Source organism: Balaenoptera ricei, chromosome 1 (assembly GCF_028023285.1).
Source record: "Balaenoptera ricei isolate mBalRic1 chromosome 1, mBalRic1.hap2, whole genome shotgun sequence".
In the NCBI taxonomy this organism is placed as follows: domain Eukaryota; kingdom Metazoa; phylum Chordata; class Mammalia; order Artiodactyla; family Balaenopteridae; genus Balaenoptera; species Balaenoptera ricei.
In genome coordinates, this window is record NC_082639.1 from 10,183,341 (window position 1) to 10,255,429 (window position 72,089).

At 43.8% G+C, this 72,089-nt stretch overlaps 1 protein-coding gene across 2 annotated transcripts; it reads left to right on the forward strand.

Moving 5' to 3' along the window:
- The first annotated feature begins 12,565 nt into the window (after positions 1-12,565).
- Positions 12,566-39,486, forward strand: PDPN (podoplanin). Of its 2 annotated transcripts, none has more exons than XM_059895014.1 (6): positions 12,566-12,868; positions 30,769-30,902; positions 32,614-32,743; positions 36,499-36,537; positions 37,086-37,197; positions 37,756-39,486. In XM_059895014.1, the coding sequence occupies exons 1-6, from the start codon at positions 12,802-12,804 to the stop codon at positions 37,760-37,762; spliced, it is 489 nt and encodes a 162-aa protein (XP_059750997.1). In that variant the 5' UTR covers positions 12,566-12,801; the 3' UTR covers positions 37,763-39,486. The 2 variants fall into 2 exon arrangements, with proteins under 2 accessions (XP_059750997.1, XP_059751007.1); XM_059895024.1 differs by having other exon boundaries at positions 37,086-37,191.
- The last annotated feature ends 32,603 nt before the right edge of the window (positions 39,487-72,089 follow it).

A 72,089-nucleotide genomic window follows, 5' to 3' on the forward strand; every position in this document is an offset into this window, starting at 1 on the left:
AAACAAACAAACAAACAAACAATAATTAATTAATTAAAAAAAAAAAAAAAAGACACCATAAAGAAAAACAAGCCATGAATTGGGGGATATATTGCACACATATAACTGCAAAGGATTGGTAGCACATAAAGAATATATATATATATATATATTAAATTCCCACAAATCAATAAGAAAAAGACAGATAGCCTAATAATAAAACAGGCAAAAGGATACAAGCAGGTCTTACACAGAAGAGAAAATGTATTTGATGGATAAAAATATGGACTGATAATCAGCCTCATTAGTAATCAGGTACTAACTTGCATACAGTACCCTAATGAACTGTGTTGTTTTACACCAGACTCCAGAACCACACTGGCTGGGTGCCATCGTGGCTCCTCCAAGACATGGGAAGGCAACAGTTTCTCTGGGCCTCAGTTTCTTCTATGTAAAATAGCACACTAACCCAGTAAAACCTTATTGAAAATTGGCTCCCACCATCCACCCAGCCTGTTTTCATTCCATCAACCTTATAATAATGCCACCTAGTATCTTAAATGGTTGGGTTTTTTGGACCTCGTCTATAGGATTAGGTGGAGTTTTACTGTAGTACCTATTTCATAAGGTTGTGAGGATTTCATGAAAATTAGTATATGGAAAATACAGAACAATGCCTGACACATAGTAAATATTATATAAGAATTAGCTATAGTGTCATTGAAAAGTCTGAAATTAACAAGTGATGACGGAGAGTAATGGCAACTCAGCTGTTGCTCAGGGTTGGGGGGAAGGGTGTCAACTAGAACAAGGAATCACTTTGGGAAACAATTTAGAATAATCTCACAAAGTTAGTGTCTTTGTTCATTCTGGCTACAGTAGCAAAATGCCATAGATTGGGAGGCTTATAAACAACAGAAGGGTTTTTTTTCACAGCCCTGGAGGCTAAGGCATCCAAGATCAAGGTACAGATTCAGTGTCTGGTGAGGTGGCTCTTTCGTTGTGTCCTCTCTTTCATAAGGGCACTAATCCCATTCATGACCTTATCTTCTCCCAACGGCCCCACTTCCAAACACCATCACCTTGGGGGAATAGGTTTCCACATATGAATTTTGGGGAGACACAAACATTTAGCCTACAGCAGTTAAACATGTACTTGCAAATGCACTTTCCCTATAATCTAGTAATTCCGCTCTTAAATTTATACCTGTGTTTTTCAAACTTTAGTGGGTATCAGAACTCCCTGGAGGGCTTGTTAAAACCCAGATTACTGGGCTCCACTCTCAGAGTTTTCAGTTCAGTAGGTCTGGTTTGGGGCCTGAGAATTTGCATTTCTAACAAGTTCCCAGGTGATGGTGATGATGGTCCAGGGACCACACTTTGAGATGAACTGGATTAGAGAAATTCTCAATTGCGGGCACCGAAAGACCTGTACACAAGTGTTCATAGCAGCACCATTTATAACAGCAAAAAAGTAAAAACCCAACCCAAATGTCCATCAACAGGAGGTAAAAAATATACTGATAGTTCCACACAATGGAATATTACACAATAGTGAAAAACGGATGAACTATGCTACATGCAATAACAATGAATATTAACAACGTAATTTTGAATGAAAAAAAGAAGCAAGTTAGAGAAAACTATACACTTTAGGAAACTTTTTTAGCTCGTAAACAAGAAAATTAACTAATCGTTGTTTAGCTACATATACATATGTGGCAAATCTATTTTAAGAAAATCAAGAGGAGAATAAATACAAAATTTGTGATCATGTTAGCTCTGGAAGTTGGCAAAGAGAAAATCCTATAGTATTGGTGATATTTTCGTCTTTAAATTGTGTAATGAATTCACAGATATTAATTCACTATGGTGCTTTATAATTTATGCTTATGTTATATATGTTTTTGGCATGTGTCAATTATTAAATAGCTTTTTACAAAAGAAAATTAAAAGGAGAATAACTTTCTCACTGTGTGATTATTATTTGACGTAATGGAAAACACTTTGTAGCAGAGGTCAAAACTTTTACCACTTCCTTGGAGGTAGGTGGAGAACGAGTTTTCCTTCATTTTTTATAGGTGTCCTCACTTTGATCTAGATTTTGAGATTAGAGGAACTGAAACACTCTAGTTATCACTAACACAGTCTCTTCTGGTTTGGAACAGTTCTCTAACATCTATCCATGCTCTTTTTGGGAAATGCTCAACTTCTCTCTCTAAATAATATCTGGGTGCAGGGGAAGTTTTCACATCTCATGGGGACAGTGGCTGTGGTTATTAAATATGATGTGAGTACTCTGGCTTTGTCCTTTTGCGCATCCTGCTTGCCTTTGGGCATTGGCCTCTGTCCTTGCTGAATAGGCTGGTGATGTCATTGGTCCTTCCTACTCTTAAGCCACAAGCTGGCATCTGCTGTTGCTGCTGATCTTCGGCTCTGCCATTTGTTCTGGTCATAAGGTCACTGCTGCCGGCGGTCTCCCAGGCCTGACCCAGGGTTCCATGGAGATCACTGGTCCTCTTAGCATCTCTTTCCTTGGGGGACATGAGGGACTTCTCGCTGTGGGGAGCCAGCTGTGTCATTTCAGGATCACCTACCTGGAACCTCTCTGGACAGCTCCCTCCACCACACTTCTTCTTCCTCGCCACGTTGCACGTTTCTGGAAGCAGAAGTTCAGCCCATATTTTCTTGGGATGGGCCCTCAACCTGTCCGGGGTTTCTGTTTTCTTCCCATCACCCGTGACCTTGGGCAGAGCCCCGAGGGACCCAAGCAGCATCTGCTCTCCCTTCTGGGTGTCTTCTTTACTCTTTTTCTCACTTCAGAAATGTTCATCACTTCCCCCCTAGGCAAGAGCGGCCCAGGAGCTGCTGGGCACATGAGTCTGGAGCTTAAGTAGAGATCTGGCAGGAAACATAAATTTGAGAGTAGTCAGTACTTAAAAACCATAATTTTGATGAGAATGGTTTGCAAAAATATATGCCACTGGGTCATTTGAGACATTTTCAGTTTCTGGAAAGTACTTATTAAACGACTACTGGTTTGCCTGTTATTCTTTCACTTAGAGACACTTTGTTTAGTTGGATATACTCGAAAAACAGTCGGGAAAATAAAAACATTTCTCATTTCAAGACACCTTTGCCAATATAGTTACATAAATTGATTTTTATCTGATCACATGCTTTACATATATTTTCACAAAAACCCATAGAGCTGCGAATATTGCTCATTGAATTAATGGGAAAATTCTGCCAGGAAACCTAATTGTCAAAGCCAGCTCTCTATCAAATCAGTAAACCAAATCAGACATTCCTTCTGTCAAGAGTCTAACTTTATTTCAGTTCAAAATAACGTGTTGTTATACACCTTCTTGAGAATTCTGATTCTTCTTCTGAATTCTAATTTTAACATGAATATATGGATCTGGCAGGAGGCTTGTCCATGAGTTTGCCTCCTATTTGAAACAAGGGGCCCTTGTTTCTCTTTGTTCTCCCTTTGCTTTGGTCTCTCAGGGCTTTCCCTCAGAGCCATGCATCTGGGTTAAGAGTCAGAGTATGGAAGAGGCCAGGTCATAAAATTAAATTGTCATCACTCTGGCCACGTGAATTCAGAATAACCCAACGTGGGTCAAAATACCCCAATTCTAAAGCTAGATTTCACCCTTCACAAAAATATCCCTACAACAAGAAAAAAACATAAAGCCCTTCTGTGGATTTATGGTGTTTTGCTCAGAGGAAGCTATGCGGACACCAACATTTGGAATTGTCCCTCACTTGTCCTTAGAAGGTTTTTGCATCCTTTAGGCAATGCACCATTGTAGGATGAAGGAGGATTCAGAGATTCGTCTTCCTACAGCAAAGGAGAAGAAAAACAGTTGTGGAAGGGGAGGTAGATCCATGTTAGGAAAGAGAACCCATGTGAGTTGCGAATCTGAAAACTGATACCCTTTAAACTTTCCTGCCTGTGTGTGCCCCCTTGGTCACTGCCGCCTCCAGTGGTGTGCTTCCCACTTGGAAGGCTGCTACTCTGCTCCATTGACTTATTTCTTTTCATAACCCTCAGCACAACCTCTGCAGACCTTATTTATTTCCTTATCTATCATCTGTTTCCCCCACGGCGTGTAAGAGGCTCAGAAACAGCCATCTGGATGCCTTGCTCCCTGCCACATCCCTGGAGCCTAGGACACTGCCTGGTACACAGTCAGATGTTCAACAGATCATTACTGAATGAAAGAATAAATAATGTGTGCTGTAGCTCCTTGCTGTTATGCCAGTTATAAAAACGTGATCGGGTTCCCTGGCTCTGCTAAGGAAACAGTTAAATCCCTCCAGTAACATCTCCCAGAAACTCCCCTACACCTCTCACCTATCTCCAGGACCCCTTAAACGTGCTGCTCCAATATAAGGAGAGTTCTTGCCCCGTCTGAAGGCAGCTGGGGACAGGGATGGGGGCACAGAGGCTCTGAATATTGGACTGCTAACTTAAAAGCTGTTTGCTTCCAGCTTTATTAGCTTTTAAGCCTTTTCCTGTTTTCCTAGCATGGCCAAACCCACCTCTTGGCAGACACTAAAGTCCAGATTTTTGAATTAGATTCCTGAATGGTGATTAAAACAGATTTGGGACCTCAACAAAAAAGATTCCAAACTACCAACAAAATCCAGACTATTCCAAAGAAACCGTGCCCAGGGGAGCAAGGCAGGGTGGGGTCTCGTCCTTTAGGCCTCTTGGCCTCATCTCTGGGGATGGCACCGTCTGCTCTGGGCATGGGATTCCAGGCTGAGATGGCACAAGTTCTGTGGTAAGGTTGCTGCCATCACCAGGGATGTGGGCAGGAGCTGGCAGCAGAAAGGGTGAGTGAAGTTGCTAGAGTTCTCACTGACTCGCATTGACTCGCCACCAGCATTTTCACAAGCCCAGTTTCCACCCAGGGAAACAGAGAGAGAAAGACCAGGATGGATGTCTTTAAGGCCACCACCCTTCAAGAGAACAGTAAGATAAACACCAGCCTCCAGCCCTGTCCGGACTCGACTTCCCAGCCCCCCACACGGAGACACATTCATTCAGATTGCTTGCCAAGCAGCGCCGAGTCTCCGTAATGAAGGGTCCTCTGAACACACCAGTGAAAGGAGCTTTCTGTGTGTATCGGTCTGAATTTTCAAAAACAACCATCTGCCCCAATGCTTGTCCATCCATTAAAAACTCAGTGTTGATCAGGAAAAGAAAAAAAAAAAAACAACAAGCGAACAAAACAAAAAACAAAACGAACAAAAATCTGATTCTATGCTCTCAACCCATTAAAGGAATCAGCGACCCTTTTCTCCCAACCATCCAACATACCTGAATTCAAATCCACTGATCGATTCAGCCAGCTTTTTCTTTTGGGTGGGGGAGGGAGGAAGGGCGGTATATAAATAAGCAATTTGTTGTTATTGCACTGGAAAAAAAAATTACCAGTGGCCTGTGTAAGTGCTTTCTGCATTTCTTTGGTGCAGTGTGGAGCCAATATCAGATTCTGAGTAAGTAAAATGGGGCGTCTCACCTCCCCAGGGAAGGGAGTGTTCACCCCCCAGCCAGGTCAGAGCTCTCCATTCTCCTGGAGTCTGTGGGTCCCTCTCTGTGGCCAGCAGAGAGGCCCAAGGCTCCCCCAGGACGACAAAGTGCACAGAAGCCTGTTGATCCACAGAGGTGAATGTTTTCCTTATTGCTTCAAGCAAAAGCTCCACGCTTTTAATAGACCAGGGAAAAACTGAACATCAAACCTCATTCCTCGGCCCAAGACAGCCACAGAGCCCCACCTCGGCGACGAAGACTCAACCTTCCTCTACCAAGACGAGGGGTGAGAGTGGAGAGGTTGATGGCATGTGTGTCACTCTGTCGAGTGAAGACAGAGAGGGGACAACCGGCTCCAGGCAAACGTCACAGCTGCCGCTGCTGGACGTGCAGTGTTTCCTGAATGAGTGAATCAATGAGTTACAACAGTGAATGAACGACAGCATGAATCCTGAGCTGCTGCTGGACCAAACGAAATTATGAACCAGCTAAAACGTGTCTTTAGCATCCCAGAGCTTCCTGTCTTATGCACCTTCTCCTTCTTGGCGATATCCAAGAAATGGGTCTCCTTGACATCTTATCAAAAGCTGCTCTTGGGAAAGGGAGAGAAAGCCATTCACAGCAAACTCTGCCAGACTTATAGCTCTGCATGCCATCCTTCCTACGTATGTTTGCATTCTCAAAGGGATCAGGTTTCTAAAAGGGATTTAAGCTAAGGAATGAATATTGTTTATGGAACTTTAGCCCTCAGCCAGTTTGCAGGGGGACAGGGGTATGTACCAAGATTTGGAGAGATGCCCCCAAGGCTTTTCCAGCATCCGAGAAATCTCACAAGCCACCTGTTCATTCTGTCTTTGCATAGTCAGGCTGGCTGGAGGTATATGGTGTGCTGTTGACTCAACCTCCAGGCTGAGCTGGGCTGGGATTCCTCGACGGTAAGGATCTCCTAGCAGTCCAGATAAAATCACAACTCTCCTTTCACAAATATTGATGGAGCACATGACAGAGGAAGATGAATGTATCAGCAAGCTCCTGGCTGCAGGGAGCTCAGGATATCCTCAAAGGGGGCAGAGAGACACCATAGCTTAGAAGGCATTGGCTCAACCCTTTAACTACAGTCGGGTGGGGTGAGGTGGCCCTAATGCTGGGAGAAGATCCAGCCAGGCAGGGGGACAGAGTAGGGGGTCTTCAAACTGTGAATGCACACGGCTTTCCCCAGGGGTAGGCCAGCAAGGGATGGATTTCTCAAATTCTCAAGCTTCGTAGGTTTTCCTCTAAAACTGCTGGAAGAAAGTGAAACCTTCATGATAACTCTTTTGCCACTTACAAAAGAAAGGCAGCTCCTCATCCATCCTGAATTTTATTATGGAGCATTTTTCTAGGGTGAAAAATTCTCTTTAGCCCCAGGGTACCAAGACACACTGTCTTTCCCTGTTTTGCGTACCTGCTGTTAAGAGAAGAACTTGGCCTATGCTGGGGTGTTCTGAATTCAGGATCAGGAGGTCTTAACAAGGGATCAGTTAACGTTCACGTGTTGACGTTGGGAAATGACATTGGGGCCTGATCAGGTGACACACTGAGAAAACGCAACATCCTTCTGTGGTCATCCAGCCAAAAATGCACACCTGAATCTAACCATGAGGACAGAGCAGACAAACCCAAACTAAAGGACAGTCTACGAAGTAACAAGCCTGTTATCTTCAAAAAGCATCAAGCTCAGGAAAGGTAAAGAGAGGCTGAAGCAGAGTTCTGAGATCTTCTGGAGACACGACAGCCAAGTGGGATGTGATGTCATGGATTTAGATCCTGAAAAAAACCAGATCTATAAAGGACATTATTGGTACAATTGTTAAAATTTGAATGTGGGCTGTGGATTAGACCATAGTACCCTTTTAATACTAAATTTTGTGATTTTGCTAATCCAACTGTGGCTAAGAAAGAGAAGGTCTCTGTCCTTAGGAAATTCACACCCACGCATTTAGGGCTAGAGGACATTGATAATGAAACCAATATGCAAATGTTTGTAAAATGTCTGTAAAACAGAGACAACAATGAAGCAAATGGGGCAAAATATAAGCAAATTCATGAATCTGGGTCAAGGGTATTCGGGAGTTCTTGAACTATTCCAGTTTTTCTGTAAATTTGAAATTATGTCAAAAGAAAAAGTTGCAAACAGACATACAAGGAAATCTGAGCATATGATAATTTTTCTATTTTCCTGTTTTTCCCATTTCCTTTAATGAATGCATATTTTTTATAATAAAAACTTAACACATGCACAACATTTAAAAAATCTGTGAGTGATGCCGACTCTTTGAAGTGTAGCTGGAAAGTTTTCCAGGTCTTGTATCAAAAAATGTCAAGATGTGTGGTTAAAAATTCATAGATAAAAATTTTATATAATTTTTCATGATCATTGTGTTATCAAATCGCAACATGAAATATTTTTTCCAATTACAGTCAGTCTTCATCTTATTTCTTTTCATGAAGCATTTAATATGTACTACCTCCCATTAAAAATAGACTTATTTAACTCTATGGTGAAAAATAATTGGTACCTAGTTTTTCAAAATTCCTTTAGGGAGTCTGCCAGCAAAATTGTGTGCTGCCCATTGGAATAGGGCATGCACTAGTGTGACTGACAATAGGAGGGGCAGTCAGCATTGGGGTGACTCCTGGAGAGAGATGGGGTGCTTTGGCAAATAGAGGTAGCCCAATGGGTCAGAAAGCCAAGCCAGCAGCCTATTAGTGGAATGGCAGGAGCCAGACTCCAGATGGGGTCCTGATGCAGAACATTAGTTCCTAGGTGGAACTGGGAGATAATCGGGTTTCCCTGAGGGAGCCTTGGGCCCAGGGAGCCAGACAGGGATCTAAGGGGCTCTCAGGAATCAGGCCCAAGGCGAGGGTTGGACTAGCAAGGGATGAGTTGATGCCGAGTCCTTATTTAGCTGGGTTTCCTTAGGCCAAAAGGAACCAGTTCCACTGAGTCCATGTCAAGAACCTCTGCCCTCGAGGCTAGGACTGGCTGAGGGTTCAGGTGGGCACAGGTGGCCATTGGAGGACTCGAGAGGCTGAGAACCAGGCAGGGCCTGGCAGAAACGACCATCACAGCAACCATAGCAGTTGTACCCGGTGCTGCGCGTAGAACCCTCCAAAGTGGGAATAACACACCCATTTCAAAGAAGCAGAAACTGAGGCTCATGTAGGCTGAAGAACACCATGGAGCTGAATTGTGATTCTTAAACACTGAGGCTCTTTCCAGCAAAGCAAGCTGCTGTGGTTCCTTCAGCCCCAGCACTACTCCCTACCCGCCATCCCTACCCTCAGCCTCATCCCATTCCTGCTGTAGATACATTTTGGGCCCAGGTCACTCACCTAAGTGCACCATTTACCCCTGAGTCACAGAGGTGCCTTTAATCTCAGCGATATCTCAGCTCCAGAGCAGTGTGGGTTGAGAAGCAAGAGAAGTTGTTGAGAAGTCTTCCCAGGCAGCCTGGAATTTCTGCCTGCTGCCCTGGGACTGTGCAGGGGCCTCAGAGAACACAGGGCACAGGAGAGATCCTAACACTCATTCTGCACCATCCCTCAGGGTGGAGGGTCCCAGGCTGAGGGGTCTGGCTCTGCTCCTTCTCCTTCTGCAGCTTGGTCTCCCACCCTCAGCTTGGGGTGCGGAGGGAGGCTCCTACTTCTGAAAAGTAACGTACAGACCTCTCCTTCCAGATCCTTAAGCAGACCCAGCACTACCCGACAGGCTCATGTCCTGCAACAGAGGGGCTGTGGCTCCACCCGTTGTTCTAGGTGACCCAGACGACCTGCGTGGTCTCTAAATCAGTGGATCTCAAAGTGGGGCCCCAGGTCCAGCAGCAGCGGCATCCCTGAGCACTTGTTAAAAATGCAAATTCTCAGGCGCCACCCCAACCTATGAATCAGAAACTCTGGGGTGGGGCCCAGCTCTCAGCATCTTAATCTTAACCAGGCAAATCTGATGCACACTTGCTTTGGAAGCCCCTTTGGAAACCATACTGCTTTGAAAACCTGTCTCCTTGGATGTAAGATGGGTATTATCAGTGTTCTTAACCCAAAGGATGTCCTGAGGATTACATGAGATAATGCTGAAGGTCCTGAAGTTCCCGGGTAAATGTCACTGTTATCTGACCAGTCACCGCTTTCAGAGCTCAAGCTGTCTCACAAGAATGTAGGAATCTCCTGGCATGTACCATCCTTGTTTCCTTCTTCCCTCAACTGGGCTGGTCTCAGACTTCCAAATCCCCTGTGCTTCAGTGCAGCTTCTTTAGTCTAACCCTGAGTCATCCAGGTGCACAGTGGTTCCAACCTCTGTACCCAGGAGCAGTGTCCCCTCTCTCTCCTCTGCCATGGCAGTTGTTGAGGAAGGTCCCCCACTAGGCCCAGCCAAACTCCCAAGTTAGACCAACAGCACCTGGCCCTGTCCCCAGACCCAGGATGGCCTCCAACAAGATCCAACTCCTCTACCAGCAGGTCAGGTGACCAACCTTGTAGAATCTAAACACATCCCTGGAGGGCAGGGGCCAGGGTGGGTAGAGGCGCTTCTCCTTTGTCAACTGAAATAAAAAAAAAAAAAGTGCACAACGTGAGAATTGTGAGTTAAGTTTTATTTGGGGCAAAATGAGGACTCTAGTCCAGGGGGCAGCATTTCAGACAGCTCTGACAAACTGCTCCAAAGAGGTAGGGGAGGATTTCCCTGGTGGCTCAGTGGTTAAGAATCTGCCTGCCAATGCAGGGAACACAGGTTTGAGCCCTGGTCCGGGAAGTTCCCACATGCCGTGGAGCAACTAAGCCCATGAGCCACAACTACTGACCTGCGCTCTAGAGCCCGCAAGCCACAACTACTGAAGACCACGCGCCTAGAGCCCGTGCTCCGCAACAAGAGAAGCCACCGCAATGAGAAGCCATCGCACCGCAACGAAGAGTAGCCCCTGCTCGCCGCAAGTAGAGAAAAGCCCGCACGCAGCAACGAAGACCCAAGGCAGCCAAAAATAAATAAATTAAAATAAATAAATTTAAAAAAACCAAGGAGGTAGGGGGAGACGTCAGTATCATATATGATTTTAGTGAAGCGGGGTAGGTGCATCAAGCACACATTTTGGCAGAGGCTGGCTGCTAGTCACAAGGAGAAGATGTCACCGTTAATGATTTTAGTGCTTTTCTAGATACAAGGAGATGCAAGACTTTGGCTCATAAAATCTTCTCCTGGAAACATCTGACTATCTGAAGGCCTGTCCCACCAGTTTTTCCCAGAGCACAGAGTGCCTCATTCCTGATCTCCAAACTCCTTTCAGGGTGTGTTGAAGGTCAGCGGTCACAGCAGTTTGTGACTTAGTCCTTATAGAGGCAGATGGCAAGTGCCAATTTTTATTTGGCACCTTCAATCATAACCCAGCCCCAAGCACCCTCTAAATGAGCTGCACTTAACCTGTTCTCCCACCGAGGCTGCATTTCATCTCTGTTCCCAAGTGAAGTCTGTCTATCTTTTTTTTTTTACTTTGGAGTGGATTTGCATCTATTCTCCATTTTGCAGGATAGACAGTACAGGTACCATGCGGTCTCTCAACAAACATTACTGGTAATGCAGTAATACCAATAAAATGCATTAACGTGATGGGGGAGTTAGTTCAGCTTATCCTCTCTATCTCCAGTTTTCTCTTTATGTTTCCAACCCCTTGACTCTCCAGGGTCCCTTCCTCTCCTTATTTCAGGTGTCAGCTCCTATCCTGTAGCCCCAGGACAAGACTTCATCTGGGAGATGGTTAGAAAGGCAGAATCTCCCCAGGAAGCTTCACAGCATTATAACAGTGACTCACAGGGTCACGCTGTTTGAGAAGGGCTGCCAGGGGGCTCTGTTTACTAAGTATCCCTGCAGATCCTGGCTTAAAATATGGATTCCCCAAGGGTCTAATTAATGAGTAGAGGGTGGGACACAGGAGCCTGAGGTTTTAAGCAATCTCCCCATGTGATTCTTGTTACAAAGTAAATTTGGAATCTGGGGTTTAGGAGAAGGATCTGAAAACAACCAGTTTTCACCTCAGGATGGAGCTTTGGGGCATTCGTCTTCTGGTTCTTTTTGCTGAATGGAATTTGTGGCATCTGGGAGTGGGCCACCTCTCCAACTCCTCCCCTTAAAAGAAAAAAAAAAAATTAATTCCAAGAGTTCAAAAGGAAATAAAATCAAAACATAAATTCTCTTCCTGTTGCTAATATCCAGGACCTGAGATCAGGGCAAGATTGCTTAAACCAGTAAAGTGGGGACTTGGGGGCCAAGGTCCAGGATTAAAGGGGACGAGCCCCAGCTGGAAGTGCACACAGGTTGGTGACCAGGTGGGTCCCTTTGACATCCTTGGGCTGCTGCGCCCCACCGACTGCGCAGGTCTGCCCTGGGCCCCAGCACCGCAGCGCTGTATCCAAAGTAGGAAGAGGTGGATCTCGCGCTCAGCCTTTTTTCCAAAACTGCCGAAGCCACCGGGGCTGCTAAGCTCCCAGCCAGCTCTCTCCGGCAGCTCCCCAGGAGCCCGCCCGCTCGCGGCCCCTGAACAAGGGCGCAATTTACCAGCGCGAACCGCCTCTGGCCCACCCAGAGGAGGACGGCCACTTTTTTTAAAAAAACATCAAATTCAATATTTACAAGAACAATCCCTTGCTTGGTTCTAAAATGACTGGCCACACAAGGAACAGTTTACTTCTAAGAAGAAAAACCTACTCTTGTGCCTTACTCTTAAAAAAAGAGAATAATGATGTTTAAAAACTACCCCCCAAAAAAAAATCGCGTATTGCCTGCGCCCCCTTTGCCTCCTGTCGGGGAACAGAATAAAAGCCAATGTTGCCGGGGCTCGGGCCCTCCGCGCGCGCCCGCAGCGCCCCGCAGCCGCGGCCCTGTAACTTTAAACCTGGCCTGAGGTCATCGTTTTCGCGCTGGCCAAACAGAGGCAGGGGGCGGTCCTAGGGAGCCCCGAACTGGGACCACCTTACCGCGCGCGCTGTCCCCGCCCCCGCCCTCGTCGGGAGAGATAAATGCTGACTCTGATCCGAAAGTTCCCAACTGCAAAGTTTGCTCCTCCGGCGGCCGCTGCGGGCGAAGGCGGGGACCCCTCCCGCGCTGGGACTTTTGCTCCCCGCATTTTCCAGCCCCCAGTCTCGCGCTCCATCAAGCGAGGGCCTCTGGCTGAGGAGCTTTTTTCAGAATCTTCCCCCAGCACAGAAACGAGCTGCTCGGCCCCCCAAAGAGCAAGTCAACTAAGAAAATGTGGAAGGTGCCAGTTCTGTTCTTCGTTTTGGGAAGCGCATCGCTCTGGGTCCTGGCAGAAGGAGGTAAGACCCAGCAGGCGGGGCTCCCTGCAGCTGCTGGCGGGGACGAAGCGAGCTGGGACTTGCGAGAATGCCCGGGCCTGGTATTTGAGGTTGCCCGGGAGAGCAGAGGCGAGCTGGCAGTGTATGTGCGCGCACGAGTCCGGAGGACCCGGGAGAACGAGAGACAGCGGTTTTGCTGGTGCCGGGTCGCAGAGAAAGAGCTGAGCGGGGTGCCAGGAGGAGACCCCGAATCCACAGGCAGCAGGTGGGGAGCAGAAGGGGTCTCCCTCGGTGGCGGCCCACCGCCTGATGGCTCCTGAGAGATAGAGTGGAAGGGTAGCCGCCAGGAGCCTTCCACTGGCGGCGCTGGGCTTTCCTACAGGGCTGTGTATTGGAGGACCGCCCATGGCCTCAGAAGAAACTGAGCCCAGGGAATCGGGAGGGACAGGGGCCGGGGGTGGAATTCCCCTGTGCTGCGACTGCCTCCCTCTGGGGGGCTGCCAGGTCTTATACCCTGTAGGAGGGCACGTTGGACACACTCAGGACCCTACCAGTGGAGACCCATTGGAAGAGGATAGTGTGTGAGGAAAGGACTGAAGTGGAGGGTCCTGAGTGCGTGAGGGAGTGGAGGACGATTGTGAACATTGAGGTTTAAGTTCCTTTGGGGCCATGTGTCGAATTTGGCCAGGAGCGCCAGTGACTGAGTGTTGGTGACTCCTTAGACCTTCGCTCCACTGGATCTGATGATGGGAGCTCTGCCTGCCCATTATCTGCATCGTCTCCTCCCCTTTCCCTCTTTCTCCTACATCTTCTTCTCATCTTGCCTCTTCCTGGCTCAGTGTGCTGTGTTTGTGGCATCCGTGCACATTGGTCAGTGTTTAATTTTTCTTGGGTTTTTATTTTTAATCCGTTTCCACAGTAGAATGTAAGCTCCCATGGACACAGCTATGTCTTCGCCTTGATCCCCAGGGCCAAACAATATCTGGCACCACAGTGGTTGCTCACTGAATATTGGTCCAAGGCGTTGTAAGCTAACTTGTGATCTTTGGAGTCGGAGGTTGAGGAAATTAAACTCTTTTTCATTTTCCAAATTGAGGATGGAGGTAAGCCTGGTGCCAGAAGAATCCTGCTTGAAGGGAGGGGTTTGAGGGAGGACTCCACACAAAGACAATTATACCCAGCCCTAGGGAAGTGATATAGGGTCTATTACTCTCTGCCGGGCCGTCTGCTTCGGGGAGACTGAGCAGCTCTCTTTGCAGGGCCGTGAGCTATTCGTGGCAGTCCTATCTTTGGAACTTCTCTCTCCAGGGCGATATACATGGCTCTGCGTTTCAGTTACATTTCCTTTTTGGCAAGACGGTGTGCAAATGACAACATTTTGTGCTCAGCGGGGCAAGGTGTGGGAGGCCCGCAAACTGAGCCGCTTCCCAGCTCTGCCCAGGAAAGACGGCCGCTGGGCGGCATCCTCTGTTTTCTCCCAGGGAAGGGTTAGCCGTAATTATCTTAAAGACAGTCCCGAATATCAACGGTTCTCCTAAAAAGAAGTGGTAAACCTTGTCTGAAAAAAACCAGCCACCCCTAGTACTAGCAACTCGATTGCTAAAGATAGAAGCACCCCCGGACCCCCTCCCTGGGGGCTGTGTGTCAATGCAGAGTTGCTGGGCTGCTGGCGAGGATTTGAGGCCCAGGAGGAGGCTTTGTCTGAGGATAATGAGTGAGGCAACTTGAATATGGATGAGTAACTTCTTTGAGCTGAGCCATTGTGGGCTCTTGTTGGGGAGCTGGGCTGGGGGTAATTACAGTGATGAATTTTATTATCCTTCTCATGGAAGTCTACTCCCCACTGGGCTTCCCTCATCTAGTGTTATAATCTGGTTCAGTTGTATAATCTGGTCCCATGTGTTGTCTCTTGGGATGTTAGTGGATTCAAAGGAGCTCTGCTGTCCACACATCTGGCATTTTCCTCCTTTGTCAGGCCCTACCCTCACTCTGAACTTTCATCCAAAACACGTACACGGGCCTCTTCATGAGGTTGTTTATTTTGTGAAATTCTGCAGGCTGCCGCTTGCTGAAAACCCACATGTGCTTTTCCGGGACCAGTCCACCCAGGATTAATCATGCGGTGAACAAATTTCCCTGTGATTTCCCCAAAACTCTTGCCAGTTTCGGATGCTCGGAAATCTTCACGAGTTGCTAAGAGTTTTTGTTGCACTTAAAGCATCTCAGGTCTGTTAGAGCCTTCGTGAGGGAGGCTATCCATTACACTGGCGTATGAGATCCAAGATAGCATTTAATATAGAAAAGCACATTTTTAAAAAGTATCCAAGCATAAGAAGGCTAAGTTGGGACATGGCAAATAGGGAGGAACCCAGGCTGAGCAGAGGTACACGGCCCCTTCTCATTCTCTGGCCTCCGTAATGAGTGGCCGGTGAGTAACTCTATACTGAGAATTACAGAGACCCCAAACCTTGGAGTGACAGTGGATGGTGTGGCCAAGTAGGAAGGACACCACCTCCCTCCCATTCCCATCCCCCACCATGTGCTAGGAATGTCACAGTTCCCTCATTTAATCATCACAAGGCCTTGAATTATCCATTATTATCTTCAGAATATGCCAGAACCGGGATTCAAAAAATGGGCCTAACTCCAAACCTCAAGCTTTTTTTGCTACATTACACACTGAAGAAAAAAATAAAGGAGGAGAAGAAGATTGAACTTGAAATTAAAGGTTAACCTTGCTTTAAACTCCTTAAACATGAAAACAAAGTTTTTTTAAGGTATAAAAAGTTCTTTACATTGAATACTTAACCATAATACTCCTTTAAGAATGAAGATGTCACAGTACCTTAAACTAGGATTCATTAATTCATTCCCCAGATAGTAATTCATCATCTCCTGAAGTGCTGGATTTGAACTCCACGCAGTTTTGGAGGAGGCACACCTCGCGTAAAGCACGCACTGGAGTCCTCACCAGCAAAACGACGAAGTGTGCTTTAAATTCCACTGGCTTATCTGAATATTTGTCATATTTCTGGCTTCCAAGAGCAGGCATGCCAGGTTACCACTTGTGGAAATATTACGGGGGAGGGTGTAGAGAGAGAAAAGTCTCATGTACTTGGCAGTACCCTTTTGAAACTCACTTGAGGAAGCTAAATCAGATCCTGTAAGGCTCTCCAAGGAACCTGCCATTCCTTGGCTATTCCAAAGAAATATCCAGTGAGAGTGTTTTGTTGGAAGAGAATCAAATGATTGGGGGGGGGGGGAATGGGTGGGTTACTGAGATAAGTCTTAGGATTCCCGTAGGGTGGGCAGGAGATAAAAGCACCTTTTGATTGGAGTTCTGAATCTTTCCCTACTGATGTCTTAAAACTTTTTGGGGAAGGAAAGTGATCAAGCATTTTATCTGAGGCCTCTGAGATGGAGCCAGGTTAGGGAACAACCAGGATTCTGCCAACCTTCTCCAAGGTAGGAAAATAAGGTGGCTGTTTCCTTCCCTCTGTCTCACCCCAGCACCCACCAACCAGCCTGCTCATGGTGGCTTGTCCACGGCAAGCATTCCCTTGAACTTCAACAGGTAGGGATGGGCGGGCTCTCCCGCCATTTCATCAGGCCGAGTGTCTTTGCCCCGGGAATTGCTCAGAGGAGATGGGCTTAATTCTTTGAGGGGAATCGGGCTAAAGTTCAGAGGGAAATTTGCAGACCTGCCCACCTCATTCACCTAGTTGCCTGAGGAGCTGCAAACTGAAATTGTCAGGGCAACACTAAATTTTATGCAGGGAAAAAAAACACCCACAAACCAAAAAAACAACAAACCTACCAGTAGGATAATCACCTTTCCGGAGGAAGGTGTGCTCTCGACCTCTGTCCAGAGGGTCAGGGCTTCCAGGGCTCCAGGCAGTAGAGAGAGGTCACTGAGGTCCCTCCCCCCGGAGCGGGGGAGGTAAGAATTGTCACTGTTACATTTGTATCAGGCAGGGGAATGACAGTTATATGGAACATAGGTGGGAAGCAGGGAAGGGCCACTAGAAGATGCGTCAACATGTTACTGATGAGAACGAAGCATTTCCTGTAATTCATCACACTGTCTCCATCTGGGTGAGTAAAACTCAGCTAATATAAGCAAAGCTGTGATCCAGTGAATGGTATCCTGCCCAGAGGAGAAGGGAGTCTATTTGCCTAGAATCTAGACAGGGAGGGGAAAGGAATAAGGACTAGATGACGTGAAACCTGCCTTGCCCAAGGAATGCCTTTATTTAACAAATATTTACTTACTAACTTCTTTGTGAGTCAGGAGAGGCAAACGTTATCTTTGCTAACGGCTAGTACGCAAGATGTCTTATCTGGTGGCTTCTGATCTCAGTCAAGGTGTTCCTGTGAATTAGGGATCCCTGTTCTTTCACAGTCTGGAAATGTATTCCACCCAACTGCTTCACCCCAGACTTTGTTCTATCTGCTCCAGACAGCATTTCAGGTATTTCACTCTTGAGAAGGGCACGCCTTGAATAGCAAATATGGGTAGAAAGCATTGGGAAACTATTTCCCATTCTAAATAAGCTATTTGATTTCCTGGCCTCTTATGAGCTTGGCTAGGGTGAAACAGTTTCATCTGAGCTAGATCACCCTGTAATAAGATTAAATTTCTGAATCTGTAAAACTAAAGGAACTAGATTCTGGATGGGTTGTATTCATAGAAGTAACTCTATAATAACAGCCAACAGTTACCGAGTGCTTAGTGTCAAGCACCTTCCAAGCCCTACTTCATTTAATCCACACAACAGACCGACAAAGTAGGAACTGTTTGTATTTTATAGATGGGTAAAGAGGCTCAGAGAGCTTCAGTAACTTACACACAGACACAGAGCTAGAAAATAGCAATGGTGAGACTTGACTCCAGGCAGCCCAACCCCAGAGCCCACACCCCTAAACATTCAGCACAACAGCCAGCTATGCTTAGGGTTGTGGCCGCCAAGGACACTCAGAGATGTCAGCAGGTTGATTTCAAGTAACTTTTACAGCAGTAACTCCACTTGTTATTCGTTGGATACATAATTCAGATTGAAGAACTAGACTGACGTTGGGGTACCTAACTGAAGGACATGATCCCTGTTCCCTTAAACATTTATAGAGCGCACATATTATTAAGAACTTTAAGAGTTAGAACAGAATCATACAGTGGGGCTGCAGCTCACACAGAGAGGCAAGGCAGATGTGTGTGTGGTGTATCCAGACAAGGCAGCACAAAAGTCATGTCCTGCGTGGCACACACCATTTCCTGCTGCTGGTTTGGAGATGAGATTCTTGTGGGCTTCAGGAGCTGGAAAAACCCTTGTGGGGAAGATGGGACTTGATCTTGGCTGTGAAAAATGGTGGGGTTGGTTGGGCAGGGTGGCAGGGAAGGGCAATCCTGGCAAGAAAGACTGCTTGAAAAAATGCGTGGAAATTAGAACAACCTGGAGTTTGTGTGGGAAGAGGTGTGGGCACCCAGGGCTGGGAAAAGCCATGAAGGCTGGCTGGAGTCATGGGTGTTAAGTTGAGGAGGGCTGGAAATCAGGGAGAAGGCTGAGTCCATGTTGAGTGGGAGGTAGACCTTTTTCTGTAGGCAATAGGCAAATGGGAGCAGATTGGGCCATGAATAGTGATTGCCAGAAGAAAACTTAATGATAAGGACACCATATGGGATTGAATCTAGTTTATGGGACTAGTCTTGGGGGAGGGGGAGAGTCAGGAGATAAAGAGACTAAGTGTGGTTACAGAAGAAGGGGGAATGAGATCAGATTTGGGGGAATAAGAGCCAGCAAGACTTGTAGCTCAGTATCTCCAGATTTCTTCTTATTCTTTCCTCATTTTCTGATTTCTTCTTATTCACCTCTTACACCACTCATCACTGCTTTAAAATTTTTTATTGATATGTAATTCTCATGGCATAAAATTACCCCTTTAAATGAAACAATCCAGTGGTTTTTAGTATATTCAGAGAGTTGTACAACCATCACCACTGTCACTATTAGAATGTTTTCATCACTGCCTCCTCCAAAGCCCCACACCATTAGCAGTTGCTCCCATTTCCCCCTCCCTCACCCCCTAGCAACCACTAATCTGCTTTCTGTCTTTATGGGTTTGCCTATTTTAGGTATTTCATATAAATGTCATCATACAATATGTGGTCTTTTGTGTCTGGCTTTCACTTAGCATGGTGTTTTCAAGGTTCATCCATGTTGTAGCATGAGTCCGAATTTTATTCCTTTTTATGGCAGAATAATATTCTATGATATGGCTATACTGCATTTTGTTTAGCCATTCACCCATTGATGGACATTTGGGTTGTTTCCATTTTGGGGCTATTATGAATAATGCTGCTATGAACATTCATGTACAAGTCTTTGTGTGGACATATGCTTTCCTTTCTCTCAAGTATGTCCCTAGGAGTAGAATTGCCAGGTCTTATGGTAACTCTATGTTTAACTTTTTGAGGAACTGCCAAACTGTTTTCCAAAGCAGCTGCACCATTTTACATTCTTCCAACAATGCAAAAAAGGTTCCAATTTCTCCACATCCTTGCCAACACTTGTTATTTTCCATTTGGCTGAGTGTTTTTTTTTTTAAATAGTAGCCATCCTGGTGGGTATGGAGTGGTATCTCATTATAATTTTGATTTGCATTCCCCTAATGACCAATGACGTCGCACTTCTTTTCATGTGCTTAAAGGCCATTTATATATCTTCTTTGGAGAAATATCTATTTGTGTCTTTTGCTCATTTTAAAATAGGGTTGTCATGTTTTATTGTTGAATTCTGTGTATATTCTGGATACTAGACCTTTATCAGACATATGAATTGCAAATATTCCTCCCATTCTATGAGCTGGCTTTTCAATCTCTTGATAGCATCCACTGAAGCACAAATTTTTTTAAATTTTGATGAAGTCTAATTTATCTATTTTTTTCTTTTGTTGCCTGTACTGTTGGTGTCTTTTCTAGGAAGCCATTGCCTAATCCAAGGTCACAAAGATTTACTCTTATGTTTTCTTCCAACAGCTGTATAGTTGTAACTCTTATGCTGAGGTCTTTGAGTCATTTGAAATTAATTTTTTATGAATTAATCATGGTGTGAAATAGAGGTCCAACGCCATTCTTTTGCATGAAGATATCTAGTGGTCTCAGCACCATTTTGTTGACAGTTCTTTCCACTGAATTATCTTGGTACCTTTGTCAAAATCAATTGCCCATAAAAGTGTGGGTTTATTTCTGGACTCTCAGTTCTATTCCATTGATCTATACGTCTATCCTTATGCTGGAACCACATGGTCTTGATTACTGTAGTTTTGTAGTAAGTTCTGAAATTGGGAAGTGTGAGTCCTTCTCTTTGTTCTTTTTCAAGATCGCTTTGGCTGTTCTTATCACTGTATTTTAATTATTTGTGTACATCTCTTGCTCTTTAGAGAAGAGAGCAGGACCCGTCTTATTCAGCACTTAAAAGAACATATGGTTGGTACGTAGTAAACATTTGGCAGGAGGAAGAGGGAAGAAACACAGTGGCCCAATCCATTTGGCAGGAATGGCAAGAAGGCAGGTGATAGAAATCAGATTGGAGGGATGAGAGATTAGGAACCAAGGTGATGAGAAGGAACAGGAGGTTATGCATTGTCTTATAGACACAGTGAGTTTGAGGTACTAGTAAGACATCCAATCTGATGTATCTGATGGGTACCTAGGGAGATCTCAACGAAAATGGCATCAGAAATAAGCCCCGGACACAAAGTTTGCTGCCTGAATTCCCCATTCTTGGGAACAAGGGAGAAAGATGGCAAGGAGGCTCAGAAGAAATAGACTTAGGCTCAAGGCCAAGGGCAGATAGTGGAAACACAGCTACATACTGTGCATTCCTGTAGGGGCTCACAGCTGGGCTGTCTGTGCAGGATATCTGTGCATGAGTGGATGGTGAGGTCAGAGCCGAAGGGGCTTCTCTTTTCACTGTTGCAAAATCAGGGCCCGCTCAGCTGACAGCCCTGCGTGAATCACAAGCTCAGTTTCTGAGCAGATGGTGAGTGTTTCCCAAACACCCCATCATCCCATTGAGATGCTGCGCTCCAGGCCAGCACTTCTAAAGCCCGCTTTAGTTGTTTGGTTATTCAAGTACTAAGCGGTCCACCCTAGGAGGTGGCCTCTTTGTGCAGGACTGCAGGCCCCGGCCAGGTTCCAGAGAAGTTATTACAGAGGTGTTGATTCCAGTCTACAAAACTGTGGACTCATTTCCTCTTTTTACTGAGAACATTCCTCTCTTGGTCAAGAGAGAAACCTCTCCCCAGGTTGAGTAATCTTGGTTGAGGTTGTAACCAACAGCCTCGAGTTTTGGTATTTGAAGGGTCCTGAGGCCTCTTTGAGGTTGGGGTGAGTGGGTAAGTTGATTCATTCTCCTGAGTCCTGAAAAGTGTAAATATTTATTCATTCATTTGTTCATTCAGTTATCAGAGACTATGCTAGTGGCTGGGCCATAGACTTACAGCAGAAAGGAATGCTGCCCTCAAGAAGTTTGATAAATTGATAAATGCTAGTAGGGAGAAAGTCGTGAATGCGATGTTATCAAGCCCTACACTAATGTAGAGGAGATTAGTTTCTCCTGGCACCTCGGGAGGGTGCGGGTGGGCTCTGAAGAAAGAGGTGTTTTCCCTGGGCCATGAAGAGTAGGTAGGGTTTGGGTGGGCAGTGATGGAGCTGAGTGGGGGAGGAGAATGAGTGGGAGCTGTGGAAAAGTAACCAATACACATAAAGGCTGTGTAACAGAGTGGTTAGAGCTGGGGGATTTCTTTGGAGTCTGACACATCTTTTTTTTTTGTTTTGTTTTTTTGTTTTTTTGTTTTTAGATGTCAGTACACATGGAGGCACGAAGAAGGAGAGGATGTTTTTTTTTTTTTTTTAATTTTATTTATTTATTTTATTTATGGCTGTGTTGGGTCTTCGTTTCTGTGCGAGGGCTTTCTCTAGTCATGGCAAACGGGGGCCACTCTTCATCGCGGTGCGCGGGCCTCTCACTGTCGCAGCCTCTCCTGTCGCGGAGCACAGGCTCCAGACGCGCAGGCTCAGTAGTTGATGACACATCTTTTGATGTGTAACCCCTGCATCACCCCTTGCTGGCTACACGGGTAGATTACTCTCAGCTCCACCATCCTCATTTACAAAATGAGGATGATGTTAGTCTGCAAGGCTTTTGTGAAGATCAAAAGAGAGTGCTTGGCACAAACGTTGCGCACGTTCTCCTATAAAATAGTCGCCATTATTAAAATACCTACCTCGTGGATGGTCACGGAGATTGATTGCGAAGATTCGTGAAAGGTACACACTAGGTCTCAATTCCTTTTCCCCCATCGAAGGGAAGAGAATGGATGCGGTTGGGAGACCTGTCTTATGGACTGCGTGTCCTGCACCTTCCACCTGCCAGTGAGCGGTGTGAGTCCTTGCTTCTGAAATGAAACAGGAGTCCCCAGCCATCACTGGCCCCTCTCCTTTCTTTATTGCCATGTTCAGCAGCAGAGACTTTCAGAACGCTGCCTTCAGCTTTGGGAGGTGACCCAGAGGAGTCAAAGAAAAATGCCCCTTGGGGCATTGAGCATAACCTCCCCTTCTCTGAAGCCAGGGGAATGTTCACTGCTCCAAATCTTAATGGGTAGCATTTCTTCTGATTTCTCTAGAGGAACTAGTGACACTTGTCTGATCTCTGCAGGCATGACATGTTTCTCTTGAGTTTTATGGGAGAGGCACGCAGCCCTGATGCTGACAGCGGGCAGTCTCAGCCTCAGCCTGCATGGGCTGACAGGACCGGACGCAATGAGTGGACCGGCTGCTGCTCATTAAAAATCAAACGGCAGAGCAGCCAAGTTCATCCTCGTAGGGGAAGTGTCCTCTTTTCAGCCCTGCTGTCTCTTTCATCAGGGGAAGGCATTGAACAACTCTTGGGTGAAGCAGGGTGGACCGTGGTGGGAATAATACAAGGTAAGGGGGAACTCAAAAGACATCTGCTACTTGGCTGTAAGTGTACTCATTCAGTCAGTCACTCAGCAAACATCTGCTAAATACTTAACCCTGGTGCCAGGCATGGGGAATATGGGGCTTTGTGGGCTGGAGGCTGTACTGTTTTGCCTGGAGGAAAATTAAGAGCACGTGTGTTGCTGTGGGGTACTGAGTGGTGTGGCCAGACTTCTAGGAGTTGCCTAGATTCTCCATGGCCAAACTGTGATCCAGTAAGCAATTTACCAGGATCCTTGGAAGGGGTGGAGGTAGGTGGGAAGCCCACAGGCCACATCAGTGATTGTACTGACCACAACCCGGGGTCTGCCAGGAGTTGAGGGTCTGGGTCAGCAAATGGCTTTCAATATTCCACAGAAAGTCTTCTGTACAAGTCAGGATGTGGGCCAGCCTATGGGACCAGAGGGGTCCCTCAAAAGATGTGGTAAATAAAAGCAAAGTCCGTACACCTTTCTTCCGGCTGCAGAAACCCTCATCGTGTTAACGAAAGGAGTGCCATCAAACAGCTAAATTGGGGATGTCTTGAATGGAGATGAAAGACTGTACAAAGATCTGACTATCTCGGTGATCACAGTGGGTGGTCTGCAGAATGTTGGAAAATGTTGGAGGTTGACACCCCTCTGCAGTTTGGGGTGTGTTTATTTTTGGGCTTCTGAGCACAGTTTGAGACATGATAGAAAAATAATGTATAAAAGCCAGTGTCTGGGCAAAGAAACGGAAGCAGGTATTTTTGGTTTTGTTTTCTAAATAGATGTTTTGACCTCCCTCTAAAAGCATTACATTCTCCCAAATTTAATTGGGATTATTTGTTTGTCAGTTATCTTACAGTTTCTCCTACAGGGAAAATCCAGAACTTCCTAGGATGTTGCAAGAAAAGAAAAAGAGCATTCTACTTCTCGATGGCCACAAAAATCATTCCAAGGCCATGCAGTCATCCATCTTCAAAGATGGATGACTTCCGTCTTCATTTGTGCATTTAGATGCTGGAGCAGCTCAAGATGCTAGAAAATCCAGACAACATGAAAGATGCCTTAGTCTATTGGCTAACACCACCGGTTTTCTTTGAAACCCTGGGGCTAACTCAGCTTGACTTCTTTTAAAATCAACTTTCCCACTTTAATCTCCAGCTGTTGGATTCTGAAGCTTCAGGTCAGCAGAAATAGGACCACAGGGAACTTCTTCCTCATGTGGAGATGGCAATGGGGCAGAGGCTCTTTACCTAAACTTATGTAGGAGACTTCTGTGGCTGTCCTGATAAGACAAGGTGAAATCCAGTAAAGGACTCAGCATCATGTGGGAACATCCTACTTTTCTCAGTTCACCGATTCATACTCTAAATGTTGTTATCAGGACTTCCCTGGTGGTCCAATGGTTAGGACTGTGCCTTCTAATGCAGAGGGTAAGGGTTCGATCCCTGGTCGGGGAGCAAAGATCCCGCATGCCTCACGGCCAAAAAACCAAAACAAACCCCAAAACCCATAAAATAGAAGCAATATTATAACAAATTCAATAAAAGACTTTAAAAAAATAAAATAAATGTTGTTATCCACAGAGCTGCAGCAGGTGGTAAAATGAAGTCTCGCTGCTGAGGTTTCATATTTATTTCTGATTGTTGGGGTAATGACTTCAGATGCTTTCCAGCCATTACCCGTCCAGTTCTTTCCCTTCCCACTGCTCTGTCCTGGTGCAAACACCACCCGCTTCTGCCTGAACAACAGTCTAAGTGATCTCTCAGCTTCCGTCTGACCCCGGCACCATCCCCGACACCCACACCTTATTCCATGGCACTAAGAGTGGTTCCTGGGACTGGGGTTATGTCCTGCCCCCACTCAGAGCATCTCCTGGCTTCCTTACTACTCCAGTTGAAATCAAGACGCCTTCCTTGCAGAGTTCCACCAGACGGGCCCTCCACACCTCCCCGGTCTCTCCTTTTCTTACCATCCAGCCACACTGATCACCCTGTTTCTGGAGTGTGTGGTGCTCCAAGCTCATTCTGGGCTTCAGGGTTAGTTAGACCAGCTCTTCACCTACCTGGAGATCACTCAGTCATTCAACAAATGTGTACTGAGTGCCTTCCCTGTGCCAGTATCGTAGGCAATGGGGACATTGAGGTGAAACAGCCTTTACTGAGCTTATGTTCTAGTGGGACAGTCGATCAGTGAATATACAAATATTTGCTAATACTAGTGTGTGGGGAGGGGGGTACTGATTTCCATGGGCGGTCAGGAAGGCCTCCCGAGAAAGCGCCCTGTGAGCAGGGACCTGAAGGGGGTACACTGTCTTGAGATTCTCCCTGTTTGTCTGCTTGTTGTCAGTACCCGCACTCCACCACAACAGTACCCAAATCCACGAGAGTGGAGACCTCACCTGGTTCACGCCTCTGTCTCCAGTGCCCAGAATGGGGCCCAGCATATAGTAGGTGTGCAGTAAATATTCAAGGAGATAGAGGTGAACCTCCGGAAGGCTCCAGTCTGCATCGTTGCTGCCTCCTTTGTTTGTAGAAGCAAGAGAACCTCTGCTCTGAGAAATACAGCCTTTGTAAGGCAGATCACACCTGACTTCTAACCTGCCACTTCTGGATGCTTAGTCCGAGAAGGGGACTCATTTGAGGAAATAGAGGTTGTGGTCACTAAATAATTTGACTGGGGGATTCTAACAGATGGGATTTCATAAGAGGAGGTGAGATGCCCAAGGAAGCAACTGCTTGCGACAACCAGGATTATAATTTTTTTTTTTATGAAGACATTGGATACTGTAATTCAATTTATTTGGGTGCATAATTTACATTTTTCATTGTTAATGTAATCTTATGTTAATCTTTTTTTTTAAACATCTTTATTGGAGTATAATTGCTTTACAGTGGTGTGTTAGTTTCTGCTTTATAACAAAGTGAATCAGCTATACATATACATATATCCCCATATCTCCTCCTTCTTGCATCTCCCTCCCACCCTCCCTATCCCACCCCTCTAGGTGGTCACAAAGCACCGAATTGATCTCCCTGTGCTATGCGGCTGCTTCCCACTAGCTATTTCTTTTACATTTGGTAGTGTATATATGTCCATGCCACTCTCTCACTTCGTCCCAGCTTACCCTCCCCCCTCCCTGCGTCCTCAAGTCCATTCTCTACATCTGCATCTTTACGCCTGTCCTGCCCCTAGGTTCTTCAGAACTTTTTTTTTTTAGATTCCATATATATGTGTTAGCATACGGTATTTGTTTTTCTCTTTCTGACTTACTTCACTCTGTATGACAGTCTCTAGGTCCATCCACCTCACTACAAATAGCTCAATTTTGTTTCTTTTTATGGCTGAGTAATACTCCATTGTATATATGTGCCACATCTTCTTTACAGGATTATAATTTAAGGGAGGATGAGGATGGGGGTGAAGAGGAAGGATGTCAGAACCCGGGGCGGGTGGGCATTTGCCAGGCAACAGCTGTCATAGAGGCACAAAAGGGTCTTGGGAGCCAATGAGCAGGCAAAACACTTGGCTTTGCATCCACTCACTGGCCAGGCCAACTTGGCAAATGGTTTAACTTCTGACCTTGTTAAAGAAAGTTATTCTGGCACTTGTTCAAACAGTAGGAAAACTTTATTCAAGACTATTGCCATAGGGGAGAGAGATGGGGCTCAACTTCAAATACAATAAGGACAGCTGGGGATTTGTAGCCAAGGAGCAGAGTGAGGGGCAGTGGATGGAAAATTATGAAGAAGAGACCTCGGGGGGATTCTTGCTAAACTGGCCTTATAGGATTCTTGCTAAAGGCAGTCCAGGGACTTAGACATCAAAGGTGGGAGATGGGGAACTTGATCAGGTATCGAGGGGTCGAGCGATTGTCTCTAACCTGACTTAGCAGGGTTCTTGCTGAAACTGGACTCTGCAATGATGGACACGGAAGCCTAAGGCCATGGCCTCATTGAGAAGAGGGCTCAGAGGAGCCTCACTAAGGTTTGGTCAAGGAGGGCCTTTGTCAACCTCACCTTCCTCATCTGATCAATGGGGACAAAAATGCCAGTGCAACCCACCTTGTGATATAAAGTCAGCCTGAAGACGTCATGTAAACCCTACATTGCTGAACAAATGGGAGAGAGGGTGCTGTTGTAATGCTGTTCCTCCTGCCCTCAGCAGAACCTATGACTTGGAAAGATCTCAGTGCACTTCTGTTCGAGTGTGGCGCCCTCTCCTTGCTTGCTCTCTGCACCCTGTTTTATTCTAACTACATCCCTGGCACAGAATTAGCTCAGCAGCGGTCAGCTGATGTGAAGAGGAAGAGGGAGATGATGGCGAGGGGAACACAGATTTAGGAATCAGTTCTGGAAAGAGTCTGCAGACAGACGGTGGAATGTAGGGGGCACAGGGGCAGACGGCAGTGCCCAGGTCATTTAGGCTGGTCCTTGTGCTAAAGGTTTCTCCCAATACCATGACACAGTATTTGGAAGAAACCATTTGTCTCAATGAGAGTTAGTTTTGAAGCAGAGAGGAAAAGAGGAGTTATTGAAATGACAGTTTAATCCTTGGGGGAAAATCAAATTTATATTCCCATTTTACATCATGCTTTAAGATAAACACAAGACAAATAGAAAGAACCTTAAGGAAAATATAGATGAATATTTACATAATCTTGAGGAAGGGTTTGTAAGTATGACATTAGAGGGACAAAACAAGCTTAATAAGTTTGACTAGTGATGGACCTTGCCACTTACAAAAGAGACATGCCAATTAGTTAAAAAAAAAGATTGTAGCATCTATTCCAAAGAATACATTCTTAAGGCATAGAGAGCACTTAAAAATTATTTTAAAAAGGTGAATAACATAAGAGAAAAATGGTCACAAGAGAAGACACTCCCATCGGCCAGCAAACAGATGGAACAACTCACCAGCACAAATCAGAGAAGCGTAAATAAAACCACAAGACTGAAAACACTTACACAAAGGCTTTTAATCAAGAATTTGGGACTGTTGCAAGACAATCACAGTAACAGTGTGATTTAGTAGTCCATCCAAATTCTAAAATATTTTAAAAGAAATGCCATCCCATAAATGTATGGAAACTAGAATAATTTCTTTGGAGCTATTAGACTTTAATGCTAAGATAAAAATGATTCATAATTAACACTTTTATCCCAATAAGCATCTCTTCAGTGCTCATTTGTTCTCAAACTTAGAAACCTTAAGATCAAATCAAATTATCACATCATCTTCTTAGAGGTAGTACCTTTTTAAAAAATAACACATACACACAAATTCCAAAGCAAATGGATGGGTTACAGCCATATTTGGAAACTTCCATTGGTTCTGACCGGCAGGCTGGAGGAGGCTGGGTGTGGCAGGAAAAAGGTGTTCATGTGAGCGTAAGGGGACACCGCTCCAGAACAGACTCTGTTATTGTCGGTTCATCGCTGAACTTATATAAACAGTTGTGCGTGTTGCCTGTGCACACACGTGTCTTAGGAAGAAAAAAAGGATTGGGGAGCGAAGGCATCAATACATGATTTGAATTTCGCCATTCAAGAGAAGAGGATGTCAAATGCTGGCTGGAAACTCAGCAGCTGGGGTCGTAGGAACCCTTCACCCAGGAAAACCTTCAGCCGAAATAATGAGAGGGAGAATTGAGCATCTCTTGTTAAAGATCAACTTTCCCATGGAGCAAAAAGAACGCCAGGGCAGTGAGACAAAAGAAATGCCTCTTAATCATGAGTGTCATTCATAAAATGTCCTTTGTCTATTCAGAGCAATTTTAGTCCTTGGGTCTGTGGGCCAAGAGTAGAAAAGAACAAGAAGGAATTTTTATCAAGTTACGCTTTCAATGAACTGAACATTCTATGAAAGAATTCAAACTAACTTCATTCAGTACTTAATTTGTTTAAAGCAAGGGTGGTTTTATTTTGCTTTTTAAAGCTAGTGGATGCCATATAGTAAGTGATTTTGCTGAACACTCCAGAAAACATTTTTTAAATGGATGGTCTGTTAACTGAGTTCAAACCAGGAATGGAAAAAAAGAAAATAGGATGCTTAGTTTTCTAATAAAGACTGCTTGCCTAGCAAAGGGATATTTCCCCTTGAGCTTGATAACTACATTCAACATTTGGGACTTCCCTGGTGGCACAGTGGTTAAGAATCCTCCTGCCAATGCAGGGGACACGGGTTCGAGCCCTGGTCCGGGAAGATCCCACATGCCGCGGAGCAACTAAGCCCGTGCGCCACAACTATTGAGCCTGCGAGCCACAACTACTGAAGCCCGCGTGCCACAACTACTGAGCCCGTGTGCCACAACTACTGAAGCCCGCGCACCTAGAGCTCATGCTCCACAAGAGAAGCCACCACCCCCCACAACTAGAGAAAGCCCGAGCGCAGCAAAGAAGACCCAATGCAGCCAAAAAAAAAAAAATACATTCAACATTTGCTGAGATTATGGTCATAAATCCTTAGCAGGAGCCGCTCACTACCCCTACCCCCACCCCCACCCCAGCAACCAGCCAAAAAGGGAGGCAATCCATTTGCAGGCACTGAGGTATTCAGTTATTGCTAACTAGTGAAAGCCTTTCCCCCCACCCCAGATGAAAAGTAAATGCATATGCTTGGGAGGCTCATCCAGAACGTCGATTGGCAGCACTGGATTAGGACCCTCAGTGCAAAAAGAAGGCTTATGGAACAAGAGAACTTACTCTAGAGGTTTCCTTCCTCTATGCATCAGCAAAAAAGCTGTGATCAAATACTTATTAGCTGTGACTTTGGCTGAGCTATCTAAATATGGGAAAAATAAGGAATCTTAAGGCAAGGGCCAGATCACTCACTTAGGCACTGTCTAGATATGAACATCTGCCCTTCAGTTAAGCACATAAGTCTCCAAGCACCCCCTCGCTCTTGCTCCTGGGCTGTGTGTGCTCACTTATTTTGCAACTGCATTTAGTCATGGAATTTCTTCCAGAGCCACTCTGAGTCTGGAGAGGGAACCCATGACCAATGAGTCAGATTTGTTTTAACTTGTGAAGAGGGTTATTTGATGAGTTGAGATGGTGCTCCTACTCGGTCAGGATTAGCTCCGATCATTGAGGTAGAGGGTGAAGAAGAGGCCACTTCTAGTTCTCTCCCGAGTCCTGGAATTCAACCTGCAATCCCACCCCACCCATCCCCTCCTCCTCTGGAAACCTTTCTCGTTGGCACACGGGGTCATTCATCCAGTGGTAATGCAGAAAAGCCAGTGCCAGGGGCTGTGAGGTCTCTCTTTAGTATAGCTCTGGGCGCACTAAAAGTTCTATTGGTTATCTCGGCATCCTTAAGTATATTACTGATCTCCCCTGTAGGCGATAACCCCAACCGTAAAAGAAGAGGTTGAACTGTGTGTCGTCTATGAGGTCTGTGGTCAGAGCCAGAGATTCTAATCATTCAAGCAGACAACAGTCTCAAAATTAAATGGAGAGTGAGATTGATTTTAAAAAGAAGGAGGCCCTGCTTTTGGACATTCTGATTCAGTAGGTTTGGGAGAGAGCCTGCTAATTAGCATTTTTAGAAATCTTTCCAGGTTATTCTTCTAGGTCTAAATGATATTCAGTTGACCCGAATGCATTAATTCATTGTATGAAATGGCACCAGGAAGAATCAGGTTCATTATTGAAAAGGCAAAGTGTACACCCCGCATCCAGCATACCTCAGTGGGATACCAGGGAGGGGCTGCCTGCTTCACCTTTTTATATTCCCATCTTCCTTTCTTTTACAATGGAGATAACCAGGCAGTTGTATGTATGTAGAATGGTTTGTGTTAAGCCAGAATGACAACCATCCTAAAAAGAAAAAAATACCCAAAAGAAATGAAAAGAAAATAACCTGACTGAAGCTGGCCAGTTAGGTCTGCCCACATGATTTCCACGTTAAGGTCTGACTCAGTCTTTCCTTTTCAGCCAGCACAGTCCGGCCAGAAGATGCCATGACTACAGGTGTGGAAAAAGACAAGGCGACCCTGCGTGTGGAAGATTACACAGTGACCCCAGGTGCCGGTGGAGAGACCCATCAGTCTGCTGGCTTGACAGCTCTGGTGAGTGATCACATGCAGGGATATTTATTATATGTATGTGATCACATGCAAGGATATTTATTATATGTATGTGATCACATGCAAGGATATTTATTATATGTATTTGATCACATGCAAGGTTACTTATTATATGTATGTGATCACATGCCAGGATATTTATTATATGTATGTGATCACATGCAAGGTTACTTATTATATGTATGTGATCACATGCAAGGATATTTTGTGACTGGCTTATTTCAGTATGCTTGAACATAATGTCCCCAGTGTTCATCCATATTGTAGCATGTGTAAGAATTTTTTTCCTTTTGAGGTTGAATAATATTCCATTGTATGTACCACATTTTCTTCATCCGTTTGGATTGCTTCTAACTCTTGGCTATTGTGAATAGTGCTGCTATGAACATGGTTGTGCAAATATCTCTTCCAGACCCTGCTTTTAATTCTTTTGGGTGTACACCCAGAAGTGGGGTTGCTGGATCATATGGTAGCTCTATTTTTAATTTTTCTAAGGACCTCCATTCTATTTTCCGTAGTGATTGCAACCATTCTACCAACAGTGCACAATGGTTCCAGTTTCTCCACATCCTTGCCAACATGTTATTTTCTGTTCTTTTGATAGTAGCCATCCTAACAGGTGTGAGGCAATAATCTCATTGTGGTTTTGATTTGCTTTTCTCTGATGATTAGTGATATTAAGCATCTTTTGTATGTTTTTTGGCCATTGCATATCATATTTGGAGATTTGTCTACTCAAGTCCTTTTGCCCAGGGAACTCCCTGGTCGTCCAGTGGTTAGGACTCTGTGTTTCCACTGCAGGGGGCATGGGTTCGATCCCTGGTCAGGGAACTTAGATCCTGCATGCCGTGCGGCACAGCCAAAAAAAAAAGACTGGAAGTCAAGTCCTTTTGCCCATTTTTTAAATCAAGTTATTTGATTTTTTTGTTATTGAGTTGTAGGAGTTCTATATACTTTAATCAGATATTAAAGTATCTGATTTGCAAATATTTTCTCCCATTCCATAGACTGCCTTTTCACTCTGTTGATTGTGTCCTTTGATGCACAAAATTTTTAAGTTTGATGTAGTCCCATTGATCTATGTTTGTTTTTGTTGCCTGTGCTCACTAGCATATTTGTTGAATGCTACATTGGCATGAACTTTGGAGTCAACAGAACCATTTCCAAGTCTTGTTCTGTTGCTTGTTGGCTCTGTGAGCTTGGGCATATTATCTGATCTCTCTAAGCCTTATTCATACTATAGGGCTAATAATAGAATTTACTTAGGGGTTTTTGTGGTGTAAATGAGAAGGTATTTAGAGGGGCTGGCAAATAGTAAAGGCTAACTATCACTCTGATTGGGGGAGGAAGGGCATTAAAAATAATACAACGTAGTATGTGCCAAATAAATGTTACAGGGGAAAAGTGCCATTCAAGTTCAAGGAAGAGAAAGAATTAATGCCTCGTGCCCCAGTATTTTCTGAGGAGTTTAGACCTTAGGAAGTCAGCATGCTAAACATTTGGTATTTATTTCAGGATTTTATTCCTATCCCCATTCTTGTTGTTTCTTTATGTTTGTTTTCTTGTTTCCACTTTAAATTTAGGTCATCATATAGATTATACATTTATGCCACCTTAAATCCATTTCTGTTATAAGGCAGAGTATAAAGCATTAGGTTTTATTTCTGTTTTGCCTCATTTACATCTCTAATAGATGCCGACAAGAACAAAGAGTATAACAGACGGTCACAAAGAGGACCTGCCAACTGCGGAAAGCACAACCCACTCCCAAGGACAAAGCCAGAGCACCACAGCCCCGAATGTGGCAACTAGTCGGTCCCCGGGTAAGAAAACCAGACACCCCGGTAGGGGTTGATCTTCTTTTGCATAATCAGTGTATTCCAAAAAATCCACGAACAAATATAATAATCAATAGGGCACATATTGGAATGCAAGCACAAATTTTGAACCAAGCTTTCTGTGGTAGGATCAGAATTTGTATTTATTGGGTTGCTGAAGGCAGCTTTCTAACCTTAAATGACAACTAGTGATAATGCCTCCACAGGGGCAAGTTAGGTAGCTACTGGTGTCATATTGCTGACCCTAACCTGATATAATGCCACACTAAGAACTTTGTGTTGACACCCAAAAGCGTAAAACTTAGGCAACCTATGTAAATCTTAGTAGATTCTATGCTAACATTTATCATCTTACACTGAGTTCATGTCTGTACACATGAAGCAAGAATCTACTCTAAACCAGTCTTACCAGGATTTGGGGTTGTGCTTGTGATTCACAGTTGGTACCTGCAGCAAAGTGAATGGGACCCCTTGAGGTGAAACTCTTTGGGACAACTTTGAGTCTTTGTCATTATTATGAGGTTTAGACCATCACTAATGAGCATGAGGAAAGATCATTGCCATTACAACTTAGCAAGGGAAAGAGCCTCCTATTTCCAGAACTTTCTTAAGAGAAATTCAGTTGTTTGGGATATTTTTAAAATATACCTTATTTTGTAGTAGATAGGGGTGGAAGAGAAAAGGAACTAATCCTCTAATAACTGCAATGAGTGCTTGCTAACTCAAGCAATTTTCTATAATCATTTTATATAGTTAGGTGTTTTCATCTTTAAATGAAAGCAAACATAAGGACCTTCCCTAAAGCTGTGGTTCCTGAAACCAGTTGCACAGCTGAACACTTAGAAAGTTATCCCTTACTGTTTAATATGCATTTCCAGACCCAACCGCCAATCTGGTTTTAAAAACTCTGTAGCACTTCTGAAGATTTTTTAAATGTGTTATATTTGTACACCCATGTTCATAGCAGCAGTAGACACAGTAGCTAAAACATGGAAGCAACCCCATTATCCACGGACAGATGATTGGATAAACAAAATGTGTCATATACATACAATGGAGTATTATGCAGCCTTTAAAAGGAAGAAAATTCTCACATGTGCTACAACATGGATGAACCTTGAGGGCTAAATGGAATAAGCCAGTCACCAAGTCACTAAGTGATTCCACTTAGATGAGATACATAGAGTAGTCAAAATCATAGAGACAGAAAGTAGAATGGTTGTTGCCAGGGCTGGGGGAAGGAGGGAGTGGGGAATCGGTACAGTGTCAGTTTTGCAAGATGAAAAGGAGTTCTGGAGATGGCTGGTGGTGATGTTTGCACAACAGTGTGAATGTACTTAATACCATCAAACAGTACACTTAAAAAGGGTGAAGATAGTAAAGTTTATGTTGTGTATTTTACCACAAAGATAACAAAAGTTTTATAACATGCTTTGAAAATAAAGCCTATGGTTACTCCAAGATGCTAAAGAAATGGTTAACATTAAACACCAGAGAGAACCAAATAGGGCTAAGCAAGGAAAGAATCGTCAATATATTGATAATTGGTCATTGGAAAGCATTTCAAAATTTTGGAGAAGCATTGATCATTTGTAACAAGAGTTCACAGCTAATTAGCGGCAGAAAATGGAGCATTACAAGTTGACTAGTTTTTATAGCATACCAGGATATTTCTCCTATTCCTTAAAAATAAAAATTCTCAATTAACTGGAAAATACTCATGGTTACTCTCTTATCCTGTCCCCTACCCCACCCTTTCACAAAAACTGTGATTATGGCGCATTCCCACTTCATGCATCAGTGTTCCAAGAAATTTTCACATGTGAGTTAAAATGTAATTATAAACAATTGGTGTTTTTTTTTTTTTTTTAGATTTTGCATTCTTTTTTAAAAAAATTATTATTATTATTATTATTTTAAATTTTATTTATTTATTTATTTATGGCTGTGTTGGGTCTTCGTTTCTGTGCGAGGGCTTTCTCTAGTTGCGGCGAGCAGGGGCCACTCTTCATCGCGGTGCACGGGCCTCTCACTATCGCGGCCTCTCTTGTTGCGGAGCACAGGCTCCAGACGCGCAGGCTCAGCAGTTGTGGCGCACGGGCCTAGTTGCTCTGCGGCACGTGGGATCTTCCCAGACCAGGTCTCGAACCCGTGTCCCCTGCATTGGCAGGCAGACTCTCAACCACTGCGCCACCAGGGAAGCCCAACAATTGGTTTTTTAAGAGGTAATTTCATTAGGGCAGCAGATGTCTTTCCCAAGAAACGCCCCAGTTTGATGATGTCCATATGTATGACACACTTGCATGATCACAGTCGGTATAACTGGGAGGGAGCTAGCGGGTACAAGACTAGTAAACTCTAATTTGGTAATGAATCTTCCACAAACTTCATTTTCGGTGATGTATTTTGTGACAAATGACGTCATTGATGGTGATAATGTTATGTTGTGAGCCCAGTATGCGGCTACCATGTTCAAAAGACATGACCTGTCTCTACTGGTAGTTGGCAGCCAGGTATAACATTTAGGGAGTTGATTTGATGACACCTTTGTCCTGGGCAGGCTTCAAAACCAACAATCTCCCAGTCTCCCAACTGGGTTGGCGCGATCAGCTTGAGCTCCACGTAAATGCTGTAGAGCTGTGAGTTCCGCTCATGCAGGGAGAGCTGGGTTCAAGGACCCATACCCTGGGGCCATCTTGAAGAGATGTCTTTTTTTTGAAGATGGATTTGGTACAGAGTGGATGACTTCTTTCCAACTCAACCGTTAGAAAAAGAGGGCATCTTATAGCTGATGGTTGGCTGGTGTCACCTTTGATTAGGAAAGCTATTGGGTATCTGGTATTTTGCAAATTGTGAACTAAGTTTCTAGGGAAGGGCCTGATTGCATCACTTCTCTCCATTGTCTCATTATATCGAGGCCTCTTGACTTCTTCATAAACACCTACCACCCAGAGAAGTGAAGGACTCAGTATACAAAGAAGTTGATGGGAGAAACAAAACAAAAGGCCTTTATTTTTTAAAATAAATTGTGTAAAATTACCTGAAAGAAACTCACAGTTTTATTACTTACAGGAAGGTATTCATAATTAAACAACTTCACATGCTTGGTAAATGAGAATATTCACATTGTAACTATTGGATTAAGTTTAGCTGCAGATAGAAATGCTACAATAATAGTGCCATAAATACAAAGGATATATTCTCATTAAAATCATGTGCCCTGTAAGATCTGGATTTTGCTAGGAAATTGATATCACGAGGCAAATCACAGTCTTGACCACAACTTCCAAAACATTTTGCTCTCAGAATGACGTTTCTTCAAAATAGACCTCATCATAATGGGTGAGTTTTCCATGATCTTGACATTGGACCAAGAATCAAGGGGCTTGGATTCTTTTGTTACCCTAACCTCTGAAATCTTTGACTATTTATTTAAGATCTCTATGGGTCCGTTTCCTTGACACTGCTCTCTACAGTGGGTGAGAAAAAAAGTAACATTCACAAAAGAACTACAGACCCATAGGTGTGAAGAAGCATTCATAAATTCAATAATAATAGTTTTGAAACAAGATCATGTCAGAGCTTGCTTAAAAATCCCCTGATCCAATTTACTTAAGAAATTATCCTCTTTGCTTGTGTTTTGCTACCTTCCATTTAGGGTAAATTCATCTTCTGCCAATTGTTAAATTATAGTTACTAAATCCTAATAATTCTATATCATTACATCTCTCTCTTTTTAGGGAAAACAGATGGAGAAAACCCAACAACAGTTGAGAAAGGTGGGTTAGATTTTGGTACCAAAATATTCTCATGTTTTAAAAAAGGTTTCTTTGAACTTAATCTTTGTGATGAATTACACGCTTTCCTGGATTGTAGTCAATGGGAGCAGAATACAAACCTTCTGAGAACAGGTTTCAAACCTCTTTTAAGAGAGAAAAGCCTGTATTTGAAAATAAGCAAAATGCAAATGAGTCTATTCACTTAATGACAGCTATGGAAAATGGTGTCATATCACAATTTATCATTCCTAAGAATGAAAATAGGGGCTAATTTAGTAGCTGTGTGTACACAAACGCTACCCAGTAATTAACAGTGAAACCACCTAGTAGGAGTGGTATGCTTGATAGATCTTGAGACCCAGAAAACTTTCCATTCATAATATGAGATTAGAATAACCCAACATTTCTCCCTTCCTAAGTCAACTCCCACTGAATACAGGAGAAACAACATAGAACATCATTTGTTATCTACAGTGGGCCAGTGGCATTGTTTATTGCTGGTGTATTTGTTTATCTGGGGCTTATGCTTTTTTTTTCTTCTCAATCAGGTGGCTTGTCAACAGTGACCCTGGTTGGAATCATAGTTGGGGTCTTACTAGCCATTGGATTCATTGGTGGAATCATCACTGTGTTTGTTCGAAAAATGTCAGGAAGGTACTCGTAAGTAAATATCTTAGGCCCGTGTGATAGGTAAATGAGGGCAGCCATTTCCAACCTTTGAACTAATAGAAACCTCCAAATAAAGGCCACCAACCTCCGTAAGCACTACACCTGAAGCTTCCCCAGAAGAACAGGTGTCTACTTGGGGCCTTACAAATTTCCAAGAAAGTGCCAGAGATGGCTCTTTAGTTGACTTCCATTGAGATCTCACCAAATTTGACCTCTTGTCTTAATTTTCCAACTAAGTGAACTTGAATGAAAACCCATCTGTTGGGGGGATAATATATGATTGGGTGGGGAAGGATAAATGCTATACAACTGGGGGGTCGAGGGACACAGTTAGCAATACAGTTGCAGATTTATGTGTCTGGAAATGCCTGGGAATCTGACCCTGGGTGTGAGGACCAGGCCTGGAGGAGGGCTGAGCGGGGAGAGAAGAGCCCCATAATCCAGAACTGGAAGACGTAGACAAAGAACAATAGGAACAATGACTTACGGGATTACTGGTCACGGTGCCAGTAAAAGAAGTGACCGTCACCTTTCTCTTTGTTTTCACAGGCCCTAAAGAGCTGAAGAATTGTGCCCTCCTGCCAATATGTTTTAAAAAAGAGAGTTTCCGACTTCCCCCCCCCATCCCTGAGCGTGTGGAGAAGATGACCTGTGGAAATGCTTCACCACTGCACTCAAAAATCCACGGTGATTCCGCCACTTGCCAAAAGTAATGGAAGGAAAGAGTATTCATAAGACTTGCTTCTCTAAGCGTTTGTCTTTTGAAAAAAAAATTGTTCTAATATAAATTTTGTATAAGATGATTTAAAAGACAAAATGCATAGAAAACGGAGCAAAACTATGTCATCTGATGTGTAACTAAGGTAGACAATATAATCCAATCGATGTTAGAAACTGAAATCATGTCTTTGTTCTGATTGTTCTCTGTTGTTGTTAAAATGCAAAGGAATTTGGAAATATTTATACCAATGGCGTCCTTGGGTGTAAAGCTATGGCAGTAAGTGGCATAAGCATTTTGCAGTTTCTGATCTGTTGAAATGTATGCATTCCAGTCTAATTGGGTCTGTTTTTAAAGCCTGATTTGGTGTGAATAATCAAGTAGAAAATCTAAACTTACATAATATGTAATGAGCAACTGCCTTTCACTGGTCTGGGTAAATCATTTCAAAGGTATCTATTTTAGATCATCAACAGAAATCTGTACTTTGGGGAAGGCATTTTGTGTCTCACAACAAGGGCACCGACAGGGCCTCGGTGTGCTCGGCTGCCTGCTCCAGTGACGACTTTATGAAACAAAGGTTTGCTTCTACCTGCCCCCTTCCACTTCCCTCAGATGATGGGGATCCAGAGCTAAAGGGGTGACCTTCTCTCTTCCCCCTGACTCAAGTCCTCCAGATTGGCTGCTTTGCTCTGGAATATGAGGACCTCAGCCCTGGATGCCGAGGAGGCTGCTGAAGGCCCAATGGTGCCAGAGGCTCAAGTGTTCCAGGAACCGAGAACCACAGTGACCCCCAAACCCTGTGTGTGCCTCTGAGAAAGAGAACCTGCCAGTTTCCTAACATTTACTTTCTGCCTCGGAAGAAAGATATGGGAATACTGGTTTTTAAAAAGCAGCTGGATTTAGAGACTTTATTTTAAAATGAAAGATATTTCTGGTCTTTATGAGATCCCACATATTTCTGTGGGGCCACAATTGACAGTTCTGTATTGGCACCATCCAACTCAGGACACTTCTCCCCGTAGGTCAACTGAATTCTTTCTCCTACACAAAAAATTTTTGTACCGAGCAGATGCTATATCACAGTTGTGGTTGTACAGTTCTGATAGCCTCTAATCTTGTACGGGTTCATAAAACAGGAAAAAGTAAACTATCAGTCTACTTTGGCATGGCCTGTTCCTCTATCTTTTGCAGTAATGTGTGGATGTAATTTTAAACAGTATACTCTAGTGTCACTCAAGTCCAGCTGCTTCACCAGCCCAGGTTCCATATTTGAACATCAACTGATGGGGAGAAGGGTCTTTGGAAAAACTTTACAAATCTCTTAAATATCCTCTGTATCATCTGTCAGATTCCTGAACAGGAGTTGGGAATAATGTTCGTTTCATCTTTCCTACCTTCTCTTTTTTTCTCTCACTGTGAAAAATAATAGTCAACCCCAAGTCATACACTGGACCCATCACCTGCTGGGACAGGACTGTGGGTTTCTTGGTCACATCTGTGTTGGTGCTCAATGCAGTGTAGACATGTTTTGAAATAAAACAGATGATTGCGTATAACAATGAGTCAGACCTTTGACTGGGAAACTTGATCAAGTCTGGATCACCCCTGAGAACATCTCCATATAAAATTACATGTTATATAAACATTTGCCTCTTGACTTGATTGGGAGTGAATTATAAATGGTTATAGGAAGTACATCCATGGGAAAGAAATGTAACTATGCATTTCACCCAGAGCTCTGCCAAAGTGGGGAGGTTAAGGTCAAGTGGAGGAATCGGAGGAGAAGTGGCACCTTGGCACTACTTTTGCTCTCTCTGGTCACAAAGGGTTAACAAGGTTTTGCCCTGCTCCTGATTTCTCTGCCCTGGGGACAGGGGCCACGTCAGCGAACAGGTATACCTTGTTCATGCCAGTCGTCCTACCTGGGAACCTGACCTCATGTGGTTAGGGCTTGACCACACAAGAAAAAGAAGTAATAACCCCTGTGAGGGTTTTCCAACTACCTATGGCCTGGGATGCATGTTGCTCCAGAATTCCTGTTCCTGGGACGTCTCACTGCTCCTTGGCCCTCGGCTGCAAACACTCCACAGGATCTGGAGACTGCAGTGGCCAGGCGTTCTGCCTCTGTCCCTCTGTCAGTCTATCTACTCCCACCGCCACCTATACTGCCCTATATGGATTCCAGTGCCATACCCCGTGTCTCTCCCTGCCAACCCTACCCCCACTCATAAAGGTTGGATGCTAAAAGCAAGAGAGCCACTCACATCATGCCTTCCTCATAATAAATACTCAGTTTCTGTTAAGTCAGGGTTGTTGAATTTGCCAGATGTCAGGAATCCTGGGTGCCTGTTTCTAAGTGGTGACACAATGGAAAAGAGCAGAATTCGGGTGCTTTACAGCTGTAATCCCTCAGAGGAGTCGAATTATTTGGGCTACAGTTTCTTCATGGAAATTTCCATGAGAGGACTTGAAAGCAACCCTTTTCCAGCAGAAAACTAACCATATCCACCTAGTGCCCCAGACCCTCAAAGGAACTGGGCCTTCGGCTACATCAAGTGTAAATTTATATTCCCTCACACACCGCCCGCAGGAGATGACTAGGAACTAATGGAGCTGCCAAGGGCACTGGAACTTTAAGGAAAATACTCCATCCTCTCTTCCATCAGAAATGCCTGGGGACCAAGCAGTGCCGAAGTTAACTGTTTATGCCATGTTAAAGCCTCCTTTTTACGCCAATTGTTTTTTCTTTCAACCTGGGAGAAGTAATCAAAAACCAGGACTTAGTTCTGCTTCATGTGTTGCCTTTAATGAACATGGAAAGAACAAGTAACTTAATCCCTTACTCTCTCCATCTTTATTTTAATTCATATTGATTTAGTATTCAGGGCTGCTTGTGATAAATGCTTTGATGTGGCATAATGCATATTCTGACATTGCTAATTTAAACTTTGTTTGCTAATTTAAAGTCCAGTGGAAGTAAGGAGAAGCATTTCGCTGAAATACAGCTGGATATTAGCACATACACTTGGGACAACAGTTATCCACCCATGAGCATCAGAGAACTTGGCGTTCCCTCAAAGACTGCATTTCTCTTTGCTCCTCCTGAAACTTAAAGCCAAGTTAGCATGTACGGTAGATCCTGGGGCTTTTAATTCAATAAATACACAGTATGTAACCACAGTTCATGGACAATAATGCAGACTAAATGTAAAATCTTGGAGTAGAATAATAAAGACTGTCCTGCTGGTGTGAAGAATGTGAGATTTTGGCCCACGGGCCCAGCACTCATGGATCCGCCTGATTCAGGCGAAGTGCCAGCCTGGATTCACGGAACATTAATCCTCAGCACTTTTCACTCTCTCTGAGGGGTCATTTTCTCAGACACGGACGCAAAGCACCCAGGGTTCTCTTTCTGCATCCAAGGGCTCCGGGCCACAACACAGAGTCCCGTGCATTTTCCTGAGACCTTGATCCTCCCATGTTTTCTTCCCTACCCACTTCTTTCTTACTGCCTCTAACTCTCCACGGATGCTCATGTTTGAGAAAACAATCCCATACCAGTCACAAGAGGGATGTTTCTGAAGTGATGGTGAGCCTCTGGGTGCTACCAGAGAGCTTACCTGAAATAAGTGCTTGAACAATCTAAACCACTTAACAGCACCCTGTGTGTAACCTCAGGAAGGCAAAGAATGTTCTGAGTGAAGGGGAAGCTTGAGCCTTCCTTCTACTCCCCGCCCCGCCTTCCACACGGCACCTGGGCATGAGGCTGAGGCTGTGGGTGGCTCACAGCTGGTTGGAAAGGGATTGTGGGGTGTGGGTGTTTGTCCAGCAAGACCCGGGGACAAAAGACACTCACAGGCTGACAAGGTGTTTGGGGCTGCTGGAGAGATATACCCTCGAGAGCCAGGAATGATCTGCTTGTTCGTTCATTCATTCAACAAACATTTATTGTCAGTCCCTGTTCTAGGTACTGGGGATACATAGTGAGCAAAATCGACAAAAATCCCTGCCTGCGTGGAGCTTTTATTCTACTGTGGTAGACAGACTGTACCCAAAATGAATAGGTAAATCATAGAGCCTGTCAGGAATAGGCAGAGAGCTCACCAGAGGAGTCTTCCACCATCGCTTGGATGACATACACCTCTGGATGACCTATTTCCTTTTGTTCTCATTTATACCATCTAACAGCCTCTGATTAATAGTTCAGCTCTCCAAGTAGCTTAATGCTGGGATGGGGGTGCCCTTGATAAGGGACACAAACATTCCCAACACTGGAAAAGAATCTCACTCGTTGAAAATGACCAACCTGGAATGTGGGGTTATAAATCAGTTTTTATAAGTTTGATTGGTATGAGTTAAGCCCCAGAACCACCTCAATTCTTATGCACTTAGGATTTCAGAATTATGGATCTGAGGACCAGATCCTTAGAGAATGATACCCACATCAACTTACCACTGCGATGAAGACATCCAACTCTCCTCCCTACACAGCACTTCTGTTATAAGTCCCAACAATTATGGTGCCTCCATGACCTCCCACAATCTAGCTTCCACCCACCCCATTGACTTGCTCTGACCCAGCTTCCAAATGATCCCCCATTTGTCAATGTCAGTGGCCTCTTCTTGGTCTTGTCCTCGGCAATGAGCAGCCGTGGTCAGCCCTGTGGACCCCCTTCTTTCTCTTGGTTTGCCTGCCATGCTACCAAACCAGTTGCCCCTCCTGTCCCTCTGCTTGCTGCCCCACTGGCTCTTTTTCTTGTCTTTGTTTCACCCTTTTCCTCGCAGGCATACCTAAGGCTCACTTTTCACTCTGCCCTTGGAGAGCTCATCTACTCTCACGGCTTCAACGAGCAGAAGCTCCAGGAGGGCAGGAGTCTGTTGGATTCCCCGCTACATCTTTAGCCCCTGGAGCAGTGCCTAGGACATAGCAAGTGAGCAATTCTTTCACCCTTTATGTATATACCACCACCCTTCTGGTTCAGATCCTCGAGCAGAACCTTACCATTACTACAAAGTTAAACATCTCCCTGATGCAATTGATCTATATTCCATGAGTGGTAATCTTCCCAAGACATCATTTTGCACATTTAACCACCGCATTCTAAAACTGTTCCAATGGCTTCCCACAAAATAACTTGATATTCAGGGCTTCTACACTTTATCATGGGACCTATATCACATTTGTACAGCTAGGGTGGTAGAGTGGAAAGAGCATGGTTCTAGACCCAGATGGCTGTGGCTTTGGTTCCAAGCTCTGTCACTTCCACTATGGGGGAAATGACTTAACATTTGTATGTCTTTAGGCTCTTTTGATTGCAAGGAACAGGGACTTACCCAGGTGTCCTCATTCAGCGCTATGTATTCTGTGGCGACTTGTGAAAACAAGGGCGACAGATCCCATGGCAACCCCCAGGCAGTGGCAAAGCTTGCCCACAAGGAAGTGAGAGTGTTCTCAACAGTGCTGGATTCTGGATTATCTTGACACCTCTGTCACTGCACTGGACAATTTTCATTTGTCCCTCTGAGTCTATTCTCCACCTTTCCTCACCTGGCTCTGTGACCAGGGAGACTGACCTGAAGGGAGCAAATTCCCTTGTCCTCTGGGTTTTGGTTGGGTTTGGCCAATTAGAGGCACTGAGAGGTGATTTGGGGGCAATAGAAGAGAGAGGTTGGGGTATTTATTCTTCTAGCTCCTTCCCTGCCAGACTAATGGGTTTCCGGTGATTGCGTTTCTCTATCAAAAGCCACAGCTCCTGTTGGATGGAGCTACAGTTCTGGCCAGGTTCCAGTAACCAATCCCTGCTCTTGCCTATTCAGGGCTGTGAGTGTAAAGGGCCTCCCATGGTTGCTAGCCCCAGGTGTCTTACTGTCCCTTGTGCATTTCCTTAACTCTGTGTTGCCCTTGGTAAATTGCCCCTTTATCCAACTCTTCTCCATCTTTCTTTTGAGGGTGACATATGTTTCCTGCTGGGGCCTTGACTGGCACAACCACATGGGTGTTTTTTGATGTCCACTATTAGGGTAATTCAACCCCTCATTTTCCCTGCCACTACCAACCAACAAACTGATTCTCTACTCTGAGCATCTATTCTCTGCTTCCTGGCTTCTGCTTATTTACAACTTTCACTAACTCACAACTCAAATGACACATGGGCCAGTGCTGTCCTCCTAAACACACCCACCCCCTGCTTCAGCATCCTCTCTCTGTGTGTTCTCTCAGCTTTGGTTTCTGCCACTAATGGACTCATTCACTCTCTATTTCCAAGACCGCTGATGTCCAAGGGAATCTGCTTAGCCTGGCTATTCACCGTTGTCTTGGTTGGTCAGAACTTCCTGTGCCAGGCCACATGGGTCACTGACAACTGTAGGTGCCCCACCCCCAAGTCATTGCCTGTTCCTTGTTGGCAAGGGTTGGTTCTGGAAGGAAGAGCATGGGAAAACCATACGTTTCTGAGCTTTACTATTTTTTATGTGGAAAATAATACCTACATGCTGGAGTTGTTATCAGCCTTAAAGGATATAATGAATGTTTAGGGCCTGTCTGAAAACACAGCTACTGCTCAATCGTTAGTGGCAGTTATTCCAAAGACCACTTCTTACTTCTATTATCATAGCCTCCTTCACTCTCCCAACATCCCTGTGAAGTAAGCAAGACAGGGATTATTCCCATTTTATAGATGGAAAAACTGAGGTTCAAACAGTTGCCTAAAATTACAGGGTTACAATATGCCCGAAGCATCAGCAGGGAGCTGGTGTCTCCGGCGCTCCTTTGTTTAGTCCACATGTCATCTTTTAAAAGCAGTGTCTCCCTATCAGCTCAACAGTAGTGCATTTTGAAAACACAGTTTCTTCAGCCAGTGGAAAATAGGGAAATTATTTTTTTTAATTATGAAATATTTTAAACGTATAGAAAAATACAGAGAGTAATAACAAAGCCCCATATACCTACCACTCAGCTCCAGCAAGCTCTAACATTGTCTCATATTTACTACATAATTTTTTTTTGAGAAATAAAAACTCGCACACATCATCCCTTGGGTACCCTCCTGACATCAGTTTCTTCCTTCTCTTCCCAGATGGATAATTCTCCCGTGTTGGGTGCATTTCACTGGGAAACATGTATATTTTTCTACTATTCTTATTTTATATGTACATAACCATAATCAAGATATAGCATCGTTGTAAAAGTTTTTAACTTTTATTTGCATGGACTCCTTCTCTGTAACTTTCTTTCTCCATCCACATTATTTTTGTGAGATTTATCCTTGCTTATACCCTAATGCATCTATGTAGCTGGTGGAGAGGGTAAGATTATGACTATACCACCATTTACTTATGCTTTTCCTGTGGATGGATATTTAGGATGTTTCTAAATTTCGAAGCTGCAAACAATGTTCTGACAAATGGGGTCAAAATAAAAGAATTTCCATTTTTCTAGAGAGCAGAATTTTGTCCCCTAGAAAAAATAAAAGTAAAAATGAATTAATTTTTTGGATATTTAAATATCCAGCCTTGACTAGGAATTACTTCGCGTCTATCTTGTACGTGTGATACTCATAGAAAGAAGGTCTAAATTAATTGGATTTAAACAGCCAATAACTTCACAGTGGTGCTTTGTCTCTACCCATCTATTTTCCTTCAAATGACCTTCTGATCTTTTTCCAATATGAAAATATTGGAAGAAAATTCATTTATTATTTCTTTTCAAAATGATAGAAATGTCAGCTACATTTCATGAAAACATTTTTGGAGCTAGTTATTTCTAATAAAAATACAACAGTGAATTTCAAAGTCAGCATTTTTTTTAAGTACAAAGTGATATATCAGAAGTTGGAAGAGATGTTCTAACATGCAGATGAAAAAGAATTTAAAAATATGAAATTGGCTTCTGAGAAAAATCCTTCTAGTGACCCAGAGTCCAAAATATTTCTGGCAAAGATGTCAAAAGATTTCATAATAGGCACCGTCTCTGAAGTGAAAAGAATTGTTAGGCACACAAAATTAAATTCAACATTTTCCTCTTTTAAACAAAAAATAAGGAATTCTTATTGTTGATTGGGAATTTCTCCACACATCACTTTATCAGTATCATTTTCAGAAAGTAAGTGGAGTCAACCTCACCTGTAATGGGTTGAACTGTGGCCCCCAAAAAAGATATGCCCAAGTCCTGACCCTCAGTCCCTGTGAAGGTGACCTTACCTGGAAAAAGGGTCTTTGCAGATGTAATTAAGTTAAGGCTCTATCTCAAGATGAGCTCATCCCAGATTAACCAGGTGGGTCCTAAATCCAACAACAAGTGTTCTTTTTTTTTTAATAAATTTATTTATTTTATTTTTGGCTGTGTTGGGTCTTCGTTGCAGTGTGCGAGCTTCTCTTGTTGCGGAGCACAGGCTCTAGGTGGGCGGGCTTCAGTAGTTGTGGCCCGCAGGCTCAGTAGTTGTGGCTCGGGGGCTCTAGAGTGCAGGCTCAGTAGTTGTGGCGCACGGGCTTAGTTGCTCCGCAGCATGTGGGATCTTCCCGGACCAGGGCTCGAACCCGTGGCCCCTGCATTGGCAGACGGATTCTTAACCACTGAGCCACCAGGGAAGCCCACAGATGTTCTTATAAGAAGAGGAGACACAGACAGAAGAGGTGAAGCACAGGGGAGAGGCCATAGGAAAATGGCGGCAGAGATCAGAGTGATGCAGCCACAAGCCAAGGAATGCTCAGGACCACCAGAAGCTGGAGGAAGCTAGAAGGCTCCCCAAGAGCCTCCAGAGTGAGATTCACCTGCAGATGCCTTGATTTCAGACTTGTGACCTCTGGAAATGTGAGAAAATAAATTTCTGTCATTTCAAGCCACCCAGTTTGTGGTAATTTTTTACAGCTTCTCTAGGAAACTAATACACCCCCTGAGTAACCCATCTGTGAGAGCAGCCCCCCACTGCCCGTCCAGCCCATCCCAGATGGAAAGTGACACACACCTCTTCCACTCTGACCTTGAGCCATTCCCTTGGTCCTTCCAAACAATGGTCTGGCAGCCACCGTGCTTCCTTTGGGACAGATGTTACTAGACCTTCCCACACTGTCATTCCAATTTTGCACTCACGTTGGAGGAATCCATGGTGAAAGAAATGTGACCTAGAACAATAGGCAAAGCCAACCCTTACAGGATGAGTGAAGTACAAAGGTAGACCCAGCTGCACTAACCTCGCCACCCTTCATGGTGACTAACCCTGAAATGCCTTCCTCACTCAACACCTCCCTTGGGTGGTCAGAAAGGTTTCAGTGAAAATAAAATCCCAGTGTCTACTGAGTGAGCATTCAGAAAACATTCATTCAGTGCCTCCTGTGAGTCAGGCACTGCCATAGATGTCAGCAGTGAGATGAAATTATTCTAATAACTCATCAAGCGTGCCAATAAAAATAGTCCTTTGGGTCTGTGGCTAAAGGAGAAACTCTCTGGGGTCTGAGGAGCACACTTCTTTCATAGATCTCCAACTTACAAATAGCGATGGTATTTACAGGTTGCTGTCAGACAGCGGACACACGGCGACACAATATCAGAGACGGTTGTGACAAAGTTAAGAACTTCTCTGGTGTCTGCTCACCTCCCTCCCCTTTGTCCATTCCTGTCCCCCAGGCTCCTAGTCTCACCCCCATTGGATCCACCTAAAAGGAAAAAAAACAGAGTAGAAAGAACCATGTTCAAGGTCGAGGATGGGAAAACCTGACCTTGCAGTTTACTCTGTAAAAATTAAAATGATAACAGAGTCCAGCCCAGCTCATAACACTGCATCTGAGGCAAATAGATAGTGCGTGTGACAGTGTTTTATAATTTTTAAATATACAATAGCCATATACAACAGCCATAGGAGTTGCTGTTTATTTGGCAACCATCACATCCAAGAACATGCCAGATTCTCTTACACGCGTACATCTAATCCTTACAACAACCCTGAAATGTGGGTATTACTGTTGCCCTTTTTGAGATGAGCAAGCCAAAAGTTGGAATGGTTGAATTACGCAAGGCCACCCCATAGTGGGTGAAGGAACTACAGTTCCAAATCCGTGGCTCTTTCACTATATGCCACTGGGGCCCAGTATAAGGTATTATTATATCTGTAGCTCACTCAGATGAATTTTTATGTCTCATCTAGTAAGAGATTTTTTGAAGGGAGACCCTGTAGGGTGCCTGAAATCATGCCACAGAAGCACCACCTGCTCCCTGCATGCACCTTCATGTCTATGTCACAGACCTGGGATATGGCGTCATGAAGTCTTACTCTTTGATGCGATCCAACTCATGTGGCTACCTCTCCTGTTAAGGAAGGTCAAGTCATCGCTATTGTGAATTCAGCAGTCATAAAGCCATGACAGTAGCACACAGACCCATGGCCCTGCCCATCACCCACACCCCACACACAGGGCCACCCAGAGCTCAGGTGTAAGGCAGGTAGAGCTTTGGGTGCCTTTGACATGATCCCATCCTCCAGGGGAGGGCCTGACAGAGGGAGATGGGGGATAGTAGTGGGAGAGTGGGGAGGGCGAGAGGGAGGTTCTGGGGAGCAGAGGTCACTTTCCTAGGTTTGGGCTCAAATTCCACACCTCACAGCCCAGTGCCCCAAAGTGTGATTCGCATACTTCCCAAGACTCCAAGAGGCATGCCGGGAGCAAAATGCAAACTTACCAAGCTTCTGCATTGTCCCGGCTGTACTAACTCTGGGGTCAAGTTTAGGTGCTCGAGGGAGACTAGAGCCATTAAAGGCTTGATTTCCCACCTCGAGCCATTAAAGTCTTGATTTCCCACCTCCAGGGCTTAGGATCTGAGTTGGGGAAGCAATAACAGAGTAAAGCAGCACTGGTTTGATCATCTGGCCAAAACTTTTTGATCCCTAGCAGTAAAAACTGTGAGCACTCACTCCCAGTGTAGTATTAGGTTGAACCACATGAAACTGCCATTTTTGTAGGATAAAAAAAGAGTCTGGTACCTTTGTGCGACCCAATACATGTTTATAAATTGCATACACATGGGACCTCAGCCAGCTTGCATAGTCAATATTAGAAAGGCTTCATTTCTTTGTTTTTTGAAGACACAGACTGAATAAAAAGAAGAGTTCTCAAATCTTCCTCTTGTATCCCAAATGATCGTTGTATGCCCCCCCACCCCAACTCTGGAGATCACTGCTGTAGACGAAAGAGTACCATGGGTGCTCAGATGTGAATGAAGGGATATTTGAGCTGAGCCTGAATAACGGGCGGAATTGCCTAGGCAGAGGGTCCCGGGGAGGGTCTTCCTGAGAAGAACAGCAAAACCAAATCACAGAAGTGGGGGGGGTGGTTATGGGTTGAGGGATGGTGGGAACCCCCTGTCAATGCACCCAGGGCCCGCCAGCCAGCCCACAACATAAACATGGCCGGAACTTAGCCTTCTCCTGCAGCTCAGTGGGATGTTTAACCCTCTTCTGGAAAACTTCATCCTGTAGGATAGAGAGCAAGTAGATTTGTTTTCCCATATCGTGCTCTCTAACCTTCTTTAAGGGACTAAGGGCGTTAGGATGAGAATCTGTCTAGGTGGATGGGTTCAGTGGTGGCTCCCCAAAAGATATCTCTGTATCCAAGTCCCCAGAACCTGTGAATGTGACCTTATTTGGTAGAAGGGTCTTTGCAGAAGTAGTTAATTTGAGGATCTTGAGATGAGATCCTCCTGATTACCCAGCTGGACTCTAAATCCAGTAAGTGTCCTTGGAAGACACAGAAGAGAAAGCAATGTAACCACGGAGGCAGAGATTGGAGTGATGCAGCCACAGGCCTCGGAACGCCAGCAGCCATCATAAGCTGGAAGAGGAAAGAACGGATTCTCCCTGAGAGCCTCTGGAGGCAGTGTGGTCCTGCAACACCTCGATTTTGGGCTTCTGGCCTCCAGAGCTGTGAAAGAGTATATTTCTATTGTTTTAAGCCACCCCTGTTTGTAGTACCTTGTATGGCAGCCACCAGAAGGTGATACACTAGGAAAATGCACTTCGACTCCCTGGGCTGGGATACCTGCCATAGCTGCGTTAACATAAAGCAAGTGGGGAATAAGACTCATCTTTGAACAGCCCCCAGCCCAATCCCCAGAGGGCTCTCCCAATGCGATCATCTTAGCACAATATGCAAGCAAGCCTCTAACCCAATCCTTCTGTCCCTCTCCCCCAGGACCCCACACATACATCATGACTGTTTACAGGGGAAAAGCTCTGCTCCCCCAGGTCAGGCTGTCCTCAGTGACCCAAGCCCTGAAATCTGCTCCCAGCTAATCCCAGCCCACCCCGGGTCACCAGCCTGGTTGCTATAAAGGACAGTCACAGTGAGCAACGAGATGGGGGACATGCAGCCTGGGGGGCCACCCAGAAGAGGGGCTGGCAGCGACAAGGGTCTGGGTCACAGCCTTTGCCGCCCTCCAGCCATGGCCTGAGCCCCCTCAGTAAATAAGCCGACATCGCACCAGCTATGTGCCTCTTTGTCTGCATCTGTAGATCCAGGCATCAGACCAAACCCACAGACCCCTCTCGGTAACAAACAGTTGGGTGAACGTACAAAGATCTCCATTCAACCTCCTTGCTTGTTAATTTCTCTGAGCTGAGGAGAGCAACACTTAAAACCTCTGTGCAAATCAAATCTGAGGTCATTTTAACAGGCTGGGCCCTTTGTATTTTCATATATTTTCGGGTGTAAGTATCCAGCGTCCAGAGGGTCCTTACCCATCACTTCTGGGCTGGGGGATCTCAGTCCTGGTAACGGAGTGTCCTGGGCACAGAGTAGGAAGGAGCACGGGGCGAGGGGAGCTGGTGATTTTTCTTTACTCTGCATTCAGTAAAGAGGTAACACATTTAGAACCCCAATCCCCGGGGTTCTTGAAAACAGAACATCTCGTCCTGTTGAATGCATCCATCAGACACCGTGAGAGAGGTTCTGGAAACCAAAGATCTTCTGGAAAGGAGGCCCCAATGTCCTTTGAGACTTCCAGGATCACTTCACAGTAACCAGAGGAAAGCCCCGCCAGCCACTCCGTGGGTCTCCGTTTCAGGCCAGGAAACAGAGGAGCAGCTGGGGCTGGGACTAAATGCACTGGATGTCCTTTCCTGTATTAAAATTCTCATCAGCTGACCTGGAGCCACAAGAGCAAGCGAAGCAAGTGGGAGGGATCCTAATACTCAGAGGGTGGGTTTACATGAGCACAATTCATTTTTTATCAAAAATCATCTGCGTTGGGAAAACCAATTGTGTAACAAGTCTTCTGGAGTACTTAGAAGGCCACAGGCGTTTAAATTTCTCTTTTCAGTCACCCCCCTCCTCTCTCAAGTACATGTTCACAGCTCTTCCAGTCCTAGGCAAGCCCAGATACACATGCAAGTGCGACAAAGACCTGGGCCTCGCGCGTCTTACCTCTCCTTGTCCTGAAACTCTACCCCGCACCTCAACCCACCCACTTTGTCAAGCCAGCAACTCCTATTCAACTTAAGACGCAAATAATGGTGGCAGACACAGATACAGCCCTTGCCACGTGCCAGGCAATGTTCTGTGAGTTTTATGCATCCTCACGACAATGCAGCTATTATTATCTCTGGTTCGTAGAAGGGAAACTGAGGCACAGAGAGGTGTAAAGTCACCCGACATTCAGCCGCAAGGCTGAGATTTGTGCTCTTAGCCTGTGGCTCTACTATGTCTCAGTGTCGCTTCCCTGGGAAGACTTGCCGGCACCCACCACCCCCCGGACCAGGTCAGGTCTCCCTTTCATAGACGTCAACACACACTCCTTCACCTTGACCATCGTCAATAAAGATCTGTGTGATTAGTTATTTGATGTCCATTTCCTGTGCCGGGCTGTAAACTCCTGTACTCGTTTCCTAGAGCTGATGGAACAGATCACCTCAATCTGGAGGCTCCAAGTCCAAGATCAAGTCTCGGCAGGGCTGCTTCCCCCTGGAAGTTCTAAGGAAGAATCTGTTTCTTACCTTTTCTAGCTTCTGGGGGTGTCGGCGTTCCTTGGCTTGTGACCACATCCCTCCAGTCTCTGCCTCCGTGTTCACGTGGCTTCCTCGTCTATGTGTGTCTCTCCTCTGTGTGTCCGTCCCCAAACTCCCTCTACTTCCCTCTCTTATTAGGATACATGTGGTGGCATTTAAGGCCTCCCTGGATAATCCAGGGTAAACTCCTCCTCTCAAGATTCTTAACTTGATCACATCGTTTGGCATATTAGGTGATATACACAGGGGATTGGGACATACGTATTGGTGGTGGGGAGGAGCTACCATTTAGCCCCTAAAATTCTTAAAGATCAGCAACTGTGTGTCTCATTCCCAGCTGTGCCCCAGTGAGGACATGGCTTCCCCTGGGCTCTGAGTCCCCACAGCGCATTTCTGTGAGCCTACAGGAGCCCCAAGCCACTCTGTAAAGGAAAGTTAGGACTGTAGCTTGCATGAACTCTCCTTCTCTGTCTCATTGGTACCATTAACATTGGCCTCATGGGCTGAATCTCTAGCAGTTATTTCTACAAGGAGGGGAAATGGGGAAAATCCTCTACTCTAGGACTCAATTCTTGCTGAAGTACATCAGTCAGTGTGTATTTGTGAAGATGCCACATCCTCAGGAGGGGTTTCTGCAGAATGAATTGGTTCAGGTCTACTTGTGTCCCAGACTCATTGACCGACATCACAGGGAATAAAGTGAGTGTTTCCTCTAAACAAGCAAGAGTATATGATTTGGGGGCTTCCCTGGTGGCGCAGTGGTTGAGAATCTGCCTACCAATGCAGGGGACACGGGTTCGAGCCCTGGTCTGGGAAGATCCCACATGCCGCGGAGCAACTGGCCCCGTGAGCCACAATTACTGAGCCTGCGCGTCTGGAGCCTGTGCTCCGCAACGGGAGAGGCTGCGATAATGAGAGGCCCGCGCACCGCGATGAAGAGTGGCCCCCACTCGCCGCAACTGGAGAGGGCCCTCGCGCAGAAGCGAGGACCCAACACAGCCATAAATAAATAAATAAAAACTTAAAAAAAAAAAAAAAGAGTATATGATTTGGGATGTGCTGGCATGGCTGAGCTGCCAGCTTCCAGATTTGATGTGCAGTTGAGATGATTTGAACCCCAGTGCCTGAATCAGTTTTACAGAATTCCTGCAGAGACATGGGTTTGTCTACCTCCCACTGTAGCTCCCACCTTCCAAAAGCACCTAGGGCCTCTCATCTCTTCCTCAATCCCAATTCCCTTCAACAGAACCCTCCAGGCCAATCAACTTCCTTCTGTAAAGCTTGAATGAGTCTTGTTTGCTGAGGAAGTTCAGGGTGCCGACTTGCCATGGAAACTAAAACCCCAGGGTATGAGCCAAACTACCACCCAAGGGGAGATGGTACTTGGGTTCCTTAAGGCTCTGAACACTTGGGAAGAGAGAAGCAAGAAACAGAGCGTTGAACATCCATAAGGCAGGGTAGCAGCCCCGAGAATGAATAAAGAATCTGTTCACTGCTTTGTGGACTTCAGGCAGGAGTCCCCACACAAACAGCTGGTTTCATACTGATGATGAGTTCTAAAAGGATAAACACTGTCCAGCTTTGATTTATATGTGGAACAAATTTGGTAAAAGCCAATGATTACAGGAAAGAATAGACTCTTAGATGGCTCCAAAAAAAGACTCAAAATTATGTTTAAAACATTACACACATATGGCCTATCTCATTTTTAAAGAGCAACTGGAGAAAACACAATTTTGCATCCAAATAACATAGACCAGGGGGCCATCTCAAAATCTCTTCTGGGGCTTCCCTGGTGGCGCAGTGGTTGAGAATCTGCCTGCTAATGCAGGGGACACGGGTTCGAGCCCTGGTCTGGGAAGATCCCACGTGCCGCGGAGCAACTGGGCCCGTGAGCCACGATTACTGAGCCTGCAGGTCTGGAGCCTGTGCTCTGCAACAAGAGAGGCCGCGATAGTGAGAGGTCCGCGCACCGCGATGAAGAGTGGCCCCCGCTTGCCGCAACTAGAGAAAGCCCTCGCACAGAAACGAAGACCCAACACAGCCAAAAATTAATTAATTTATTAATTAATTAATTTTAAGAAAAATCTCTTCTGATGGCACCTAATATATTCTGGCACAGCACTGAAGCTTGGATTTTGTTTTTTGGGATCTCTGGCTAATACGTTTACACCAGAGTTATAGCACCTCCTTATTTGAGGAGAAAAATAAAGTCTTGACCTGAACCTTGAAAGTCAGGGTATGTATTGCAGATCCCTGCAGAGGACACAATTTTATGTGAAGATACAAGCTCAGGGTACTCATTTTATTTAAAATGATGCAAGTGATGCTCTATTTTCAGAATTTATATTCAATCCATCATCAGTCGCCATTTATCCTGAAAAGCTACAATTGCATTTAAATAATTTTTCAATGGAAGAAATGGAATCTTGGACTCACTTTTTTTTTTATTCACTTATTTATTTATTTTTTGGTTGCGTTGGGTCTTCGTTGCTGCTCACGGGCTTTCCCTAGTTGCGGCGAGCAGGGGCTACTCTTCCTTGCGGTGCACAGGCTTTTCATTGTGGTGGCTTCTCTTGTTGCGGAGCACGGGCTCTAGGCACACGGGCTTCAGTAGTTGTGGCACGTGAGCTCAGTAGTTGTGGCTCGCGGGCTCTAGAGTGCAGGCTCAGTAGTTGTGGCGCACAGGCTTAGTTGCTCCGTGGCATGTGGGATCTTCCCGGACCAGGGATCAAACCTGTGTCCCTTGCATTGGCAGGTGGATTCTTAACCACTGCACCACCAGGGAAGTCCCCAAACTAACTTTAAAATACCCTTCATTTTAAGAAAAGGGAACCCCCCTACACTGTTGGTGGGAATGTAAGCTAGTGCAGCTACTGTGGAAAATAGTACGGAGGTTCCTCAAAAAACTAAAAATCGAGTTGCCATATGATCCAGCAATCCCACTCCCAGGCATATATCCAGACAGAACTATAATTTGAAAATATACATGCACCCCTATGTTCATTGCAGCACTATTTACAATAGCCACGACATGGAAGCAGTCTAAATGTCCATCAACAGAGGAATAGATAAAGACGATGTGGTACATATATACAACGGAATATTACTCAGCCATAAAAAGAATGAAATAATGCCGTATGCAGCAACATGGATGCACCTAGAGATTATCATACTAAGTGAACTAAGACACAGAAAGACAAATACCATATGATATCACTTATATGTGGGATCTAAAATATGACACAAATGAACATATCTACCATACAGATACAGACTCACTGACATAGAGAACAGACTTATGGTTGCCAAGGGGGACGGGGCAAGGGTGAGAGATGAACTAGGAGTTTGGGTTTAGTAGATGCAAACTATTATGTATATAGGATGGATAAATAACAAGGTCTTATGTGTAGCACAGGGAACTATATTCGTATCCTGTGATAAATCATAATGGAAAAGAATATAAAAAAGAATGTATACATGTGTATAACTGAATCTCTGCTGTACAGCAGAAATAACACAACACAGCAGAAATAACACAATTATAAATCAACTAGACTTCAATAAAAAATAAATAAAATAAAATAAAATAAAATACCCTCCATTTTAAAGTGGTCCAACTGTAGGCATCTAGTTTGCAGCTTGTGCCACACGTGGCTCACCATGCAGGTTCAACAGCACCCAGACTGTTCTATAGCAGAGGCTTTCTACCCGCTTCAACAGGATCGGTCCCCGATCATGAGCTTGGATGTCACAGCAGCATCAAATTGCCGTAGAAGTTTCCCAATGTTTACTCACAGTTTCTGAACTTTCTGCTCATGAACCAGTAACAGTTCTCAGACCAGCACTAGTCCACCAACGAATCAAGTCCAGCCCTCTTTTTTTTTTTTACAGATGTATTCATTCAATTATTCATTCACTCAACAAATAGCAGCTGTACCAGGCATTGGGGCTAGAGGAGTGAATACTTCAGAGAAGGTCCCTCCCTCAGGGTTCTTACATTGTTGCCGGGGAGACAAATGGCAAATACAAACCTGCAATAGAATTTCAGGTGGTGACAACTGCGATTCAGAAACACAAAGCAGAGGAAGGGATGGATAGTGGAGGGATGGAAAGGGTGCTAGTCCAAAACACTGTGGTCGTGGAAGACCTCTGGGGAGGTGGAAGTGGTGGACATCTGAGCAGAGAAATGAAATGAATTGGGAGGGGGCCATGCACGGTTCTAGAAGAAGTCTGGTGTTTTGGGGAAAGGGAAGAAGGCCAGTGTACCTGGTGGAGTGAGTGAAAGAGAAAGGAGGTAGGAAATGAGGATGCAGAGGTGGGGAGGGGCTGGATCACACAGGGCCTGGAGGTGAGAAGTTTGGTTAAGACTTTAGATTTTATTCTGTGTTATGAGAAGCTATGAGAAGGTGTAGGGGCAGGACAGTGAGTTTGATGTGCAAAAACAGAGGCTGGCTCCAGTTAAAGTGAGTAAGTCTATAGGAATGGCCCCCAAGGATCCTCACCTTGTGATAGCTACACTCTGTGTAGAACTCTCCGACATTAAATAGGTCTGACCTTTGTAACCAATAGGATATTGCGGAAATGGAAGAGTGTGACTTAGGAGACCAGTTCACAAAGGGCCGTGTGGCTTCCTTCCTGTTTCCACTCTTGGCTCATCTGCCTGGGAGAAGTCAGCTGCAATGTTGTAAGGAGGCTCAAAGGACCCTCTGGAGGAGTCCACGTGATGGATAACCAAGTCCTCCTAACAACCAGCACTGACCAGTCAGCCATGTGAGTGAGCCACCTTAGAAATGGATGGTCCAGCTCTAGTCAGTCCTGCAGCTGACCACAGCCCAGGCCAACATCTTGACTGCAACCTCTTGAGAGACCCAGAGCCAGAAACTCCCCACTAAGCAGCTCCCCAATTCCCAGTCGATAGAAATTATGAAATAATGTATGTTCTTTTAAGATGCTAACATTTGAGCAACCTAAGTGTCCATCATCGGATGAATGGATAAAGAACATGTGGCACATATACACAATGGAATATTACTCAGCCATAAAAAGAAACGGAATGGAATTATTTGTAGTGAGGTGGATGGAGTTAGAGTCTGTCATACAGAGTGAAGTAAGTCAGAAAGAGAAAAATAAATACAGTATGCTAACACATATATATGGAATCTAAGGGGAAAAAAAGGGTCATGAAGAACCTAGTGGCAAGATGGGAATAAAGGCACAGACCTACTAGAGAATGGACTTGAGGATATGGGGAGGGGGAAGGGTAAGCTGTGACAAAGTGAGAGAGTGGCATGGACATATATACACTACCAAACGTAAAATAGAGAGCTAGTGGGAAGCAACCGCATAGCACAGGGAGATCAGCTCTGTGTTTTGTGACCACCTAGAGAGGTGGGATAGGGAGGGTGGGAGGGAGGGAGATGCAAGAGGGAAGAGATATGGGAACATATGTATATGTATAACTGATTCACTTTGTTATAAAGCAGAAACTAACACACCATTGTAAAGCAATTATACTCCAATAAAGATGTTAATAAAAGAAAAAAAAGATGCTGACCTTTGAAGTAGTGTGTTATGCAGCAACAGATAACTGATACAGGGAGTATTTTTGGAATCCTGGAGACTAGTATATCAATGCAACATAGAGGATAAGGGGATCCTGAAAGCACAGTTTACTGGTACACAAAGATGAGTAGTGTTTTGAAAGGGTGTCAGCCCCAACCTGTGTCAGTGAGAGTGCTAGAAAGCAGGATGAAAGGTGCATCAGAGGAGGTGGAGGAGAATGCATTTGCTGGCTGTCACATGGAATACTTGGGAAAGATCAGGGAGGATCCATTTCCCACTATAAGCAATCTGAAAAGAGAATAATCAATGCTTTCTGAGATAAGGCAGGGGTACGGTGAGCAGACCTCCATTCATTCAAACAATATTTACTGAGAACCTGCTATGTGCCAAGACGCTGATAAGTATTGGACACGGAACAGGACACAGCACAGACTTGGCTCCCGTCTGCATGGATATTTCTATCTATTTCTGTGGATATGATAGTGATCACGTAAACCCACTAGCAACTAGGCAGGGCAGGTGGGTAAGTACATTGAAGGAGAAGGAGATAAAAATATACATCAGGGACATGAAAACCAGCTTGAGGGGGGTCACAGAAGCCTTCTGAGGAAGTAATGTTTGAGTTGGATCTGAAGGACTCGTAGGGTTAGGGGGACAATGACTGGGGATAGGAGAATTCCAATGGAGGGAACAGCATGGAGGGAGGCACGGAGGCAGGAAGGAGAGGTTTGAGGAACCAAAGACCAACGTGGCTGGGTGCAGAGAGCAAGAGGAGAGAACAGCAGAGCAGGCTGGGCAGTGGGTGGGCCCAGGCTATGCCCAGCCTCAAGGCATGTTAAGGATTGGGGTTTTTATCCTAGGATCAATAGGAGGCCTGAGAATCCTGGTTCTGCCATTGGATCCCACTAAGATCAATTGATATTATATTGATCCTCCAATTTGTTTTTGCGTTTTCTTCCCAACATATCCACTTGTGACATCAGCCAGGTCCTAAAATGAGACCATTGTTGGTTGACAATGGTAGAAGCTGGTACCCAAAGGATGCTCATTTGCCTTTGCTTACAGATCAGTGCGTGCTCTGAGTTACCAACCCCACAGCTCCTCCAGAAATAACACTGAGGAGTCGGGAGAGGCAACCTGTGGCCTGGCAGCATTGCTCTGCGTTTAAGCTTTGTATGAAATTCAGTCCATCTATCGTTATCCCAAAGAGCCTCCTTTAGGATAAAGGCTAAGTGTCTCCAGCCTTGCATTGAGCCTGAGCCAAACAAATATTTGCATGTATTAACTTTCCTAAATTTGTCAGATGACATTTAATATAACCTACAATTGATGCTAATTTTTCTTCAAAGCAAGCACAGTTTTCTTGCCTCTGAATGTGCGTTCAGGAAATGGAAACGATCATTTCTTCAAGTGAACTGTGGCTCTGGAAAATTACAACATTCCATGCTGTTGCGGGGATAGTCTACAGCTATAGATTTGCATGCCGAGGCAATGTCATTGGGAAATCAATTAGGGTTGTATTAAAAAGAACTTTGACATTGCCAGCAGTCATGAAGACACCAAGCTTGGCTGTCAAAAGGGGCAGAAGGGTGCTGAGGTTGCACCATAGGGTGCCAAGTCTCCCTGGCTCCCAGCTCCCCACTCATTGGTGATCATCTCCGAACACTGAGAGCAGATGTCAGGGGATGGACACTGCTGTAGCCAGTGAAGACCGTCTGATCCATAATGAGATACTGCACCTTTCTCTGGCCATTGTCACTGTACAGTCCTGTCATCTATAAAGAGAATGGGTCATCTGAGGTTGACACCCCAACACCCATTATCCATAAAGAGTCATTCTAGGCCAATCACGGAGCTCGCGCTCCTGGCCAGTGATTGATTTAGAACGGGCGTGGGAACTAATCCTGACTGCAGAGAAGACAGAGGAGGTCTTCTGGGGCTCAGGGCCTTGGGACAAGCAGCTTCATTTCCGAGACTCCATTTCTTCATCCGTATCTTCCTTAAAGAGCTGTTCTCGAGGATTAGTTTCCTGCTTATTAAGAAGTAAAATTGGGTCATTTCCCTAGAACAGTGGCTTTTAAACTTTCTGATCTCAGACTTCTTTATATTCAAATATTATTTAGAACCAAATAGCTTTTGTTTATGTGATATATCTGCCAATGTTTACTGTGTTAGACACTAAAACTGAGAAAGTTTTTTTCATGTTTTCTATTCATTTTAAAATACAGTAATAAAACCATGACGTAGTAACACAAATAGCACATTTTTAATGAAAAATAACTATATATTCCAAGAAGAAAACAATTTTGTGAGAAGAGTGGCATTGTTTTTTATCTTTGCCAATCTCCTAATGTCTGATGTAACAGAGGATAGCTGGATTCTCATATCTGCTTCCAAATCCAATCCGCTGGCTTGGGGTTGAAATACATGAAGAAAATCACACAGATAAGTGGGAAAGTGGAGCCCCTCCCCCTCAAAAAGGGCTTCCAGGATCCCTCAGGAATTCTTGGACCACACCCTAGTATGCTCAGAATCACCACTCTAGAAAACTGAATATCCACCCGTTGATCCAGAAACAAGCTACTGTGTTTGCTAGAAGTCTCCCATGTAGGAGTTGAAACCGAGAGTAGTCATCTGTTAGATCTCTTAAACTGGAACTTGCTTAATAAATAATGAACTGTGACCTACCTTCACTTATCCAGCTCGTTTTGTTCTTTTAACAAATTCTTGCATGTCCTCCAAGCATCACGTAGCCAAAACAATAAGATGTTTGCCCAAGTTGTTTTTCAGGAACTTGGAGTCAGGTGTGTCCAGTTCCAGCTTGAGCCGGTTAAGACTGGTTAGGACCACTGATCTTCCAACAGGGCTTGCCCGAAACTCCACCCTCAGAACATGCTAACACCCAATTTTCTGAACATCCATCCCATGAAGAAGCCTGTAGCTTAGCTGCACCTGTGCAGAATGACGATTACCTCACCCTTTTCTTATTTCCAATCACCTTTCCCCATGAATCTTTATCCCGTTAGTTTTCCGAGCCCCGAGCCCTGAGGGAGGCAGATTCGAGATTTGTTCTCCCATCTCCTCGCTTGGCTGCCTTGTGAATAAAACCTTTCTCTGCTGCAAACCTCAGCGTCCCAGCCCTTGGCTTACTGTGCATCCGGCAAATGAACCTGGTTGGTTAAGAAGGTAAAATGACTGTCCGGTAACAGAACAGGAGTTTGGAACTTTTTAAAATTCATCTGTCAACAGACTTTCATGCTGTCTTTTGGTTTAGAACATACATTTGACATTCTGATGGACAATATATGTGGTAAACTGACAAGTGAGTCAGGGAATCACAGGATCTCAGAGTCAGAGGGGACTCTAGCATTCTCTTCTAGCTCCGTGTCCTGTTCTGTAGCTCATGTTCTGTTCAAGCACGTCCCATGCGAGGACATTCACTACTCATAAGACAGTGTGTTCAAAGAAGCAAGGGGATTGGGAATCACCTGGACAAGTTCTTACCTACCGTGAAGGAACTTGACAAGTTCACACAGTTCATGACTGGCACAGCCCAGTGTTTCCCTACTTCCTTATGTTAACTTTTTTTGAGCCCAGGTCATAAAAACAGGTCCTTTTATGTGCCTACACTGAAGAAACACTCCCTTCTGGGAATGAACAAACCAATCACTTGGTTTTACACAGTGTATTTTAAGTGGCCAAAGCAAGTCTGGGAGCTGTAAGACACTTCTGCTAAATGAACTGTTTGAATCAGTCTGTTAGGTTAAAGGCAAGGAAGGTTTCCAAATAAAACGTTTCTTTACTGAGTAATGAAGACGCAGCAGCTCACATGGCCTGTTGGAGCACCTCTCACCTCTGTCTCTGCATGGACCTCCCCTTGGCCTGCCTGCAAAGGTCACTGTCGGTCCCAGTGAGCCGGAAACTTCCTGCCCAGAAGGTCCATTCAGAGGTGAGATACTGATCTTCCAAAATCTTTTTGGCAAAGAGCCTCAATGATTGCTGTTTTATTTTTTACATTTTATTACAAAGGTTTTCATCACAAAAGCACAGTGTAGTTAACTTCCGTAGACCCATTCCTCCCGATTTAGCAATTTCAACATTTTGATTTTGTCACACATTCTTTTTCGAACCATTCTTTATCCCTCTCTCCTTCCCTTCCTTCCTTCCTCTCTTTTTTTTTCTCCCCTCCAATAATTTAAAACCTATCCTTAACACCATTTCATTTACCTTGAAAGACTTCTATAGATGTTTCTAAAATATAAGGTCATTTTCCACAATGCCATCATGTCATCTAACTTAAACATTCCTTAAAAAGAATTATTAGTCCATTTATACTCTAATTTCTCCACTCATTGCCTTTGATTATTATGGCTCTGAAGTCCTTTTCTAATCTGTAACATCTCTTCCCTCTGTTCTCCTCATGCACTTGACTTGTTTTAGAAACTGGATCCGTTTTTCTACAGAATGTCCCACATTCTGCATTTGTGTCATTTCTTTCTTCTGAAGTCCTTTAACTTATTGGTTTGTCCTTTGTTTCTCCTGTAAACTAAAAGTTAGGTCTAAAGGCTTGATTAGATTCTTTGACAAGAATACCTCACGGTGGTACTTTCTATTGTATTCTATTTATAGGTGTACTTTCTATGGCATCTCATCTAATCTGGCTGTCCTACATTTAGGGATGCTGAAATTGGTCAGTGGACTCAGGTGATGGCAGTCTGATCCCTCCATTGTAAACTTCCCTGTCAATCATTCTCCATTAGGTTTTGCGTCAATTTAATCTCTGGACCAATTATACAATTAGGAGTTGAAAATGGAGATTTTTTCTCCCTACCATTTAAATTCTATTATTCCTTCTAAATGTGTTAGCTGGAATTCTCCTGTGAAGAAGAACTTTTCCTCATCAACTAAGGCTGTTTAGGAACCCAGAAATACAGTTCATATAGAACAAGAAGGATAAATGCTTACTTCTTTCCCTTTAATGATCAATTCTCAGAGTAAGGAGTTTGTCTTAGTTCAGGCTGCTATAATAAATACCACAGACTGGGTGACTTAAATAACAGACACTTGTTTTTCACAGTTCTGGAAGCTGCAAAGTCCAAGGTCAAGGTGCCATCAGATTCAGTGTCTGGTGAGGGCCCTCTTCCTGGCTTGTAGATGGCCACCTCCTTTCTGTGTCCTCATGTGATGGAGTGAGAGAGAGACAGCTCTGGTCTCTTCCTGTTCTTATAAGGACACTAATCCCATCATGGGGGCTCCACCCTCATGACCTCATCTGAACCTGAGTTCCTCTCAAAGGCCCCACCTCTAAAAACCTTCACATTAGGGATTAGGGTTTCAACATATGAATTTGGGGGGATACAAACCTTTGGTTCCTAACAGAGTTGGTGCCCCAGCTACCAGCAGTGGTTTCAATGGTGTCCAATGAATTTTTCTGAGCTGCTATTTCTATTCCTCTTTCTCATTCATTACCATTATGAACTCACTGATTCTTATACACTTGTCATGTGTTGATCAGTCCCAGTTGTTATTCTTTCTGATGCACAGATTGTTCCATCTGAGGCCACAGCAACCTCACAAGTTGGGTTTTCGACATGCCCCTAAGGCTTGTCTTTGATGGCTTCCTTGCTTTCTGGCACAAGAAGCCCCAGGATCAACTCATACATTTCCCACCTCCAGTTTGGACTCAGCCATTTCTCTACAAAGCCCTGTTTGTTTTAGCAGGAAATGGTGTGTTCGTTGCTACTGAGTTGTTATTGCTTCTGTTAATTGATTTAGAAAATGTATATTTTTCAAAAAGAAAAAGCCTAAAATATTCATAGTGATTTTTCAAATTTAACATCACTGGTGTTTCTCTTAACTTCTTTAATTTTATATTTGTGTGTCTTTTCTGTTATACTAAAAATCTTGATTCCTAAGAACAACTTATATTGCTGTAATGACTCATTAAAATATACTACACATGAGATAATTTCAAAATTGCAGTGTCAATATTGCTACTAACAAGAAGACTACTGAATGAAGTTTACATTTTCTTTGCAGTTATTTTTGACCTTAGAATATTTTCCACTAATGATGTACAGTCCAAATGTTGCATCCAAAAGTGACTTGAAATAGCTCTTTTATCTTTGGTGGTATGATATCAACTTGATGTATAATTTAGTACTAGTTTTGATTTGTTTTCAATTTTCAGGAAATGCTTCCCCCCCATCCTCTCCTTTTGATTTAATTTTCTTTTTTGAATTTGTAAAATATTTCATGATTCCAAAGTCAAAGTTTTCTAGCAAGATATATTCAGAGAAGTCTCATTTCCTTTCCTGCTTCTGCCTCTCATTCCCTCTTCTTCCCAATGTTTCCCCCACTGATTTATCCTTCTTGTGTTTCCTTTTAAAAATATGAGAAAGTGTGTGTGTGTGTGTGTATTTCCTCCCCACCTTCACTCAAAAGGTGATACACTATATACACTGTTTTGCAGGTGATATTTTCTTTTCTTTTACCAATATATCCCACGCATATCACTCCATATAAGTATGTATATTGAGATATTGCCTCATCCTTTTCATGCCACGTTGTGCTCCATTGTCTGGGTTTTTCGTAATTCAGTTAACCGTTTCCTTGTTGATGGATATTTAGGTTGTTTCCAATATTTTATAAAGAATGTTGCAGTGAATAATTTATGAATATGTCATTTTGTTTGTGTATGTGTTTGCAAATGTATCACTGAGATAGATTTCTAGAAATAGGATTGCTGCATCAAGGGATAAATGCATATGGAATTTTGCTAGATATTGTCAAATTCTTCCCCATAGGATTCATATTATTTTGTATTCCTATCAAGAATGCATGAGAATTACAGTTTCCCTCACACCCTTGCCTATGGTGTTTGGTGTCAAAGTTTTCAATTTTTGTCTGTTTGATAGGTGAGAAATAGTATCTCAGTGTAGTTTTCTCATTTCTCCTATTATGAGTAAGGCTGAGCATCTTTTCATATCTTTAAGGACTATTTGCTTTTCATTTGCTATGAACTGTTGGTAAATTTCATCCATTAAAATAAAAATCACTGGAAGTTCCCTGGTGGTCTAGTGGTTAGGATTTAGTGCTTTCACTGCCATGGCCCGGGTTCAGTCCCTGATCAGGGAATTGAGATCCCGAAAGCCACACAGTGTGGCCAAAATAAAAATAAAAAAATAAATAAAGTAAAAATCACTCTCTTTCTTCTCAACTTTTGGAAATGCTCTCTATAAATTCATTATCTGTGATATGAGCTGCAACTACTTTTCCCTGTTTATTATTTATCTTTTGGATTTGCTTATACCATTTTCATCTTTTAAAAGGTCTTGGTTGTTTTGGGTAGTTGAATTCACAATCTTTTTTTTCTATTACTTCTGGATTTCAAGTTGTAATTAATAGTGTTTTTCTCCACTCCCACACTACAAAGGAATTTACTTACTTCTTTTCTGGCACTTACATAATTTATAAAATTTAGATCTTTGATCCACCTGGAAATTATCTTGACATACTATGTGAGTGACAGAATTTTTCCCAACATCTATGGTTGATTATGTTTTGGCCTCAGTTGAAATGATAGATGTTCTGGTTCATTGGATATTCATTGTTAAAGTAAGATAACATCCTTTTCAAGTTTTCAGCACCTTGTCTGAAAATTGATAGGCTAAAATTCCAGAATATTCTAAAAGTTACGAGTCAACATTATGGGAGAGAGTTGTTACCTTCTTTCAGCCCCGTCATTTCAGAGCTTTCTAACCGCACTACTCACATTTCTGTCTTAACCCCAATGCAATGCATAAAGCTATACAGGAAGCCAGGAAGAGTAAACTATTCTTGTCTGCCAAGCAGGCAAGACCATCTGCTTCCCCTCACTTTCAGTTGCAGTATTATATACCAGATACAGCTGGGGACAGGAGGATCTAATATTTGCTGTTGACAAACACAGTGGCTCCCATGTGTCACAAAACATTGCCCCTGAGAACACTTTCTGTCCTTTATCCCCAACAGGGGGAATTGCTCTAAGTTACTTTCACAAATACCAGAGCTGACACTTTAGATACATTAATTCAGAGTAATTATGCAATAATTGATATTTCTGAACTAAGTTCAATGATTTTTAAAGAAGAATTTATAATGATGATAGTATAATAACATGAAACTCAATTTGTGAAAATTTCTTAAGTATTTTGAAAAGTGATATATGCATCAAACTCAAACAGAAATGGAACTGTCAGCATATTTTTACGAACAGATGAACCTTTTCTTCTGTGCTTTTTTATCATAAAATCTGCTATTCTTCACCTGTTGAAGATAACAGAAGTTATCAACAGATGGTAGGACATGAACTTCTGTGTTGTTTTTCCAGTAATGGTGAAAGACCACACATTTGCCAAACGCTTTCAGTGACCTCTGTAAGGTGGCTGAACCACAACCATGGACTTGAAGGAAATTTGTCAGCCTAAGGAAGAATCAAAATGTCAACCTTGGCCTAATTCATGCTATACTCTACTCAACCAAACCAGTTATAGAATTAAAGTTAAGCAATGTATTTATTACCAGTAAAGTGATTGCTATTTAAAAATGGCAATTAATTTTTCAGTAGACATTAGTGGTGGGGTAGAAAGATAACACCACAAAAAATCACAAGGAAGGAAATAATAAAGAACAAAAACAATTGGAAACAAATATAGAGAGAGAATCAATAAAACCAAAAATTAGTTCTTTGAAAAATTATAACATTGACAAACCTCTGTGATTTGAAAAAAAAAGAAAAGACAGAGAAAGAATTCACAAGTAACCAATACCGGGAATGAAAAAAAAAAGGATACACTGGGAATTCGCTGGCACTCCAGTGGTTAGAACTCCACGCTTTTCACTGCTGAGGGTCAGGTTCAATTCCTGGTCGGGGATACCACAAGCCACGTGTCACAGCCAAAAAAAAAAAAAAAAAAAAAAAAATGATACACTGTCAGTGTCATAGACATTAAATAGAAAATAAGATACGATAAATAATTGTGTGACAATAAATTTGAAAATTTAAACAAAATGGACAAATTCTTAATAAAAAATAACCTAGCAAAATTGATTTAAGAGGACCAAACTACCAGTTATAAAATAAATCAGTCACCGGGATGTAATGTACAGCACAGAGATATAGTCAATATTTTATAATGATTTTGTATGGTGTGTAATGTATGAAAATATTGAATCACTGTTGTACACCTGAAACTAACATAATATTGTAAGTCAACTACACTTCGATAAATTTTTTTAAAAGAAGAGGAAATATAGCACCTGACAATTTCTACAACCATTGAAGAAGTTGAATTGGGAGTAAAAAATTTCTCCGTTAAAAATTCCAGACTCAGATGGCTTTCCTGGTGATTCTCACCAAACATTCATACAAGACATTATTCTAATCTCACACACACTCTTTCACAGAAAAGTCAAAGTTTCACTGACCCTATTTTGTGAGGGTAGCATAACTTCAATACTACACCCAAAGAAGACAGACAAGAAAGAAAGAAAATAAGCCAGTCAATCTGCTCGTGAACCTGGAGACAAAAATCCTATTAAAAAATATTATCAAATGAAATCTAGCATTCTATATAAAATGGGTAAAAAACCAAAATGGGTTGGTATGAATGTCAGATTGGTTTATCCTTTAAAAAATTAATTAATGCATTCACAACATTCAGAAAGTAAAGAGAAATATCATATGATTGGTTCAATAAATGCAAAAAAGCATTTGATAAAATTCAACATGCATTAGCAACAAAATGTAGCAAATTAAAAACCTACAGCAAATGCATTAATTGTGAAATGGTGAAAGGTCTTCCTTTGCTATCAGAGACAAGACAAGGATATCTGCTGTCATCATTACTACGCAACATTGTGAGTCCAGGAAAACACAGTAAGACAAGAAAAAGAAAAATGCGGTGAATCGGGAAAATATAAATACGGAACAGAGGAAGAGAAGAGCCCTGCAGTATGGGATTGAGAGTATAATGGTGAATTCATAAGAAAATATATTGATATAAATGCTAATTGCATCATATATAAATGTTCCGGTGTAAAACTGTAAAATAAAAAGAGTTCGGATATCTAGCTCTGTTGCTTCCTTCAAAGAGGACTTTAACCACATGAATTTGGGGATTAATATTTTTGTTAGGTTGCCTTTGTCTTCAAAACCAAAAAAATCATTATTTGTAAGATTCGAGAGTAATAAAAATAAGTTTATGTCTTGGAAGTGATAATGAGATCAGAAAATTGTAGTGTCGAAAGAGACTTTAAAGTTCGTCTCATCCAAAAGGAAATCTCTTCTGTTTGTAAGCGCAGTTGTGGGGTGGCAGGCTTGGAAGACCTGCTTCCTCCACCCTGACATGCAGACAGTGGAAATGACATAAGGGCATGATGTCAAACAAAGAGGAACAACCCACTTAGGGTGACTGATCGGGGCTGATTCAGTGTAAATGCATGCTTACTAAATGGTATCCTAGCACCAGCTAGTGGCAAGAATTAAAGGAGACATTAATTGCCAGGAAAAATAGGGAGACATTTGTCCCAAGGAAATCTTACAGCTCAAATTCTCACCCACTTTTTAGGCGTCTTCCATAGTACGTACTTTTTATCCTCTTGACTAAATAACACAGACATCTTTATTTTAAGTGCTGAAGGGTGTGTTTAGCTAATAAAAAATGATGAGCAACCCACACAGCACGGTTGTCAGAATCCTGGGAGGAAAGCTGAGGGTGGGCGTGGCTAAGAAAGGCAATGAAAAACCTTCGTATTTGGAAAAAACTACCCTTGAATATGTACAGCTGCTTGGAGCTTGAGAGGACATAACAGGGTCTTGGTATCTCACCCGAACTCAGCCTGAAGTATATTCTAGCTGTCCTTGAGAGCAGTTATTAACCATTGGAACCCAGCCCATTTATCACATACAACACCCTGTGATGGAAAATCTGGAATTTCAAGCAGACGCACCAATCACATTCTAAGCCAGCTGTGACACTGTCTTGCTGGGTCTAAATAGACAAGCAGAGAATTAAGGACTTCAATGGCAAAGTTGACATTGGTAGCTAGCCTGCTTTGCCACTGTCATGAAGCCTACTTCTGTGACTGTTTACACACCCAGAAAATCTATCAAGTCCAAGTACATGCAGTATTAATTCATGGCGGTCATGAAGCAGGATTAAATTGGATGCAATGCCCACCTTCTGTGGCTATAAAGGAAAGAACTGGAAAATATACCTCTGTTATCCAAGGAAGGCTCCTTTCAGACTAAAACCCCAGGAATAAGAATTACCTTTGTTGAAGTTAAAACACAATTCAAAAGATTGTTATTGAAGAATAAAAGTTTACTGGTAAAGCATCTGTTCTACAGTGGTCCTAGGATCTAAGACATATTTCAAAAAACGATGTACAAACCCACTGTGTAATTTGTTTATACTGAGAAATTATATACGTGGGTATATATGAATATATTTGTAAAATCCAAACACACCATAGGGTTCCTATGGGTGTGCTTTTGGCTTCTGAAAGGTAATTGGCTCAAAGTATATTGCAATACTTTCTAAACAATGTCCTTTAACGACTGTTGCTTATAGGACATTCAGATGTTAAAGACCCCCTTCGTGTTGAGTTCCATTGTGACAGTAAGCTCTTCTGCAGCTTACCTGCTACTCACAGGTGGAAAGAAGAAGCTCACAGACTCCGCATCTCCAAGAGTCAGGCAGGTAGAACCTGGCAACCTGCATGCCTCCCTCGAGTCAGAAATAGGAGAATCACTAAACGCAGTCACAGCCAAAGCCAGCACTCCCTCCAATTAGAGTCCTACACTGGCGGCTGTCTCCCTACTGGCCTCAACCCCAGGGCTCAGGACTCCCAGTTCATCGAGTCTGCGGTCAGTAGGACCACAGTTCCCATCACATTCACACCTCCCTTCACTCATTGGTTCATCCTCAGCACATGCTTGTCTAAAACCACTATGTGGTGAATGCTGATACTTCAGAGATGAAGTGCCCAGACCCTGCCCTTACTGACTTCACACTTTAGTGGTGAGAAAGACACGGCAACTGACGATAATACAGAGTGAAGGGAAAGTGAAGTTGTTTAATTCCTAAGTCGTGCTAGCACCAGACTAAGAGATTGACAGGGATGATCTCCTTTAATCCTTGCACAACAGTGAGGTGAATACTATTACTATCTGCCTTTTACATATGCAAAAAAAAAAAAAGGGGAGGGCTCCAGAAAGATGAGAAATTTGCCACAGACAACAAAGCTAGGAGTGGTGGAGGTAGGAGAGGACGTGATCAGACGCCAGAGTTTGTGTTAACGCGTCTCTAACAGGCTTTTTTTCTTTTTTTTTTTTTTTTGCCAAATGGCAGGGCTTGCAGGATCTTAGTTCCCTGACCAGGGATTGAACCCAGGCCCTCGGCAGTGAAAGCGCGGAGCCCTAACCACTGGACCACCAGGGAATTCCCTCTAACAGGCAGCTTTAAAAAAATAAATTAAAAAAATTTTCTTATCCTTGGACTTCCCCGGTGGCACAGTGGTTAAGAATCTGCCTGCCAATGCAGGGGACACGGGTTCGAGCCCTGGTCCAGGAAGATCCCACATGCCACGGAGCAAGTAAGCCTGCAAGCCACAACTACTGAAGCCTATGCACCTAGAGCCCGTGCTCCGCAACAAGAGAAGCCACCACTATGAGAAGCCTGCGCACCGCAACGAAGAGTAGGCCCCGCTCACCGCAACTAGAGAAAGCCTGCGCGCAGCAATAAAGACCCAACGCAGCCAAAAATAAATAAATTTAAAAAAAATTCTTATCCTCTAACCCAAAATAGATTTATTAATATTTATTCTTCCCCATTTATTTATATTAACATGGACTCATAGATACTTATTTTATAATTTGGTTTATAATCCAATACTTCCTTATCTATTTTGTTGTTCAAATTATTCCTTCCAGCTTTGGCCATTGGGAAATCTTGCAGTTGGCTCATGTATTCCTTTGGCATATCCCTATCACTGTATTTTTTTTATGTATTTGAGCACTGTCTTACTTTCTGGCATTATTAGATATTTCAACCTCATCTTCTATATTTCCTTGTTGGTCATGTTTAAAAGCGAAATCAATTCTATTTGAGCAGGTGAACTGTAAGCCACCATGTATAAATTAACACAGATTTGTGGCTACACATTTTTTCACAGTACTTTATTTCTGTATTTCCGCCTTCCTTTTAGATGGAGTCAGCAGTCCTCTGGATTTGACCACAGACCTATGATCCTGGATTTGAACCCTTGACCAAGAAGGGCACTGATTTACAATAACAGAGTTAGTTCATTTCTTTCCATTGCTCCCAGTAAATTGATGAAATTATCAGTCTCGTAATATCACACTCCCTATACTCTATATTCTGCTTTTGTTGAACATTTCTGGAAAAGTGTGGGCACCATTCCATTGCAGCAATATGAAAGTTTAAATCAGTTGTTCGTCTTCCGCATTGGAGAAAAACGAGACCAGAAGAACGTGCCACTATATGCCATCTCCAGTGTCCCTGAGCCTTGGCACCATGGACCTTTGGGGCTGGATGCTTCCCTGTTGGAGGGGCGGTCTTGTCATCATGGAATGTTTAGCAGCATCCCTGGTCCCACACACTAGATGCCAGTAGCACTCGCCAAGTTGTGACCACCAAAATGTCTCCAGACTTTGTCAAATGTACCCGCAGGGACCAAATCACCCCCAGTTGAAAACCACTGTTAATAATAATAACAACCTGAGAGCTTTCCCTGTGCGGCATTACCACAACCTGATCTGCTTTGATTCACTGGGCAGGACTAAACTGGACAAGTCTTGGCAAAGGCAACCTCCCAGAACCAACAGGGGTGTCTCTCAGGTAATTTGAAAAGTGATTTAAAAGGCTGGAAGTTCACCCTGGTTCTCTCGTTAAGACACCTGCACCTGAGGGGTGGGAGTTCACTGTGTGGTCCTGGCTGATTGCCAGCCAGGTGATTGCAGTTTCTACCTTCTTAGTTTTCCTTCCAATTTCCGTTGCACATGGTGCCTTTCTTTACTTCTGTTCTACTCTGCATGACTAAACCATAATTATTCTCTTACCTTCTAGCGATTAGTTAGGGGATATTAATCTGCGATTTGTTTGTAACATTTAAGTTGGCAAAGCACAGGAGGATGAAAAGGGCAACTTGAGTTTCCCATTTTGGCTCTGTGATATGTAATGGTGGAGACAGAAACCTCCTTTAAATAGTCTTGCTAAAAGAGAAAAATTATTCAATTGTTCATAAATCTGCACAGGGCTTCCTTAGATGAAGACCAGTCCGAGAGGAACTGAGACGAAACCATATCACAGTGTCCAGCACTTTGCTGGTTAGACACAGTTGAAGGATCTAGTGTCCTTATGTTAACAACTTCCCCAAATTGCCTCTGATCTGATGCCCTGCTTATACCTGCCCTTTCAGGAAATCACACCATTCTCCAGACTTTTATCAATCCTTGTTCCCACGTAAACTGCCAGCCCTGTATTTTAACCCTGGTAGAGGCCTGCTCTCCATGCAGCAACAGTGAATGGGATAAACCTATGGGT

Excerpts from the sequence above, each read along its gene's own strand:
- PDPN (XM_059895014.1), top strand. The coding sequence starts at position 12,802 with ATGTGGAAGGTGCCAGTTCTGTTCTTCGTTTTGGGAAGCGCATCGCTC. Across the intron at positions 12,869-30,768 it reads CTGGGTCCTGGCAGAAGGAG|CCAGCACAGTCCGGCCAGAA; the intron begins GTAAGACCCAGC and ends TTTCCTTTTCAG. Across the intron at positions 30,903-32,613 it reads CTGCTGGCTTGACAGCTCTG|ATGCCGACAAGAACAAAGAG; the intron begins GTGAGTGATCAC and ends CATCTCTAATAG.